At 38.8% G+C, this 72089-nt stretch overlaps 3 protein-coding genes across 3 annotated transcripts; 2 read left to right on the top strand and 1 right to left on the bottom strand.

Moving 5' to 3' along the window:
- Positions 1–32811: 32811 nt before the first annotated feature.
- On the top strand, positions 32812–34102 carry LOC149166600 (respiratory burst oxidase homolog protein A-like). Its single transcript, XM_089431369.1, has 6 exons — positions 32812–32926; positions 33104–33263; positions 33350–33487; positions 33574–33702; positions 33802–33880; positions 33993–34102. The coding sequence occupies exons 2-6, from the start codon at positions 33240–33242 to the stop codon at positions 34100–34102; spliced, it is 480 nt and encodes a 159-aa protein (XP_089287495.1). The 5' UTR covers positions 32812–32926; positions 33104–33239.
- Positions 34103–40875: 6773 nt separating this feature from the next.
- On the bottom strand, positions 40876–42138 carry LOC149166599 (respiratory burst oxidase homolog protein C-like; the record flags this gene model as incomplete). The annotated part of the gene is made up of 6 exons (XM_089431368.1): positions 40876–40984; positions 41073–41176; positions 41276–41404; positions 41491–41628; positions 41715–41877; positions 41981–42138. Coding segments are annotated over 6 exons (801 nt in total), but the record flags the coding sequence as incomplete, so codon positions are not given.
- Positions 42139–43636: 1498 nt separating this feature from the next.
- LOC149166598 (pathogenesis-related thaumatin-like protein 3.5) lies at positions 43637–44951 on the top strand. The gene is made up of 2 exons (XM_089431367.1): positions 43637–43857; positions 43957–44951. The coding sequence occupies exons 1-2, from the start codon at positions 43809–43811 to the stop codon at positions 44652–44654; spliced, it is 747 nt and encodes a 248-aa protein (XP_089287493.1). The 5' UTR covers positions 43637–43808; the 3' UTR covers positions 44655–44951.
- The last annotated feature ends 27138 nt before the right edge of the window (positions 44952–72089 follow it).

Below are 72089 nucleotides of genomic sequence, written 5' to 3'. Positions count from 1 at the left end.
AAACAGGAATTAATGCAATTAATTTCTGATTATACTAAATTGTTTCAGGAGCCGCAAGGACTACCTCCAAAGAGGGAAATTCAACATGAAATCCACTTGTTGCATGACGCCCCTCTATCAAATATCGGCATGTACAGGATGTTGGCAGTTGAAATGGAGGAGATAAAGTGGCAAGTGCAGGAATTGCTGGACCAAGGCGTAATCAGGCCAAGCTCCTCTCCATGCGGTTTGCCAATTGTTCTAGTGCCCAAGAAGGACGGCAGCTGGAGGATGTGCGTGGACTACCGCGCGCTCATCAAAATATCAGTAAAAAATCGATATCCCCTCCCACGCATAGATGATTGGATCAATTAAAAAATGTTGTATATTTCACAAAGTTGCATTTGCGCAGTGGCTATCACTAGGTCTGAATCGCAGAGCAGGATGTGTGGAAAACCGCTTTCAAAACCAAGCAAAGGTTATTCGAATGGATGGTAATGCCATTCGGGCATTGCAACGCTCCAGCCACCTTTATGCGGGTTATGAATATATATTTTAGCCCTTCATTTATGAGTTTGTTCTTGTATATTTAGATGATATACTAGTTTTTAGCAAGAATTGGTTTGAACATGTGAGTCATGTAAAGAAAGTGCTTGATGTGCTGAAAAAGGAAAAACTCTTTGTAAAATTGTCAAAGTGTGAGTTCGGGAAAACCTCTTTGGGTTACCTAGGTCATATTGTTGGTCATGGTCAGTTAAAAATTGATCTCGCTAAAGTCGAAGCAATTGTAAATTGGCCTAAGCCTACTAGTGTAATTGAGGTCCGTAGCTTTCTAGGTGCAGTCCAGTATTGGAGGAGATTTATTGCTAATTTCTCTGTTATTGCAGCACCTTTTCACACATTGACAAGTGTGAAACAGGTCTTCCAATGGGGAGGAAGACAACAGAAGTCCTTCGAAACATTGAAGGAAAAAATTAGCACCGCACCAGTCTTAGCCTTACCCAATCTCCAACAGCCATTTGAGATCGAAACCGATGCCAGCGGTTATGCCATGGGAGTTGTACTGATGCAGCAAAAGAAGCCAATTTGTTACCATTCTGAGAAGTTTTCTCAAGCTGTGATAAACTATCCCACCTATGACAAGGAGCTTTATGCCTTGGTGCAGAGTGTGAAAAAATGGAAACACTACCTAATGGGCAAGGAGACCATCATCCATACAGATCATTAGCCTTTACAGTACCTTCAGTCACAAACCAAGTTGCAGCAAACTCGTCATTTCAAGTGGATGGGCTTTCTTCAACAGTTTCATCTGGTAATAAAGTATAAGAAGGGCACTAGCAATAAAGTGGCCGATATGCTATCTCGCCCTCCTATTTCTGCTTTGGTTATTTTTCATAATGCTTCGTTGTATTTTGAACATTACGCTGAAAAATGTGCTAACGATGATGACTTTAAGGAGGTTTATGCAAAACTAACCCATGGTTCACAGGTGGACAACTATCACTTGTAGGGGAAATTGTTGTATCACCTTGGTAAATTGTGTAATCCCATAGGAGAAAGAGTGCATGTAATTCAAGAGGCCCACACCTCTCTTGTGTCTAGACACATTGGTGTCGAAAAGACTTTATGTCATGTACAAAGATTTTGTTTTTGGCCTCATATGAAAACATTGTGACTCGCTATGTAAAGGGTTGTGTGATGTGTTTTGTTTCAAAGCCCTCTAATAGAAAACTTGGGCTCTACACACCACTCCCTATTTCGAGTCGTCCATGGGAAAGTGTGTCAATGGACTTTATAGGAGGTTTACCTTTGTCTAGGAAGGGTCACGACTATTTGTATGTCGTCATTGACCGTTTTAGAAAAATGTGTATTCTTATGCCTTGTAAAAAGCAGATTATTGCAAAGCAGACTACTTCTCTTTTCTTTCAGTATGTTTGGGTCCACTTTGGATTACCCACATCAATTGTGTCGGATCAAGACTCTCGCTTCCTTGGGGAGTTTTGGACTAGCTTGTGGAGGATGATGGACACCAAACTGAAAAGAAGCACGGCATTTCACCCACAGAACGACGGGCAGACAGAGGTTGTTAACCGTACCGTGGTACACCTATTACAAGGATATTGTGGGAAACATCCCAAGTTGTGGGATGAACATCTCCCTATATACACATTCCTACAACCGAGTAGTACATTCATCGACGCAGCATTCACCATTCGAGACATGCATTAGTTACCTGCCAAAATACCCTTTTGATATGGTCTTTGGAAGGGAGGATGGCTCTAGTGGACATAATGATAAGGACAAAGCTCAGCAGTTCATTCAGCGAATCCAATTGATTCACCAAGTAGTGCAAGAGCAGTTGGAAAAAATTCAAGCCCGTTATAAGGCTCAACATGATAAACACGGGGTCAACCATCAATTCCAAGTGGGCGACAAGGTGTGGTTCCACATCAGCGAAGATAGGATGAAGGGAGAAGGAAAGAAGTTATGACCAATCTGGTGTGGACCATTCACCATATTGGAGAAGATTGGGAACAATGCCTTTCGTCTTGACTTGCCGGTATATATGCAGATGTACTCAGCAGTGAATGTGGAGAACCTGAAGTTGTATGAACCACCTTTGATCATGGACACTGATGAGGTGGGCACAGTTCCTACCATAGATGATTTTGCACCAGAATATCTCGATGAGTTTCCCAAAGACATCATCCTTGGCAGAAGAACCAGGACTTCACGGCGAAGAGATATAGAGTACCTTCAAGTTGGATTCAAAGGAATGCATCCCAGCAAGGCCAGATGGCTAGAGAAAGAGAAAGTGAGGGAACAATTCCCTCGCTTGCCAATTGACTAATGAAAATCTTTTGGCAGTACAAAAGCTCCTCAATGGGGAGGATTGGTCCAGGTGGATCTTCAGATACAATGGCATGGAAAATCTCAGAAATCCAAGTGGGCATAATGAAGTCAACCTAGGACCAGAGCAGAGATCTCATCTTCCTGATTCCAACAACACAAACGGTACTTCAATCTGAGTCCATATGATGAGGTTATCGCTCGAAGAAGGATGCTTTAGTCCTTAAGAAAATGAGGAATTTCCTTTGAAAGGAGTCTTAAGCCTTTAAGGCCAAATCGCAATCGGAGGTTGCATATGGGCGGATTTAAGCTTTGGGCCATGGAACCCCCGATCACCGATCTCCGATCAGATCGGATAGGTGAATCGGAGGCAATTGCAATTGGAGGAATTACATGTATATCGGGGAGTGGGCAATGCGATCGGCGATTAACCGAATCGGCGGAACCCTTATCGGTCACCCGGGGAGACATATGTGGGGGATGCCAACGCGATTGGCCGACGCTGATATCAGTGATTTTTCATTCCCAATAACCAGGACAGAGATACCCCAATATGCCGATTTACGACCCCAACGCTGACCTGATAGGGAAAATAAGCCCGATTTAATGATTTTGAGGTCCCGGTTTATGGTTTTTGGGCGGATTTCTTAGTGTTTTCAGGATTTTGAAGCCTTATCAATGCAATGATAAAAGGGCCATTTTGAGATGCGGTTTCACCCGCCGATCCTTCCACTCTACCGACCTCTCTTATTAACCAGACAGCCCTAATTTGAATGGGATTCTGTCCAAAGAACCCATTATAAAACACAGTTGATGGAAAGAGCATGAGAGAGGGCAATTTTGGTGGCAGCACGCTGTTTCGCAGGAGGCCGAGAGCACATGTTGGTCTGTTTTGGACATTTTACATACTCTAGCCCTTTTCTTTGTTGCGGGACGCTTTGGTGTTGCTTACCTCTCCATCATCATGCATTCATTTCATAGCCATCTTGCAGATTGGAGGTATAAGCCTCTTCATGGACAGTTTGATGAATGTAATTCGTTTCTTTCATGCCATTTAATAAGAAAGGCCTCCCCATTGTTGAGTTGGTCCTGGAGACGTAGTCCGAATTGGACGAACTCCATTATCAAGCCTTGGTGTCCTCTTTTTTGCCTTTTATGTGTTTACTTCTTCTTTACTTATGTGCACATTTACGTGTTAAGCTGCAATTTTATAATGCAATTCTTTTCTATACATCTATAAGCGAAAACATCTTGGATCAAGAGGAGACGCTATGGTCAGATTAGTTACCCGACTAGTCACCAACACAGGGGGTACTAGCGCATGATGTTCTTATAGAGTTGTGACAGGATATGGGCATGGAGTAGGTCATAGGCAGAGCTATCTGGTTGTCGCAATGAGGATGATAGACTTGGAAAAAGGATTTTGTCAGGATGGTATTGTCAAGGGTGACAACCTTTTTAGAGTGGGGGAGGATGTCAGGGACTCGAGTTGGCAACAAGGCTAAGAACCCATGACCGCCCATGGACACTTAGAGAGGAAAAAGATCGACTTGGAGTGCGACAAGTGCACCTACATGGAGGAGAGGCACCCAAGTCGACACAGTGGACAACACAAGCGATTTTGTGAGGCATGTGCCAAGAGTGCGCCTGCATGAAGGCAGGGCGTCTGGTGTCAAGGCCTCGAGTTGGCACTATGGCCAATGGGCATCCAGGACCACCCGCGGACACTTAGAGACGAAAATATTATTTGCAATGCAACTTGTGCCCAAGTGCGACAGGCTCACCTACACAGAGGGGAGGCAGTCATGTCGACATAGTGGGTGGCACGAGCGAGTTGGTGAGGCACATTCTAAGAGTGCGCCTGCATAAAGGAGGGGCATCAGGCATCACATCGGGTATAGTATAGTAGAGGGCGACTTGGTCGAGAGCACTCGTTATAGCGGAGAGCATGTGGGGAATGTGCAAGGCATAGCGGCCTATGCCCACAGGCGCGCCCTCCACAGGGTGCTCGGGCGATGCGACGACTTAGCGACTAAGGCACGTGATGGGCAGAGGTAGAGAGAGAGAGGCAGGGGGTAGTGACAGGACATGGCGTACAGTTCAAGCGACCAACAGCGAATGGATAGCGTAAATGTGAAGGAAAGGGAAGTGCCTAGGCAGGGGCGCCCACCTGCCCATTGGTAGGTTGGCCCAAGGGTTTGCCCGCCCATGGAGCGACGCCCACCTATCCTATGGTAGGTCAGCCAAGGGCATTCAGCGAACATGATGAGTTGGCTCAAGGGTTTGAAGGGACGTCAATCCACTTTAATAATTCGGCTAAGGAGCGTATAATTATAAGGAAAGGAGTTTGACCAAGGACATCAGGGAAAGTTGAACAAGAGTAGAAGACATCGCAAAGGCAGCACTTGGGTAGGTATGCGATATCGCAGGAAGCTGAAATTCCCACAAGGCATAAAGGGACGTAGTAGTAGAGCGATGAGCAGAGTGAGGCTCGCCCAACGAGCTTGCGCAACCAGTCTGAATGAAGTCTTTGTTATGGGAAGGAATTTTTTGGTTTCTTGGGTAGGTCTCACTATGTGGCCAAGGTTTCACGATTCAGGCAGAAGTGTGGGCAAGACAACACGACTCAGGTCGAACGTGCAGGGCAAGATGCGTGACTTGGGCAGAATTGGGTGGTCGAGTTGTTGGTGCAACAAGGCAACTGCCATTCCTTGTAACTTGTAAAATGTACTTGTATTATATTTGTTGAAGTATTGTAACAGTTGATGTGAACTTGTTTTGGGGAGCTTCCCCCGCCCATCGTAAATTTTTGTTATGTACGATATTGCATTGTTCTACATTTGTATTGTTGTTTGGTCATCACACAATGTTATCACACATTTATATAAGTGTTGAATGATAAAAGAAGTCATTGAATTTCCGTTGCACATTGAAAAATTGAAGAAAGAACACTTGAACATAAAATTGACTAACTGTTGGAATAGGTGTAGTCCGGGTAAGATAAATTCTAAAAGTGAAATTGCATCAGTGTCGCACAACACCCATGGTGGACAAAGTCACCACAACATGGGGTCATGACACTGGGCGTCGTGTCGAGGAGAGTATAGCAAAGGGCTTTGTAGAGAAGAGCACCCGTCATAGCGGAGAGCGCGTGGGAATGTGTAAGGCATAGCATCTTGTTCCCACAAGCGCACCTGCACCATAGGGCATCCAAGTGATGCAATGATGTAGTGGCTAAGGTACATGTTAGGCAGAGGCAGAGTGAGCGGGGTGCGGAATAGTGATGAGGCATAACGTGAGATTCAAGTGAGCAACCAGCACAGAGATAGTGTGAAAATTAAGGCAAGGGAAGTGCCCAGGTAGAGGCGTGCCCACCTACCCATTGGTAGGTCAACCCAGAGGCTCGCCCACCTACCCAGTGGCAGTTCATCTAGGGGTGTTCGGAAAACATGTTGGGTTGGATCAAGAACATGAAGGGGCGTCGGTCCACTTTAATATTTCAACGAGAAGGCATATAAATACAAGTATGGAGTTTGACCAAAGGCAAGGAAGGAAAGTCAACCAAGAAGATCACAGAGGCAGAATTCGCATTTGGATGAAGTCTGCGATATTGAAAGAAAACTGGAATTCGCAAAGTGACGGACAAAGTGAGGTTCACCCAACGAGCCTGCATGACCAAACTAAGTTAGTATTTGTTCTGGGCAAGAATTTATGGGTTTCTTGAATAGATCACACTGTATGGGCAGAAATTTCACGTTCCAGGCAGAATGTGTAGGCAGGTTGCACGACTTAGGAAGAACGTGCAGGGTGAGCTGCATGACTTGGGCAGCAGTTGGGTGGACAAGTTGCTGGTCTAACTAGGCAACTTCCACAACATTCCTATGTTATATTTGTTGTTGTAATATATCTGCAGAGTTAATAAAATATTCGGGCGAACTTATTTTCGGGGAGTTTCCCCCTCCCATTATGACCTTGTGTTAATTGTGATATCGTACTTTTGTATTGTTGTTTGGTTATTGCATATTTCCATAGTAGAATTATATAAGTGTTGATTGCTAAAAGAAGTAATTGAATTTCCATTTCATATTGAATAATTGAAGAAGGAACACTTGAATAGAAAATTGACTAAGTGTTGGAAGTAGGTGTAGTTCAGGTAAGAGTAATTTTAAAAGTGAAATTGTGTCGGTGCCGCACAGCGCTCATAGTGGACAAAATTGCCACGACGTGGGGCTGTGACACTCTTGATCCTTTGCATTAACAATATTTTATAAGTAGCGACTTGATCCTTACACAATGGAAACGCATTTCTCAAAAGAGTCCTTACACTACATTAACAAATTTATTTTGATCAACATGCTTAAAGAATTAAGTTTTTTTTAATAAAAAAATAAATTAATTATATGTTTTTACACCTTCAACATTATAAATATTAATTAAAAAAAACTTACTTTTTTCCAATTTTATTAAATTTAGTAAATCAAAGAAATAAACCCCACTTATCCATCCAAAAAATATATATTCATTTTTCACTGCAAATACATTTTATTTTTTAGAATTGAAATAAATAAAATGATAAAATAAAAAATAAAAAAAACTTGATAAACCTTTAGGGTTAGCTCAATTGGTAGAGACCATCTTGCTAAAGTACCTTTACTATTGTGAGGACACGGGTTCAATTATATTGCATGGTTGATGTTGATCTGAGTACAAATATTCAGTAGACCTTGGTACAAATATTCCATGGACATAGTTGTCACTAACCAACCATATTAAAAAAAAAAACAAACAAACAAACAAAAAAACAAAACAAGAAACTTGATACAGGAGAATAATATTCTCAAATATCCTCATTCTTATTTTATGTTGTTATCCAAGTACAATATTGCATCACAATTCCAACTTTGGATAAATTATCCACTTCTATGTTTCTCTCCCTATACATATGATGACTTGAAAAACACTCTCAAACATTAGCACCTTTCTCAGTAATCCCGACTCTATTTCTGATTCAACCTGTCAGTTGTTAGAAATTATCATGAGATGCAATGTTCAGGAAGATATTGAACTAGAAACAAAAATAGAAAACATTCCTGAAATTGTACCTCATAATAGTGTTCATGTAGAAATTGAACCAAGGAAAACATTGAATATTAATCATGGCCTTTCATACTCCCAATCCGAACAGCTGTTAAAAGTCCTTCAGGAGCATAAAGAAGATTTTTCTTGGGAGTATACCGATATGAAATGCATCCCTGCTAATTTATGTACTCATCATATATACATTAAAGAGGAATGTCAACCTATTAGGCAGCCACAAAGAAGAATGAATCATGCCTTAAAAAACATTGTCAAAGATGAATTGCAGAAGCTATTAGATGTGGGTTTTATTTATCTGATATCGAACAGTCAATGGGTTTCCCTGTTGGTCATTATTCCTAAGAAGAATGGCAAGTGGTGAATCTGTGTTGATTATAGGGAACTAAAAAAAGCAACTCAGAAATACCATTTTCCCTTACCCTTTATTGACCAAGTCCTTGATACATTAGCCAAGAAGGAGTTTTTCTCCTTTCTGGATGGATTTAGCGGATATAATCAGATACAAATAGCTCCTGAGGATCAGGACAAAACTACCTTCACATGCCCTTGGGGAACCTTTGCCTACCGATTCCTTCCATTTGGCCTTTGTAACGCACCTGCTACCTTTCAAAGGGAAATATTAGGAATTTTCTCTAATCTAGTTAATGATAGTGTTGAGATTTACATGGATGACTTTACCCCATATGGGGATTCCTTTATAGAAGCTTTGAAAAACTTAGAGAAAGTACTTGAAAGATGCAAGCAAACACATGTTTCTCTGAGAACAATCAAATGTCATATGATGATGAAAGAAGGGATAGTGTTGGGATACTTTCTTTCAACGGCAAGAATTTGGGTTGGTCCTGCAAAGGTAGAGGTAATCTTAAAATTTCTTACGCCTAAGACACCAACACAGGTATGCAAATTTATTAGTTATGCTGGCTATTATAGGCGTTTCATAGAAAAAATTCTAAAATAACATTCCCACATTTTCAATTGTTACCTAGAGATGCAGAATTTGTGTCGACAAATGAATGTGAAGCAACTTTTGTAGAATTCAAAGAACTAGTTTGCAAGGCTTTGATATTACGCGGTCCTAACTGGAAACTCCCGTTTCACATCTCTATTAATGTTTCTCAAACAGTATTAGGGGCAGTTTTGGGGCAACTGGAGGACAAGAAGTTGTATGCAATTTACTATGTCAGCAAGAATTTTACCCTTGCTGAATCAAATTATATGGTAACTGAAAAAGAATTCTTGGTTGTCATTTATGTTGTTAATAAATTTCGGCATTATCTCACAGGGTATCCTACTTTCGTGCACATTGATCATAGAGCTATCAGGTATCTTATGAACAAACCAATAATCCTTGGTCACATTACATGATGGTTACTATTAATTCAAGAGTTTGATATTACCAATGTAGACAAACCAGGGAAGGATAACGTAGTCATGGATTTCCTGTCTAGGATGGATACTAGTGATGAAGGTACACCTATAGAGGATAGTTTTCTATATGAACATATTTTTGCAATTTCTACTCACACTCTGTGGTATGTAGATATTGCTAACTTTCTTACTACAGGAAAGGTGCCTCAACACTTGCCTTACAGAGAACAACGAAGGATTATCCATCACAGTGCTCGTTATTCATGGATAGAGGGATATCTCTTTTACACAGGATCTGATCAGCAAATCTAGTGATGCATAAGTGGAGATGACATCTATGATGTCCTGAAAGCTGCTCATGATGGCCCCTGTGGGGGACATTTTGCAGATAAGCGAACATGTCATAAGGTGTTACAAATGGGATACTATTGGCCTTCTATTTTTCGTGATGCAAGGAAATATGTTAGAGGGTGCAATAGTTGCCAGCGAATGGGTCAGCCTGGTTGGGTAGTTGAAATGTAGTTACAAACCCAACTAGCTCTTAAGCCCTTTGAAAAATGGGTTATCGACTTTGTTGGGTCATTTAATCCGCCTTCACAGTAGAAAGTTCACATTCTGGTTTTCACAGATTACGTAACAAAGTGGGTAGAGGCAAAGGTTATTGTGAAAGCAACGGAATGGATTGTCTTGGACTTTTTATTTGAAGAAATTCTTGCATGGTATGGAGCTCCTAGAGAGATAGTTTCAAATGGAGGGGCACAATTTACATCACATCTGATAGCAGGACTCATGAAGAAATATGGAATCAAGCATAGGGTAACATCTCCATATCACCCTCAGGTGAATGGTCAAGTCGAAAGCACAAACAAGGTACTAGAGAATATTCTTACAAAGACTATAGTGAACCATCACTAGAATTGGGCTGAAAAACTTCCTGAGGCACTGTGGGTGTATAGAACAACATGGTGGAACACAACAGGGTTTTCACCATATGAGCTTGTCTATGGGAAATCCCCTTTGTTTCCAGTGGAATTCGAAATTAAGACGCTCAGGACAGCCCTTGAAGTAGGTTTAGATATTTCAGAAGCCCAGAAACACTGACTGGAACAGTTGAATGAGTTGGATGAAATTTGTTTGGTAGTTATCCAGAATATTGCTTTAATCCAACAGCAACGAACTAAATGGCATGATAAATTCATTAAGAAAAATGTGTTTCAAAGAGAGGATTAGGCATTACTCTATGATTCTCGGTTCAAGGAATTTAAGGGAAATCTTTTCTCCAAGTGGAGGGGACCATATGAAGCTGACACAGTGTTCGATAATGGGACTGTTAGACTTATCACAATTGATGAGGCACATACTCCTTTGATCGTGAATGGGCATCGCCTCAGATTATATCATTGTCTAGCTTCAAGAGACTCCTTTATTAAATATCTCTCTAATAACTTTAGTTTTGAAGTTGTTAGTGCAGGGAATTCCTCCTCTGGACCCCTGATTTAAAAATAAATAAATAATAAATAATAATAATATATATATGTGTGTGTGTGTGTGTGTAAAATATAATGAAATATTGTTACTACTCTATCAATCTTTTTCTTACAGGTACCTCACTCACATTGTTGCTCGTTCGATGTTGTTACTCTAATCGTGGTGATTGACTAAGTACTTCACTAGTGTTGTTACTCCTCCGATGTTGTTACTCCATCGCGATTTCGTCTAAGTATTATGGTGTTGTTACTCCATCACGATTTCGTCTAAGTATTATGGTGTTGTTACTCCTCCTGTGTTGTTACTCTGCCAATGTTGCTACTCCATCACGATTTCGTCCAAGTATTCCGGTGTTATTACTCCTCCAGTGTTGTTACTCTACCAGTGTTGTTACTCCATCATGATTTCATCTAAGTATTCTGGTGTTGTTACTCCTCCGGCGTCGTTACTCCTCTAGTGTTGTTACTCTGTCACAATTTTGACTAAGTTTTCAAGCGATGCTCTTACTCCTCAGGTGCTATTAATCCCCCGATGTTGTGACTCCCCCGTTGTTGTTACTCTGTCAAGGTAAGTTGCCAAGTACGTCCCCGGTTGACTTTGTGGATTTAGTTAATAATTCATGTGACATGACTCGATATGACCGCGGAAATTCATCCCTTAGTTGGGGGGAGGTACTATAATAAATGAAAAGATGCTATAATAATGACTTATTATTATTTTTATTAAACCTTGTGCTAAGTGCATTCACTCCACAATTTTCCACCATACTTCGCATGATACCCATATGCATTGGGACTTGAAGTTAGTATTATTGTACTAATGAATGTTCCTTTCCAATGCTGCAAAGTAATTACCATTATTACCGTCCATTATCATCCATTATCCACCATGATTTTTCCATATTTCATTGTTATCCTTCTGGTTTTCACTCTCATTGCACCCCATCGCTATCACAACTCTCACTGCAAATCTACCTGTCGGCACTCCTCGACAATCTGTTGTTACTCTGAAGTGTTGTTACAGAGCCATTGCAGAATGGGTGGACAGGTTGTGAGACATGAACCAGAGAGAGTACAGAGCAGGTTCGACACAATGCAGATGTTTGGCAAGTCTTCTTGGATGCAGGGTGGCATGTGTATTTTGAGAGGCTACAAGGATTTGATGAAGCCATCACAGTGGAATTTGCATTAAACTTGGAAGGAAATCATTCTAGAGTCCGTGGGCTGGATATTTCTGTCACGGAGGAAGCTATTTCAATTTCCAGTGGATTACAACAAGGAGGTCAGAAATGGTTCTCTCGGAAGTCTCCTCTGCTGGATTTTTCAGAATTGTTTTTGCAGGCTGGGGAGACAGTGGTCCAGAAAGGAAGAGGGTATGATCGTAAATCTCTTCCATATCCATGGGGTGAGGTGGTGTATTTTGTTATGAGGTATGTTACCTACAAAGGTCGTTTCTCTACATTGTTTAAGTATCATTTCAAACTCCTTGCATGCCTTCAGTTTTGGCATGCACAGGTTCATTCTTTAGACATGCCATACTTCCTATGGAGAAACCTCCACTTAATGGTGCAATATGCCCGACGGTCTCGACAACCATTAGCGGTTCTCACAAATCATGCGTTGGTTAGATTATTGGTGGTGCATGCTCTGTCTTGAACCTTTGTGGCTTGGACACAATTCACCGAGTTGGCGAGGAAGAACTTGCAGGTATGCTACCTGTAGGGGAAGAGGAAGAAGATGTAGCAGTAGAAGAAGAGGCCACAGACGATGTTTTTCCAGCATCGCCTATTGTCCCAACAGAGATAGATGCAATGGAAATATAAGAGATTGTAGTCGGTGCTACTCCACAAGAACCAGCGTCAACTGCCAATCTAGGAGGAGAATCACCACCCTTGGATGCAGTTACAGGTGGTGCTAACACACAAGAACTAGCATCACCTGTGCAAACAATTGAAGAAATTTTGGTTGAGAATGTAGGTGGTGTTATTACACAAGAACCAGCACCACATGTCCAAACAATTGAAGAACTCTTGGTTGAGAATGTAGGTGGTGTTGTTACACAAGAACCAGCACCACCTATCCAAGCAATTGAAGAACTTCGAATTCGAAATGTAGGTGGTGCTGACACACAAGGACCAGCACCACCTGTTCAAACAGTTGAAGAACCAGTGATTAAAAATGTAGGTGGTATTGTCACACAAGAACCAACACCACCTATTCAAATGAATGTGGAATGTTTGGGGGAAATAGGGGTCGCAGTCAACACTACTCCACAAGAGATAGTGTTGGTCATTGGGCAGATGCACAACCTTGAAGAAGCACAGGCAGGAAGAGAAAAGGGGAGCATAGAACAGCCAGTGGAAATAGAAGAATAGGAAGGAGGGTCTGCATCAGCAATCATTGAGAGAACAAAAATTGATGAAATTATTACTCGTTCTCCTTTTCTTGCATATTTTCCAAGAGGGGAAAGGAAAACCCGTTCCTCTAGATGCATGGAGAAAGAAGAAGCTTCTCCCCTAATCCTAAAATTTGTTGGGAAAGCTAAGGGCACCATTATCGACACATTTATTCAAAAACCAATGTTGATTGGTGAAATAATTGAGAAAATTGAAGGGTTGGAGGTTGGCACTGTCACACAAGAACCAGTGTCGACCGAAGGACAAAATGAAGAAGTTATGGTCAGTATTACTTCTACAGAAATTATTCCTAAGTAGATGGGAGAGGATGTCGCTGATCAGACTAACCCGCAAGGGTTAGATACTGTTCCTGAGTAGATGGAGGAAGATGTTTTTTATCATACTAACCCACAAGGGTTAGAAACTACTCCTAAGCAAATGGAGGAGAATGTTGCAGATAAGACTAGCCCTCAAGGGTTAAAAACTATTCCTGAGCATATGGGAGAGGACACAATGATCAGACTAACCTGTAAGGGTTAGAAACCATTCCCCAGCAAATGGAAGAGGATGTTGCTGACAAAACTAACTCGCAAGGGCTAGGAGTTATTCCTATAAAGATGGAAGAGGATGGCTGGGCAGTAGAGAAACTACAAGAGGAGGGTGTTAAAGACACTACCCCATAAGACCCTGTAGTGAATCCAGAAGCACAGAGGGAAGATGTACAAGTCTTGAGAACTGAAGAGGGAGATGGCGGGATTGTTCCCCTATTCGAGGAACAAATGAAAGAAATCAGAGTAAAATAAGAATCGGTTGACAATTTTGTCAACGTCAACCCACCAGGCCCTGGACCAGTTGTGAGGCCTGTGGAAGAAGTAGTTGTGAAACAAGAGTTTATTGAGCAATGTGCGAGAAGGAGACCCCCTCTTAAGGAAAGATATCAAGCACAATTCAGAGAGAATATGCAATTGAAAATGGAAATCATGAAATTGAGAAAACAATTGCAGTGCTTACGAAGAAAAGTGAGAAAGCACAAGAAAAACGTTGTGAAGCCCTAGCCTGAAACTATTTCAGTGGCAACACAGACTGAGGACAGGCCAACAACTTCAGCAGATACATAGACAGAGTCATTTTTTCATACGATCAAGGTGCGAGAGTTTTTCATGGCTGCGAAAAATCAGAAGTGGCAAGATACAACAGCTCGCTTTCAACGAAGGATCATTCCTTTAGAAGCACACCAGGAAGGAATAAGGAAAACTCGTGAGAAAGCTACGAAAACAGCCTTCGAAAACATAGAAACAGATAGAAAAGGAAAAGTGAAAGCAGGAGAAACAACAGAAGTGAATTGAGGGACTGGAAGAATAGGTGAAGCTATTAAAGGCCGATAAGGAAGAGATGTTTACCTTGGAACGGCAGGAAATGGCTTGTCGCCCCCTGCTCATAGCTATGCCTTGTTCCTCCATGAACAATATCTATTCCTTTGTTTAGAAAGTGTCTTCCAGGAGTTCAGTCATGATATGGAAGATTCAATGCAGTTTCTGCGCATCATGAGATGCCACAATATTTTGGATCAACATTTGATGTGTGAGTTGTACATGCATGACTACTTCTTGGGAAATGATCAATCATTTAACCTAGTGCCATATGTAGGAGACATTCAACTGAGAGACTTTACCTCCTACACAGTCAACCAGTTTAAATGTAAAAAGGATTTTCAAATGTTTAAAGAAAATCAGTAAAATAAGCCACTTGTCATCCAGATGGAGAATTGTCAGTCTGTGAATGTTTACAACAGACACGAAACCCTCTTGGGGATCGAGGGATAACATATGTTGGCAACTCAGCAATGGTGCATTGATATATGCACAAAACATATCTCCACTTCTTTTTTAAAGGATTTTTCGGCTGAAATCACATCATAATTCATTTGTCGACACGTTTCGAACCAACCAGTGTGGTTCATCGTCAGGACAAGTTGAAGAACCAGATCATGGCTGCAGTATAAATAGAGAGAGCAGGTTATCTAGCAACTATATTTTACCAGGAACGTCTATATTTGACCTGGTCAAATATAGCCGCTAGATAACCTGCTCTCTCTATTTATACTGCAGCCATGATCTAGTTCTTCAACTTGTCCTGACAATGAACCACACTGGTTGGTTCGAAACGCGTCGACAAATGAACTATGATGTGATTTCCGCAAAAAACTCCTCTCAAAAATATTGATATGGATCACAGAAGCCTAAATTCAACAATACCTTCACTTTTCAGGAGGAGGCCCGAGACAGCTTCCAGACACGGTGGATGCTCTCATCATCAGCTGTCAGGATACGTGAGCCTTTTGGGGCCCCCAATTTTGCTCGGGCTCTAAACAAGGTACCCCGGTATATTGCGTGCATGCAGCTTCGTGGGGTTCGATGGATGGGTTTGAGGTTTTAATTTCCCATCATCTAGTTGCCAAATAATCATTACACTCTAGCTTATGAGGTAAGCGAGGATTGGTGGAAAGAAGTCATCCAAACAGATGGGTATAAGCCTCCAAGAACAAAGATGTCTGCAAAATACAATCTTGCATAGCTTCACGCTGATCATCACAGCTCTAACCTAGACTTGCGTAGGCGACAAACTGCATGAGGACATGTAGTAAGGCTAGTTGGGGGGAGATGTTGGTGGCTAGATTTTCATACTTTTACTCACCCTTTTACCCTGTTCTTTTTATCCATTTCACGCCAATAGTGGTTAATAGATATCTTAAAATGCACAGGTATACCTCTCGTCATGTCTTTATGGATTATTGGTCAATGAAGCATAGTCGTAGGGGATTATTACCTAAGTGGCTTGCTAATTCAGTTATTTCTACAGATTTAAAGGGAGAATGACCAGGACTATGATTCATTGAATGATGCTATCAACGTTGGTAGCACTACCCTTGAATACTGGCTGCAACGGTGAATTAATATTTCAATTGACACACTGTTATCTTTTAACATTATGTTCCATTCTGAAAACCACCATGTAATTAGGGGCAGACAGTGTCGTAATTCTAGGAGTTGTATTATTGACAAATTGTATAAAGAATAGTTGCAGACGGTGAAAGCTATCGTTGTTAAGAGTCGTCAAGATTACAGGAGAAATAGTCTTTGAGTCTGTAACAGCATGCTTGTAATATTTATTTTATTAATGACAAGTTGATCTTCTAAGAATATCGTGATTCATTGATATTCTGAGCATATCGTGATTCGTTGATCTCGCCACAACCCTGATCAAGGAGTTGGGCCCACTCTCCTGACCAAGTGTCACTATATTAGATGTGTGTTAGGTTTATTTCCGTAATATTATTCTTGTTGTGAACGTTTATCAGCATGTTGATGTGAGTCCTTATTGTTGTTACTTTTATTGTTGTAATAGTTATTACTTGTTGTTACTCTTATTTGTTGTTACAATATTTCTATTTGTTACACATTGATGAATTTATAGTTAATGTTCAATGTTGGGTAGGGAAAATGTGTCCTGCACATATGGTGCATGATAGCCTTGAAACAATTGGTAGAACCCTGGGTTGACAATTAAATGTGGATTGGGTGAATTGCATGATTCATACTCGGACACTAGCAAAACCTTTATCGGAAACTAGAGTAAGAAGGTGTCATTGTCTTTGTAGAAATTCTGATTGTAGATTAACCTGATTATGTAATATAACTAAAGAAAAATACTTAATCTACTTCTACAATCAAACTTGCGGACGCTGAATCAATTTGAGCAAGATCAAGTAGAACACATATAACAGAGAAGAAGAATCAATACACATGAAACACAGAAGAATACTCTGGGGAAAGCCTCTGCTAAAAACCCTGCTATCTGTATTATCATACAAGTGGAAATATCTCAGGATTACACACAGCTTTAGCTCTCACAGCTATCTAGATCTCAGTACAATCCCTCACACTTCTCATAGACAGAATAGACTGCTCATATTCCTTCTCCTCTGCCCTCCAAACCTCCTATTTCCTTGTGTTGTTTTTCATAGGTGTTCTAGCTGTAACCTTGTGTGACACTAATCTCACACACTGCTCCAACACACTGTAAAACTGCGGAAATCTCAAGGAATGAATTCCTTCTGCATGCAAGAGATTTTCTTATAGGAAAATTCTTGCAACTGATAGTACACTGTCCCTGTCTTTAATCTCAACTAGGTCTTTGCCTGAACTAACATGCATGAGTTATTTATGAGAGAATATTCAGTTATTTGGAGTACACTAGTTTCATGCATCCATGCATTAACTGACTGAACTCACAATTAGTTCCTCAAACTGTTTGGAACTAATTTAACTAGAAATAACTCAGTTAACTGAGCTAACTAATTACAACTTAAATATAACTCATCGTTATCTCCTTAATTAAGGGATAACTTCCTTAATTTAAGGGATAACTATTGCATGACTTCACAAAGACTTCTAGCTTGAATTTCTCCAACTGATTAACTCAAGATGAATTAATTAATTATTTTTCAAGCAGCTGGTGAGACTAAATTTCAATTTTAATTCAAGGACAAATTAAAATTGGAATATTCTTGTTGCCACATTTCAACACTCCCTTTCAATAAGAAAGGGATTATCTGCCACCCCGATCCTGTCTCCATGGAACTCGAATTTACACTTTGACAATGCCTTAATCAAAATGTCTGCATCTTGCTCCTCGATCGAAATATACTGCAACAACATGATCCTCCTTGCCACACAGTCCCTGAGATGAATATACCGAATGTCGATGTGCTTGGACCTGTCATGAAAAACTGGATTCTTAGAGAGTTTGATACAACTCTGGTTATCACAATAAATCACAGTTGGATCCATCCTCTGATCAAACAAACCAACTAGAATTTTTTGCATCCAAATGGCCTCACATGTTGCCTAACTTGCAGCCATGTATTCAGCCTCTGCTGAGTTGAGTGCAACCGACCTCTGTTTCCTGCTGTACCAAGAAACTGCAGCTGACCCAAGGTTGAAAATTCCTCCTGATGTGCTCTTCCGATCTGATGGACTCCCTGCCCAATCTGCATCTGTGAAGCCCTGTAGCTTCACTCCCTCTGTCCGTCTGTACCATAATCCATACTAAGATGTGCCTCTGAGGTATCTCAAAACATGCTTAGCTGCCTTCCAAAACATCTTGGTAGGCTGAACCATAGCTTGACTCAGTTGGTTCACCGCATAGCACAAATCTGGTTGTGTGTTCACTAAATACATCAGTGAACCCACAAGCTGTCGATACACAGTAGCCTCTACTACTTCTCCTGAAGTAGCATCCTCCTTCCTCCAGTTACCTACTAGAGGAGTCTGCATGGGCTTGCACTTCTCCATGTGGAATCTCTTGAGTATCTCATTGGCATACTTGCCCTAAGACACAAATAACTCCCCATCCTTCTGCCACACTTCCATGCCAAGGAAGTAGTGCATGAGACCCATGTCTTTCATCTCGAATTCTCTTGCAAGGTCCTCCTTGCAATACATGATCAACTGATCATCACCTGTCAATATGAGATCATCAACATAAAGAACAATGATCAACTGCTTACATTTGACCATGACGTCGGACAGGTTCAGATCCGCTTCACTCTTTGTGAAGCCCAACCTGGTGAAGTAGTTGTCGATCCTGGTGTACCAAGCACGAGGTGCTTGCTTCAGCCCGTACAAAGCTCTCTTGAGTCGGCACACATGCGACTCATGATCGAAGGTCTCAAAACCTTCTGGTTTCTCTATGTACACCTCTTCCTCAATCTTTCCATTGAGGAAATCAGTCTTCACATCCATCTAATGGATCTTCCAACCCATCTATGCTGATAGTGCCAACATCGATCTGATAGATGAGTACCTTGCTACAGGAGAAAAACTCTCATCATAGTCGATCCCCTCGACCTGTTAGAAACCATGGGCAACAAATCTTGTCTTATGTTTCTCCACACTACCATCAGCAGCTTGCTTTACCTTGTAAAGCCAATGGGAACTCACAACTGACTTGTTCTCTGGTCTTCGAACCACATCCCAAACATTGTTCCAAACTATGGAGTCATACTCCTCCACCATAGCATTAACCCAAATCGGTTGTTGCATTGCTTCCTCAAAGGAAGATGGCTCGGTCTCAACACATTCCCCAAAAAGGGCCATGTATCCAGTGTATCTCTCAGGTGACCTCCTATGTCTGCACTGAGAAGATGGTTCTCCCACATTCTCTCTCGCATCTGACAACAATTTGTTAACTTCTCTTGTGCGCTTCTGTCCCTCTCTGAAAGACTCTGCTTGAGTGGATGTCTCCACTCCTGGAACCTCTGCATGCAGCTACTCCACATCAGTCTGTGGCTCCTCCCCCTTAGGAACCAACAGTTCCTCCACAGCCTGTAGTTGGAGCTCCCTCTCAAGGGAAACTCACATGACCTTCTACTCATCAAACTTGAGATCTCTGCGAACCACTATCCTCTGACTGGTAGGAAATTACACCCGATAGTTGTGGGGTGTATCAGTGTACCCCACAAGTATCCCAAACTCAGCTGTCGGCTTAAGCTTTTTCTGGGCATACTTGGTCACATGGCAATATACCGATGAGCCAAAGATCCTGAAGTGACCCACATCTGGTCTCTTCTCGGAGAAATCTTCCTCTGATGTCTTCATCCCAAGTATTCAATGTGGGCTTTCTGCAAATAGACCACTATGTTGCATGCCTCAGCCCACAAATGAAGTGGTAGGCCTTGGTCATGCAGCATTGCCCGAGCTGCCCCCATAATCGTTCTGTTCTTCCTCTCGGCCACCCCATTCTGTTGTGGGTTATGAGGTGTTGTCAACTCCCGTTTAATTCCTTTCACTGCACAAAAGTCCTTAAACTCTTGAGAGACATACTCTCCACCATTGTCACTTCTCAAGGCTTTGATCTTCTTCCCTGACTCTTTCTCAACCAAAGCTTTGAACTCACAAAACTTTGAGAAGGTTTGGTCCTTCTTCTGCATGAAATAAATCCAGCATTTACGAGAAAAATCATCAATGAAAATCACATAATACCTTTGCTTCGTGGTGGATGCTGTCGAGAATGGTCCACACAAATCAGTATGAACTCGCTCTAAGATTGCTTCTGCTTGACTGTCTCAATCATGAAAGGAATAATTGGCGTACTTTCCCAATATACAACCTTTGAATGTGTCCACTTGCTCAATTTTACCTTTGGGAAGTCCAATAGAGATCTGTTGCATTATCTTCAAGGCCCCATGATGCAAGTGGCCCAACCACCTATGCCATAACTCGCCAATGTCTTGCCTTTGCACCAATTCTGCTTTCGAACTCAATGTAGCACAGTCATCTACCTCTAGTTTATAGAGATTCTTCACTCAAATCCCAATCCTCCTGGTCTGACCCGTGGCTATGTGTCTCAAGAACGCCTTTCCTTTACTGAAGACAACATCGTAGCCTTTGTCCTCCAACATCACGACCGATACCAAGTTCTTCTTCAGCCCAGGCACATACTTTACATTAGTCAAGGTGAGAGGAGCTCCATGCTCCCTCTAAAAAGCAACTGTGCCTTCTCCTGAAACACAGTACTTTCCATCATCACCCATCTCTATGCGCATCTTGAGGTCTTTCTCCTCCAAGGTACTGAATAAACTTTTATCGATGATCATGTGGAATGAGGCTCCACCGTCAAGATACCAAACACAACCTACCATCGATGAAACCATGCATGTGATGAGGGTAAAATCCAATTCGAACTGAGAGGCTAATGCCTCACCTTCTGATCCTTTCGAGAATCCCTTCTTGGATTTCTTCAATGGGAAATTAGTTGCATAATGGCCCACCTCATGACAATTAAAGCATCTCACTTTAGATTTGTCAATCTTCTTCCCTCCATGAGAAGAATTTGATTTGGAATGGGAAGCCTTCCCTTTCCCTTTCCTTGCCTTACTTGCTAAGGCCAAATTTTCTTCATCATCATGCTTAGATGAAGAACCATCTCTTGTGCTCCTCCTGATCTCCTCTTGCATCAGATCCGACCACAGTCATTCCCAATCTGGCAGTTTCTCTCTTCCATTCACAGAGTCCTGGTAGCTATTCCAGCTCTTTGGAAGACCGAGGAGAGAAAGGCTCACCATATCATCATCGGATGTCGTTATTCCCACACTACTAAGCTCATCTCTGTAGGTGGTGAGTTTGTTCAGATATGTAGAAATAAAATCGCCCTTCTCCATCTTGATTTTCTGAAGCTTATCCTTGAGCGCCAATTTCCTCTAGTCGCTACTGTTTTGATATAGGTCCTTCAATGTCTTCCATATTGAAAACGGAGTCTCCTTCCCATGGAGACTCGAGACAATATGACCTCGAACTCCCTCAAGAAGAATCCTTCTCGCCTTCGCCACACACTTCTTCCATTCAACCAATTCTTGTGCATTAGTTGTAGCTGGCTTGGGGATTTCTTGATCAATGAAATCCTTCAAACCATTGTCCATGCGATCCTTCCATGCTATGTAATTCGACCTGTCATCCAGAGCATACTCGAGTCTCAAGCCATTGAACGCCATTGGTGAACTTTGAGGTGTGATAAGAATTTGATTTTGCACTTGCAACCAAGAACTTCAACCTTCGAATTTCCCTTCTCAGTATATCGTTCACAGCTTTGATCACCTTTGCTCCGATTCCATGTAGAAATTCTGACTGTATATTAACCTGATTTGCAATATAACTAAAGCAAAATACTTAATCTACTTCTACAATCAAACTTGCGGAAGCTGAATCAATTTGAGCAAGATCAAGTAGAACACATATAACAGAGAAGAAGAATCAATACACATGAAACACAGAAGAATACTCTGGGGAAAGCCTCAGCTAAAAACCTTTATCTGTATTATCATACAAGTGGAAATATATCAGGATTACACACATCTTTAGCTCTCACAGCTATCCAACTCTCAGTACAATCCTTCACACTGCTCATAGACAGAATAGACTACTCATATGCCTTCTCCTCTGCCCTCCAAGCCTCCTATTTCCTTGCACTGTTTTCCCTGGGTGTTCCAGCTGTAACCTTGTGTGACACTGATCTCACACACTGCTCCAACACACTGTAAAACTACGCAAATCTCAAGGAATGAATTCCTTCTGCATGCAAGAGATTTTCTTATAGGAAAATTCTTGCAACTGATAGTACATTGTCCCTGTCTTTAATCTCAACTGGGTCTTTGTCTGAACTGACATGCATGAGTTATTTATGAGAGAATATTCAGTTATCTAAAGTACACTAGTTTCATGCATGGATGCATTAACTAATTGAACTCACAATTAGTTCCTCAAACTATTTGGAACTAATTTAACTGGACATAACTCAGTTAACTGAGCTAACTAATTACAACTCAAATACAACTCATCCTTATCTCCTTAATTAAGGGATAAATTCCTTAATTTAAGGGATAACTGTTGCATGACTTCACAAAGACTTCTAGATTGAATTTCTCCAACTAATTAACTCAAGATGAATTAATTAATTATTTTTCAAGCAGCTGGTGAGACTAAATTCGAATTTTAATTCAAGGACAAATTAAAATTGGAATATTCTTGTTGCCACATTTCAACAATCTTTTCTCTATTTTATTAAATTATATGAATTTATTAAGTATAAAGGTTAGATTTAATGGTGAAAAATGAGGAGCTTCTTTAGTATTGGACAAGGTTAAATTATTGTGAAGGTTGTTTATTCTAAAAGGTATGAGATGCCTTAAGATAATGATTGAATGTGTGGTTACATCCAAAGAAATTATATTAATGGTCTTGTGACCCATACACACATAAGTGGATCAAAGTCCATCATCATGTCCTTTTAAAACATCAAGGGTTCATATCTCGGGTGGTAGGGTGGATGATTTGTTCTCCCCCACTCAAATTCAATTCCCACAAATTATATGTTGGCTTATTGTGATAAAGCTAGAATGGTAGATACCCCCTGTGAGTGGAATCCCCTTGTAGGTGTGTTTATAGATGTCTTAACTCTTGCTAAGTCATAAGTTCCCCACTACATGTTGACTTATGAACTATTGGCACCAGTCTAAGAGTTATAGTTACAACTAGTTGGCTTTGAACCTAAATTTAGCTCAAATAACCTTAGCATGTTACCAGTTCCTTATATTCTATTCCTTCAATGTACCTTTGCACCTTTAGGGGAAATTTCTAGTTTGTACCATAGTATTTCATTATGTAGTGTGTTGTACAAGAAACATTGTCTCCATGTGTTTGCACCTAGTGCATTTCATGTGTCAAAGTCAAACATTATAAAAACTTAAATTCTATTGGAGTATTTGGTTGGCATGAAATTTTATTAGTTTTACAAATAGGTTTATTTCAATTTTTTACATATATATTTACATATTTATGCCCTATGAATATAATGCATTATTTAGAAATGGAAAAAAGTGTGAAGGTATATTTTATCACTTCTTTCGATTGTGTTGACATGGAACTCAATACTTTGGTTGATAACTTATCAAAAAATGTACTCTAAAGTTTAGGACTTCAGGCTAGATTATTCTACTTGAGTTTAGAAATGGTTTTCTTGTCAACATTATTTCTAAGTCAACATATGTTTCTTGGATTAGTTTATATGTATTATATGTAATATGCAGAGGCATCTCCTATACACCCCCCAAGCACACGTCATCAAAGTGTGGGGGTATCTTCTATACATGGTTGGGATTGTGATAGATCACATAGCCCACCTAGAGTGTATGTTCCATTCATAAATCCTACCTCCGAATCTAATCAAAGTGTCAGAGGAATTGATTCTATCTATCTTGATGATCATGCTGCCGATAGTGGACCTTCTTCACCTGTTTTGGGTACACCTCCTTCATTTTTAAATCCTCTTTAAACTTTGTGTATTTGTGTCTTAAAATTGTTTTTAATTTTTAAATTGTATTCAACTGATGTGTTTGAATTTAATGTATATGTTATTATTCTTCGAGTTTGTTAAATATATATGTTAAATTATATTTATGATTTGTAGACCCTCAATAGGGTGAAGCTGAGGATCATAGTGCAGATTCAATCCCTCTGTGGGACAATGCTACAATTAGTATCACTTTGGAGGATGTTACAGCCCAGAATAAGTGGATCACACGAGATTTGTGTAACATCCCTGCCAATTCACCTATTAGCCATAGTTTGTCTTTAATGATGGAAAGCATCAATAGATTGATCAAGACATACCAGAGGTCAGGCCCACAAAGCCACCTCCTACATTCGATACAAAGGATTAGGATGCATGAGGTTAGAGGCCCCCATACTTGGGAGGTGGTGAAAGAGGCCACCAAGAACATTGATGTTCGGGGGGAGCTGTTTTACATCCCTTCGAATCGCCCTATAATTCCCTACTTGATCCTATTATGCTAATTTTGATTAGTGTTCAATTAACCTAAAAATATTGACTTATAATTATTAAGTAATATTGGTATATACCTATACTTGTGAATTTGTAATTTTATTTTACTGATATAATTTTTTTTATTTGTTATTCTTTAATTATTAATCAATTCCCAAGGTTTTCCAAGTTTCCTTCTCCAACTTATTTCTGAATTAAATATTAATATTTCAATCCCCGGTGTTTTCCAAGTTGTCTTCTCCAATTTATTTTTGGATAAGATATGGGAAGGAAAGTCAAGGACATTAAATTAAAAGGATGGGGGTATTCATGGCATTAACGGTAGGTGATTGAGGTGGATGAGAGGGAGATCCTTATTCTTTATTTTTGGCATTGGAGGGTTTTATTTTGGGAGGAGGAATATGGAGAAGGAGAGGGGAGAGAAGGGAGAGAAAAGTGAGAGAATTGCATCTATTGGAGAGTATTGGTTCTAACTTGGACACACTACAGCTGGTTGGACTTGGGCTCGAAGGGATAGGGAACCTATGGAGGTTCCATGGGCTAGGAAATCATTCCTAGTTGGTTGGGAGGTAAATTGAATTGGGTAGCCCAGCAGGAGCATCCCAAAAGAGTCAGGAGCATCTCAACAGAGTCATCAGACCAGGTATTCTTCAGTCATTTATTTTATTTATGTAAATTATTACAAGTTTTACATGTTGTAGATAAATTTTTACAAGTTATACATGTTGAAGATTAAATTAATTTATGTCCATGCTTATGATGTTTTATAAACCTTAAATTTCCTTTTTATGAAATTTTGTGAAATTTATTTGAATGTGTAGTAGTAGTTAGAGGACCTATGGTTGGGTCCTCACATATGATATAAGAGCCTAGATTCAAAATCTAGACCTTAAACCCCATGTACAAGCACCACTCATAAAAAAAATACCCCGCATAAAAAAATTAAAAAATAATAAATAAATGAATAATAATAATAAAAGCAGGCGTCAAAATTATTGACATGAATTTTGACATATACATGGAACAAGTATGGTATAACCCTCACATATACATGGAACAAGTATGGTATAACCCTCACCATGATAGCCTTGACCATGATTCCCATTACTATTATGTCTTTCGCCCTTATTGTATGCTCCACCATAAGAATTGCTAGAGAAAATGTTATATAACCTTGGCCATGATTTTGAATGCCTTTGTATGTTCCACCATAAGAATTGCAAGCACAGGCTATATAACCCTGACCTTAAATCTGATTTCCATTGTATACTCCACTATTATAATTTTGACAACTATCAGAAGGATACCTATGTTGATATCCTTGATTATGAGCTCTACCATGTTGATATATTTGATTATCAAGTCTACTAGAATATGAACTATGACTATAAGGCTTCTTGGTCTCATAATGAGAATGCATTTCAAGTATACCATCCCCAATATGAGCTTCATGTTGCACACCAAGCATAACCTCATGTTTGTAAACTATTTGCACTCCAAGTGTAACCTTCTTTAATTGCAGACTGTTTGCAATAAGAAGATGAGCAGATTTTCCTAGATGGGAAGTTGAGACAAGTCCAACAGAAAATTATGTAAAAGTAATTCGTTGTGCAAATCAGTTCAAGACAAGTCTTTCCTTATGTGCACAGTTTATCAGTTTTTATAAAGTTATTGTGCAGTTGAGATAAACATAAATCTTTGATGGGTGAAAGCTATATGTTATGACATAGGGGAAAATCTATAGTTTTTTATTAAAATTTGTGTTGTTCAAGATTTTGACAAAAAATAAATTGCTTAGTCATAAGACTCTTGAGTATTAAAGAAAAAAAATGCAATCAGAGACTCTCTAGTATTAAATAAGTAGGGTTTAAGTGCAAGTCTTGGATGATTTTAGGAAAAGAGTAGTTGTTCGGGCAGAGTATTGCTTGTGAATACACTAGGGACTAGTGGTTTTCTTTTTAAGGACCACTCATTGCAAACTGGACTCTTGTGGTCACTGAGGAATTCAAACCAATTGCAATACTAGGAGTTTAAGAAACTACTTTGAAAGGAAACAAATTTCTCTCCAGTTGCCAAAATCTAAGGATACAAAGTGTCAGAGTTCATAATTTAGAACTATGATTGAAATTTTTACAATTTGGGTGGGTCGATTTAGAATTGACAATGCTCCCCATGAACTAATCTTAGATCATGGTAAAAATTTGTTGATACCTAAACTTTATGCCAATTTCTTCTCAATTTGTGACCAACAAGAAAATTTATCTACTAAAAATTAGCTTACTTGATTCTATATCCATTAAACTGAAAGAGTTTTAGGAGTTATTTTGCAGAAATATAGTTAGAATGGCTTTTGGTGATCCAATTTAAATAAACTTAGTTCTACGCCCACATGGGACTACAAGAAGCTTTATAAAATTCAGCATTTGAAAAGCTAACATAGTGGAAACTTCTCAGTTGAAGCACTTTGCAAGATTTCCTTCTGAAAGAGATTAACAATAACTCCACAGTTACAAACCTAAATTTATGTTGATTTTGTCATTATTTTTTATACCCGACAGTTCGACTCATTCAAATAGAAAATTTTAACTAAAAGATAGACCTTGACAGATACTGAAAAAAAGAGGCTCCGAACATTTTAGCACATTTCTATGTTATGGAAAATTCCAATAAATTTATTTGAATAAGAGTCTTGTACAAAAACCCGACAGTTAGAGCAAATGTAGCATGAGAATATTGACCAACACATAAAAACGTACTAAATTTAAGGAATTGGAAAAGCATCTGTGGATTCTTAATTTCATTACTTAAAAATCCAAGAACATTATTGGATCTTCGTCCTTACAAATAAACCTAAATATACCAACAAACAGAACCTAAGGATTATCGCAGTGTACATCAAGATCACAACGAGTTCAAGAAATATTTCTATGAACGTGCTAAACAGATTGCCTTTCCCTAAAGCTTTCTTTCAGCGGATAATCCCCATATACTAAACACATAAATGCCCATGCACTAACATATGAACCTAATATTATCAAATTAGTCTTAATTGGAGAAACTAAAGTTGTTACTGCAACTTAACCAACTTGGTTAAATGCAATGAAAACATTGATAGGATCTTGAACCCTAGCTAGCTCAAATATACATAAAACAAAGGATTTTTCTTATAAAAACCAACAAATTTTCCCCCAAAAAAGGATCAAAAATATCTAGGCTCAAATCCAGGTAAATTCAACAACGACGTTCTAAAATTATTTCAATTCGAGTTGCAAGTCTGATTCTTGCCTGAAATCAAAACCTGAACTGAAAGATCAAAATCCTTAGTGGAGTCAAGGGACGCAAAGATCTGTGTTTCCAAAATGCAAAACCACATCATCAACGCCATGCCTTTTCCAGCGAGCTTCTCATCCTCCAAAAAGGGTGTGCAACACATGCAATTGACAAAAGGAATAAAGAACAAGGGAGCCTAAAAAGAAAGCTCTGGAACATGACCCACCATTATCCCTGCCTGCATGGCTTGATAAATCTCTCGTTCAAACCAACGGCTCTGACATACAATAAAATGCGACTAAATTTGGCGAACTTCGATAAGATCATAACTAACTTTATTGACAACAGATGTCAAAATAAGGGCAAAAGGTAGACGAATCTAATTAGGATGATATTCACAATGAAATTCCTATCAACGTAAATATATGTTAATTCAACCATTTGGGTTCCTCGTCGTGAGGTTCAACCCCAGCCCCAAATTTAGAATCATGTATATCAAACTCAACTCTGTGTAGGAGGCATATTCTACATAGTATCTTGGCTCATACAGGCATAGCACCAGCCATCTTAAGAATATTAAAACCCCAACCACAATCAACTGACCAAGAATCATCGAACACAAGTATTTTATCATGCGCTTGCAAGGAGTGTGTTTTTTCAATAATATTGTCTACAATATATCTATATTGATTTTGGGGGCACCACTGAATTATGGTGATTGAAATATAATTATTTGTTTATAAAATCAGAAACGGAGAAGACTACGCAACATACTCAGACAAACTAAGATGATAGTGCTACAATGAATGTTGAGCGATTTTCCATGAGATATTTGTTCAACATTTATTGCTCAAACTATAATCTGGAAGGGAAATGGAATGAAATGGTGAATAGGGATGAAGAATGAAATGAAGGGAAGGAGGAATAAAAGGATGTGTGTATTTGATTTTCTAAATTGTTTATTAGATTTTCCAAGAGGATAAACACACATTATTAGGGTTTGAGATAAATCTCAATCATCCATTTCCAATATAGGGAGGTCTGTTGGCCAAAAATCAAATCACTCAATTTTAATATTTACTAGCATAGATCCATTTTAAATATGGATCTAACATGAGCCAAGAGGGATCCAATTTCTTCACATGTAAAAAATTTTTATGAGTCAACATTATTTAAATGTTTTGTATAATTATTTAATTTTTTTTATTTTTGGATTTTTCATCATTTTTATTTTGGCCGACATGAACAAAATTTCAATTCAATTTTGATGATGGACAAACAATGTTATCATACTGAGTTGTAGAATGAGCCTCTCGTGTTGGAAACAGTGAGAGGGGTGGTGAATCAGTGTTTCTTATTAATTGTTCTTTTTATCACCAAAACATATATATGTATGGAACACAGAAATGGATAGTTGAAATAATTGCTTTTATTAACACAAACAGTGCAATGAAATAAATACAATATATAACTAGTTGTAATTAGTTGCCAAGCACCAACTTGGACTTTTGTGAGGCTCCAACCTCCAGAGCACCAACTCTGTTCTTCCAAGGCAATAGTTTTGCACTTAGGAGCACAAACTCCCAAATATTCCAATCCTTTCAATTCTGAGACTCCAACCCCGTGGGCTCCAACCCAAACCTGGTATAAACTGGTTTGCTGTAGTTCTCTGCTCCCAAACCTATTGAGCTTCCGCTTCACTCCTGTCCTCCTGCTTCTCCTATCTCTCCTGCCTCTGCTCCCTCTGCCTCCACTTCAGCTTCCTCTCACACTCATTATTCGCACACACACTTCCTTGTTTTTTCTGTTTTTGTATTCTTGATGCCTCTAACTATTCGTTTCCGCTTCCCACTGACTCTTCGGCTTCTTCCATGCTTGCTTCAGCTTCCTCTGCACTGGCTTGTCCTTTGGCTTCCCTCTTCTCCATTGATTTGGCTTTTCAGTTTCCTCTGCGCTGGCTTTCCATTCAGCTTCCTGGCTTTTCGGTCGCTGTGTGTTAAAATTGTAACAGAGCCCTGTTTTTTCAATGATAATAGGCATACATAGAGGCAGCATTGTTTAACAGACATGCCACGTCCCAATCGCAATCGCAATCGGCTTTAGTTCAGCCTCCAGAACTATCGGGAGCATTCCTTAATGTATTTTTTCCTCCAAACCCCGCGCACGGCAAATATTCAATTACACAGGAAATATGAGAAAAAATGCGACGGAAACTCTAAAGGGTGGACTTCAAATATATTTCACCCGCAACTATTCCTGTATCGGATCCGCTACATAAATCGCAATCGGCGATCAAGGCTTCCGGGGCTTTTCCTTTGTATTTCGGTCTTTACACCGAAACCCGCCAATACATTGAAAAACCTTTATGTGCGGAACTCAAGGTTTATACAGTCGGGTTTATAAAACCCATCGGGTCCGGTTGTGCAATCGCAATCGGCAAAGCGAGGCTTCCGGGGGTCCTTTATATATTGACCCCATGACATCGCCGATGGCCAACGGGCCGATCCTCCTGCGGATGCGATATAGCATTGAGTTGTGTTACAATCAGACCATCGGGTTCGTGACATACATCGCAGTCGTCGCTCGGAAGAGTGACAGCCCTTTGTGTATTATTGCGATGGGCGGATGCGATATAGCATTAAGCCATAGCACAATGTTGCAGCGGGTCCGCATGTATTGCAGTTGTATAATATACATATAGATATCGCAGTCGGGGGTTTGGGGTGATGGCACATAGCCGAACCGCCGATTATCACATCGTCGATACATATGTATATATGCGCCTATATACATAACCTTCTCCGCTCTGATAGTGTATTCGCCATATAACTAAGTCTTTCTGCCCCCGATAGTGTATTTGCCATATATGTAAGTCTTTCTGGCCTCAATAGTGTTGAACGCGCATATATATCTAGGTTTATGCCTCTGATAGTGTTAATGCATCCTTTGCTCCTTTGATATCTCCCGATAGTGTAATCTGTGGCATATATGGCTCTCAGTAGCTCATTTGCATACATATGACCCTTTTGTGGCATACATTTCTCTGATAGCTCCCGATAGCTCTGTTTGCTTCCTACATTGCTCCGATGGCTTTGTTTGCTTCCTCTAGCTCTGTTTGCTTCCTCCGATGGCTCTGTTTGCTTCCTCTGGCTCCTCGAATATTGCCATATTGACATCAATGACAATCTATGTCAACATCTCAGCTCAATTAAATAATATAAAAATGAATTAAAGAAAAATGATAGTTGAATTTTTAAATTTTGAAAAAAAAAAGTTATAAAACATTTTCAACATTATAAGAGTAAAATTATAGATTTGATTAAAGAGATAAGTGTATATTAAAGTTGAAGTTAATTAGATTTATCTTGATTGGTTGAGAGTTCTCTTATTGAAAATAAAAACATGATAGAAACTATTAACCAAGAAAAAGTTATTTTAAAACATACTCCAAACTTATTTAATCGTTAACTATATAAATTAAATATGTTGAAAAAAATCAAAATTTAATAAATTTATATATTTTAAATAATCTTTAAAAAAATATAAAAATAAATAAATAAAATATATAATTACATTTATATTGAAAAAAAAAAAAAAAACTTAAAAAACTTAACATTCATTAAAATAATGAAAATTAGCCTTCATTATAATAATAATTTAATTATTTCACCAGTTTTCAAATTATTTTATTTATTTAACCATTTTCAATATCAAATTGAACAATATAAATAAATAACCTCACTGTGCGTGATTAAGAAAACAAAGGATAAAACATGTAAACCCAACCGGGCCACTCTCATGAGAGTAGCCACCCCCACCCAACAACACATCGCCACATCCGCATCGATTACTAAAAATGTTTTCCTTCAAACTGAAATACAAACCTTCCGTCGCAGTTTCAAACACAGTCGCACTGCTTATTCCGAAAAATGTAGCATATCTCTTAGGAGTAGTCTACCTAGGCGGTAGAATGGCCCGTTTTCCGTCACTGGCCGGAAAATTGTCCGACTCCGACCACCGTCAAGTCCACTTGTCTGCACGTCAGCGCCCAAAATCTATCTGTCAATTTAATTGTTGAGGATACTCGGTGTCCTCAAGGGTTTTACAATGAAAATAATAGCAACCAGGAACCAGTGACGAGCTGCAGAGTTTAGGAATTGCATAGCGGAGGAATTGCAGAGCGGGAGGCGCCGAGTCCGGGAGGAAGGTGAGTGAGCAGCCCGCGCAAATCCTCATTTCGAATTTTCAATGGCAATAACTCTCCAGCTTGGACATGATCTGTCAGGGGATGTCAGGATTGCCAACCCGATCGGATCTTCTGTCAGGAATGTCAAGATTGCCAGGGGAGGGTGGCAGAGAAGGAGGATGGCAGAGCTAGGGGAGGGTGGCGGAGGGCGGAGGGATTTCCGGTGGCCGGAGCCAGACGATTTTCCGGTCCGTAACGGAAAACGGAAAATGGACCATTCTACAGCCTAGGTAGACTACTCCTATTTTAATTAGTAATTATAATTATTGATTTTATAGGAGTAGTCTACCTAGGCGGTAGAATGGCCCGTTTTCCGTCACCGGCCGGAAAATCGTCCGGCTCCGGCCACCGGCAATCCCTCCGCCACCTTCCCCTAGCTCCGCCACCCTCCTTCTCCGCCACCCTCCCCTGGCAATCCTGACATTCCTGACAGAAGATCCGATCGGGGTTGGCAATCCTGACATCCCCCGACAGATCGGGTCCAAGCTGGAGAGTTATTGCCATTAGAAATTCGAAATGAGGAATTTTGCGGGCTGCTCACTCACCTTCCTCCTCGACTCGGCGCTTCCCACTCTGTAATTCCTCCGCTATGCAATTCCTAAACTCTACAGCTCGCCAAACTCTGCAGCTCGTCACTGGTTGCTGGTTGCTGTTATTTTCATTGTAAAACCCTTGAGGACACCGAGTATCCTCGACAATTAAATTGACAGATAGATTTTGGGCGCTGACGTGCAGACAAGTGGACTTGACGTTGGAACAATCGCCATGGTTTACATGACAATAAACCCCCTGTTTTGAAGAGCCCGCGTTTTGTTGCTGTTATTTTCATTGTACAGGTATGTGAGCCTCCAATGGGTGGGAAAAGTGGCCTGTTGAGAGCAGATTATATGCAAGGAAAAACCAACCCAAGGCAAATGGATCATCAAACATTATCTATTTTTGTCCAGCAATATGTCAAATAGACATTCAACCTGGTTTTCATAGCTGAACAAATATCATTGCTTATGTAATAGATTTCCGAGGTTGCTAATCGATGGGCCTTATGGAGCACCAGCACAAGACTACAAAAAGTATGATGTCTTGCTTCTTGTTGGTCTAGGAATCGGAGCCACTCCATTTATCAGCATTCTCAAAGACATTGTCAACCATATGAAAGTATCTGAGGAAGAAGGCGTAAGTTTCTTTAAAAGTTTTCATTTTCGTTTTGATCCCCGAGCTTAAATCTTTGATTTTCTCCTCTAAATGGTTAGCATTTGCAGAGCATTGCAAATGTAGGGAAGCGTGAGAAAAAACCTTTCAATACAGTTCGTGCATTTTTCTACTGGGTTACTAAAGAGGAAGGATCATTTGATTGGTTCAAGGGAGTCATGAATGAAGTGGCAGAAATTGATCAAAAGGTACACACCTTCAAGTCTTTACTTCTGTTATACACGCCCTTGCGATTCAATGATGTTGATTGAAGCAAGGAATGAATCACTGTCAGGGCATAATTGAGTTGCACAACTATTGCACAAGTGTTTATGAAGAGGGTGATGCTCGATCAGCATTGATCGCTATGTTGCAGGCACTAAATCATGCCAAACATGGTGTAGATATTGTATCGGGCACCAGGGTAAGTCAATCACATTACAACATTCAAGATTTACATGTTCATGTGAATGAAGAATTTTTGTCAATGCTTATGGGAATTTGATTCAATTAATCTACACAGCTTTGCACACACTTTGCCAAGCCTAATTGGAGAAACGTCTTCAAGAGTATTGCTCTCCAGCACAAAGACTCCAGAGTGGGTATGATTTTCTCCAACCTAACCTTGTGTCAATGATCTGATGGCTGTTCTGTGACAGATTGTCAACTAATCCTTTGAAACCTCACTTCTTTCTCTACTTGATCTGCACTCAGAGGTTTTCTACTGTGGTCCTGCTGCTCTTATTGACGATTTGAGGCAGCTTTCATTGGATTTCACACGCAAAACTTCTACCAGATTTGACTTTCACAAGGAAAACTTCTGATGCCCAAGCGGTTCAATTGTTTGTGTTATATTAACTTATTTGTGCATTCATGTTATTAACACCCCAAGAGGCAGGGAATCGAAGAGTCTATCCCTTACTTGCCCAGAAGTTATAGCCATTGTCTGAAGAGAAAAAATGGGTCTCTTTTGACAGTTGTTTTCTTTGTATATTAGAACACGAATTTCAGAGCCATACAACAAAGAACATAGAGGATGAATCAATTTTTTCTTCCTTCATCTGCAATCAAATATCTTTTGATTGATGTTCAGAGTATTCCTTGATTTGCGATTAAACTATGGTACATCTAAATTTTTGCAGATTGGATTCAAATCCTTTTACTGACCTCTCTTGTTGTTTCTCAGAACTTTCCAAACTCTTGAGATGCTTTTGTACTTTGTGTTGTGATCGTTATTTTTGTGATGCCTTCTTAATTGCAAGTTTATTGGGATTTTGTTTCATGTTAATAGAGTATGACTTTCTCCAATGTATGTAGCCTCTCTTTTCCATTCTCCAGTGAAGATTAGCACACTTCATTATCCAATTGGGATTACTGAACTCTGGTATTTAGTTGCTTATGTAGTAATATGACCCCATTAATATGTGTCCACAGCTTGTTTGAGATCAGAGAAAACTTTGAATATCATCTTACTTTCAATCTTAGTAGGTAATTCTCTGTTTATGTACTGTGATAATTAATCAACTTTATGTCACTACATACATGTGCATTGTGGAAAAGATTGTAATTTTCTTATTAAAGGACTTGACATACTAATGAAGGCATTATAAACCATAAGCTGCATTGTAAGCCATAAGCTGCATAGTTCTTGTAACTTCCAAGAGTTCTTATTATAGAACAATTTGGAAGTTACATGAGTTTCATATGTAATGTCTGTTGTAACTTTTATCTGAGTATTGTTTGTTTCTAAGAGTTTCAGAAGACTGCACCAATCATATTTGATTATTGATTTTCAAGTTCTAAGAAGACCTTTCTTTTCGAAGTAGTAAATTTTGGACATTACAGACATTTGATGATCCATTAAACCTAATTCTAATTTATACACGATAAAACAAATCTATAATTGACTTCTGCAGATAAAGCTCAACCTTAGATCTCTATCGAGTCATCACATTAAAGAAAGAATTCAAAATTGCAGATTGTTAAATTTTTATGAATCACTTTGCTTAAGTTTCAAATGGTGGAACAGTCCAAGATTGGATTAAATCCCAATACCTAATATACTTCAAAGACAGTAAAATTGCTAATAGCTTAACATTGATTTCATGCTCACAAATTTGTGCCGAACCATATATTATAAATTTATGATCCAATAGGGATTGTCGAATAATGTTGCAATGTTGTTGAGGCCTATAGAAGTCAACTACAACTCAAAGGTCACAATGGTAAGTTATATTGCAATTTCACTAAATATTTTGGAGTTTGAGCAAATCTAATCTTGGATGAGTTTAGAGGTTAAGTACATGACAATTGAATTGAATTTGAATTCTTGATGAGGATAAATTTGACAAATTTTATTGAAACTATGAGTATTCATGGTTGGTTGTTGCTTCACATGGTATGGCTCTCAAGCCAATTGAATTCTTGATGAGGAGAAATTTGACAAATTTCATTGAAACTATGAGCATTCACAGTTGGTTGTTGCTTCACATGGTATGGCTCTCAACCCAATATAAGGAGTCACTTGTATAATTAAATAGTAGGTTGTTTAGCAGTAGAAATCAAAATATATGTACAAATCATTGAACCATATTATTTTTAGAAAAATTGTTGATAATGGGTATAAACTCTAACTAGTAAGGACACTATCTCTTCCAATTTTGTTGAATTTCAGTTAGAAACAATAATAGATATTTGCTTTCTATAGAAGCAATTGACGCTTAGTTTGGAGCTTCCCATAAAAACATTAGGTTCACAAGTGAAACATATACTTTAAAGTTGTAGGTTTGAAAGTCTTCTCCTCTAATACTCATTTGCTATGAACCAAATTATCAAAAATAACGTAATGAACATTAACTATTTTGGAGTTTGAGCAAACTCCAAATCTAAACCTATACATAACAATTGAATTGTTGAAAAGAAGTTTGACAAAATTCGACAAAATTAGTTGAACTATGAGCATGCATGGTTGGTTGTTACTTCACATGATATGGCTCTCAAGCCGATAGAAGGATTCACTTGTATAAGTAAATAGTAAGTCACCTTAGCACCAAGCACTAATAATCAAAAGATATGTACAAATCATTGCACCATGCTATTTTTAACAAGTTTTTGAATTGAATATAACCCCAACTTGTAAGCTTGAATTGAATATAACCCCAACTTGTAAGCAAATTAGCTTTTCTAATTTTGTTGAAATTTTAGTTTAGAAACAATAACAAATCTTTGCTTTTCAGAGAAGCAAGTGACACTTAGTTTGGAGCTTCTCATAAAAACATATAACTTCATGAGTGAAACATATATTTTGAAGTTGTAGGTTTGAGGATTCTCTCTTGTAATACTCATTGTTATGAATGGAATTTACCAAAAATAACATAATAAACGTTAATTATGCTAAAAGATGAGGCACATGGCTCTCATGATATCAATAATGATAAGTTAGAAAATGACTCATAAAGTTATTAGGAGAATAACTCCTCATAACCATAAAGATAACAACATCAAATGATCATATGCCAGTGTGTATATAAATGATTATACTAATCTCTTATATACACTAACTCTCACTAATTACTCATGTGAGCCTAGTGTCATGACCATTAGAGTTTGACTAGATTAGTTTAGATAGCTTTCTCACAACATCAAGGCATGTACAACTTAAGCAAAGAAGTCATCAAAAAAAGCAATTTCAATGTTTTCTTACAGTAGTAATGGAGAAGTCTAAATGAGCACATAGTTAGACAAATATATATGTTCTTGTTTGGTAGAGGGTGCATGCATGCCTTCAATTAATTTTAGTTTATGACAAGTTAAGATTCAATGGTACCAATTTAAATGGAGTTAGTATATTTTGATAGTGTTTCTTTTGTTAGTCTTTAGTTTAGGTTTTAGTTTAGTTCCCTTGTAGTATGCATGCATATCTAAATTTAGACATAGTGCATGAGAGAGAGGAGTTTTCTAGATTTAGTTAGGGTGTTTCCTAAAGAATGATAACACATGCTTACATTTTGTCAATCTTCTCTAGATAGGCACTCAATAATAATAGAAAGTTTCTTATGCATGTTATGCTACTCAAATTTACAGATAGGGTTTTCTATCCTACCTAAGCACAATTTGGAGATGGAATGAATTAATTGTACCCTACTCTTAGTCTATGAAAGAGTTAGAGGATCTTCCATTAAGCTTGTTGGTGACCTTATGTGTTTTTTTTTTTCCAGTATAAAAAACAACATCTTTCATTAATAATGTGAAAGAGGTTACATTAGCTATAGTTTGTGTGCTAACATTGCACCAATAATTAAGAACAAAAACCAGCGGGAGCAGAGGCTGCAAAAAGACAAAAATCAAGACTGGATCCTCCCATAAAGAGGAAAGAAAAGAGAACAAAATGTCGTGATCATGTGCAAAAAATCAAACAAGCGATAACAAATAAGTGCCCTGCCACAAGAACAGAGTACACAGTGAAGACACCAATGATGTTAGAACATAAGGGTCCAATAGAGAAGAACCAAAAGGAAGAAAAATAAACAGAGCCCCCGCTAGAACAAAAATGCCCCTGAGGTGATGATTGAACCATTGACCAGGTAGCCAAAACAAATCTTCCCAGGCAGAATAAATGCACCACACTTAGAGAGTTGGTAAGTCAATGCATTCTTCTCCCTAAAGATGTGGCAGAAATAAATGGAGCTGAAGTAAGCCTTCAAAGATGAAATTTGCTCCAACCAGCGGATTAAGGAAGGCACAGTAAGAGAGTGATGGCCCATGGCCCAATCAATCACTGTCTTCGAATCTCCGACAATAAGGATCTCATCAACAACTAGCCAAGATGCACAATGCATAACACCCCATAAAGCCAAAATCTTTGCTCTCATATTGGTGCCATAACCACCAGAGCAATAGAAATGGAAAGCATGGGAAGAGTTGAGAATGATATTGGAACCACACCCACACACACCACTTGCAGAGGCACTATCAAAAAATCCAATGGGATATGTGTCAAGGTGCTTAATAATTTATGATTTAAGTTATAAGATTATAATTTATTATTTTCTAGACTTAATAAAATAGTGACACATATTTGAGAGTTTTATTTTCCATGTATTTTATGGTAGTGTTTCAACTCACATCTATTTGTAGATTAGTGTATTTGAAGGATGTTTTTTGATAGGGTTTTCGTATTAAAGTTACTCAAGGTTAGTTTTTCTTTGAGTGCATAATTGGAATACCATGGTTTGAGTAATTTTAGTATGACATCTAAACACATTTATTGAAAATTTCTAGGATTCAATGTATGGGTATGCCTGCAATCTACAAGAGGGAGGAGTTAGAGGCTTTTAGGAGTGGAATTCCATAGTTTTAGTGAAAAATCATATCCATGCTTGATAAGCGTTGAAGAATGAGATGCCTAAGATCTTCCAATAATTGGAAGGTTGTGTGAGATCTCAATTGTTGATTTGTTTATGTGTTTTTGAAGAGTTGTGGTCATGACCAATTATAGTCTCTTAAGTTGTCATTTTTTGGAGGGTGCTTCCATTTGTCTTTCATGGAAGTGCATGTTACAGAGTGATGAATCTCTTGGAAGAGATTAAGTTGTAGTACCTTGTGGAAAAGGATGTGGTTCTTCCCCTAGATCCCTATTAGGATTTTACCGAGCACATTGGGAAATTGGTCAAAGCAAAGGAAATCATTCTAGATTCGATGAAGGATGATCTAACTACTCATATCATAAAGAGGAAGATGACAAAGGATATGTATAATGCCATGCTCTCCTTGTACCAAAGTAAGAACATGTCCAAGATAATGTTGTTGAAGAAAAAACTAACTAGTAGCAACATGAGAAACATTGATAAAATAACTAGGAATATCACAAAGTTGAGATATCATCTTGTAACAATTGGTGGCAAGATGGTAGAAAATGAGTTAATTTAGATTTGTTTGAATGGAGTTGGTCCATCTTGGCATGCTTTTTACAATGTCTATGTGCTTATGAGAATATACCTTCATTTGAATGTCCATGTGATGCCTTTGTCAAGGAGGAGATGAGATTGAAGATAGGTTTAGGAAACTATGAGGATGTACTAGACCTATCCATCATTGAGAAGGTGAGGAAGGAGGGAAATAAAGCAAGATTTGGGAAGGGTTAGAGGAAAATGTAATATTTAGGGTATTCTAACTAGAAGAAGGATTTGAGTCATATCAATTGCTTCAAGAGCAACAAACATGACCACTTTTCTTGTTAGTGTCCTAAGAAGAAGAAGTGGAAGAGTAAGAAACAACATCACTAGATATTGTCTGTAGGAAGTGCAAAAGTTTCAGGTGTGGATGTGTTCAACGCCAGGCTTGACATTACCTTTGCTAGGATGTCATGCCTTTCCATTGACATATTTTTAAGTGTTGGGTGGTATATAGATGGTGAATCCTTTTGATATATGATGTAAAATATATTGGCCTTATGTAATTTAGAGGAACAAGGAAATATAGGTGGATTTTGGTGATGCTGACAAGTGTTCAGTGAATGGGTTGGGATCTATCTCATTCCACATGCTAGCAAGAGAAATTTAATGGATCATCAAATGTCTGTAATGTCCAAAATTTACTACTTCGAAAAGAAAGGTCTTCTTAGAACTTGAAAATCAATAATCAAATATGATTGGTGTAGTCTTCTGAAACTCTTAGAAACAAACAATACTCAGATAAAAGTTACAATAGACATTACATATGAAACTCATGTAACTTCCAAATTGTTCTATAATAAGAACTCTTGGAAGTTACAAGAACTATGAAGCTTATGGCTTACAATGCAGCTTATGGTTTATAATGCCTTCATTAGTATGTCAAGTCCTTTAATAAGAAAATTACAATCTTTTCCACAATGCACATGTATGTAGTGACATAAAGTTGATTAATTATCACAGTACATAAACAGAGAATTACCTACTAAGATTGAAAGTAAGATGATATTCAAAGTTTTCTCTGATCTCAAACAAGTTGTGGACACATAGTAACGGGGTCATATTACTACATAAGCAACTAAGTACCAGAGTTCAGTAATCCCAACTGGATAATGAAGTGTGCTAATCTTCACTAGAGAATGGAAAAGAGAGGCTACATACATTGGAGAAAGTCATACTCTATTAACATGAAACAAAATCCTAATAAACTTGTAATTAAGAAGGCATCACAAAAATAACGATCACAACACGAAGTACAAAAGGATCTCAAGAGTTTGGAAAGTTCTGAGAAACAACAAGAGAGGTCAGTAAAAGGATTTGAATCCAATCTACAAAAATTTAGATGTACCATAGTTTAAACGCAAATCAAGGAATACTCTGAACATCAATCAAAAGATATTTTGTTGCAGATGAAGGAAGAAAAAATTGATTCATCCTCTATGTTCTTTGTTGTATGGCTCTAAAATTCATGTTCTAATATACAAAGAAAACAACTGTCAAAAGAGACCCATTTTTTCTCTTCAAACAGTGGCTATAACTTCTGGGCAAGTAAGGGATAGACTCTTCGATTCCCTGCCTCTTGGGGTGTTAATAACATGAATGCACAAATAAGTTAATAACACACAAACAATTGAACCGCTTGGGCATCAGAATTTTTCCTTGTGAAAGTCAAATCTGGTGGAATTTTTGTGTGTGAAATCCAATGAAAGCTGCCTCAAATCGTCAATAAGAGCAGCAGGACCATAGTAGAAAACCCTTGAGTGCAGATCAAGTAGAGAAAGAAGTGAGGCTTCAAAGGATTAGTTGACAATCTGTCACAGAACAGCCATCAGATCATTGACACAAGGTTAGGTTGGAGAAAATCATACCCACTCTGGAGTCTTTGTGCTTGAGAGCAATACTCTTGAAGACGTTTCTCCAATTAGGCTTGGCAAAGTGTGTGCAAAGCTGTGTAGATTAATTGAATCAAATTCCCATAAGCATTGACAGAAATTCTTCATTCACATGAACATGTAAATCTTGAATGTTGTAATGTGATTGACTTACCCTGGTGCCCGATACAATATCTACACCATGTTTGGCATGATTTAGTGGCTGCAACATAGCGATCAATGTTGATCGAGCATCACCCTCTTCATAAACACTTGTGCAATAGTTGTTCAACTCAATTATGCCCTGACAGTGATTCATTCCTTGCTTCAATCAACATCATTGAATCGCAAGGGCGTGTATAACAGAAGTAAAGACTTGAAGGTGTGTACCTTTTGATCAATTTCTGCCACTTTATTCATGACTCCCTTGAACCAATCAAATGATCCTTCCTCTTTAGTAACCCAGTAGAAAAATGCATGAACTGTATTGAAAGGTTTTTTCTCACGCTTCCCTACATTTGCAATGCTCTGCAAATGCTAACCATTTAGAGGAGAAAATCAAAGATTTAAGCTCGGGGATCAAAACGAAAATGAAAACTTTTAAAGAAACTTACGCCTTCTTCCTCAGATACTTTCATATGGTTGACAATGTCTTTGAGAATGCTGATAAATGGAGTGGCTTCGATTCCTAGACCAACAAGAAGCAAGACATCATACTTTTTGTAGTCTTGTGCTGGTGCTCCATAAGGCCCATCGATTAGCAACCTCGGAAATCTGTTACACAAGCAATGATATTTGTTCAGCTATGAAAACTAGGTTGAATGTCTATCTGACATATTGCTGGACAAAAATAGATAATGCTTGATGATCCATTTTCCTTGGGTTGGTTTTTCCTTGCATATAATCTGCTCTCAACAGGCCACTTTTCCCACCCATTGGAGGCTCACATACCTGTACAATGAAAATAACAGCAACAAAACGCGGGCTCTTCAAAACAGGGGGTTTATTGTCATGTAAACCATGGCGATTGTTCCAGCGTCAAGTCCACTTGTCTGCATGTCAGCGCCCAAAATCTATCTGTCAATTTAATTGTTGAGGATACTCGGTGTCCTCAAGGGTTTTACAATGAAAATAACAGCAACCAGCAACCAGTGACGAGCTGCAGAGTTTGGCGAGCTGCAGAGTTTAGGAATTGCATAGCGGAGGAATTGCAGAGCGGGAGGCGCCGAGTCGAGGAGGAAGGTGAGTGAGCAGCCCGCGCAATTCCTCATTTCGAATTTCCAATGGCAATAACTCTCCAGCTTGGACCCGATCTGTCAGGGGATGTCAGGATTGCCAACCCCGATCGGATCTTCTGTCAGGAATGTCAGGATTGCCAGGGGAGGGTAGTGGAGAAGGAGGGTGGCGGAACTAGGGGAAGGTGGCGGAGGGCGGAGGGATTGCCGGTGGCCGAAGCCGGATGATTTTCCGACCGGTGACGGAAACGGGCCATTCTACCGCCTAGATAGACTACTCCATTAAAATATCTTCACTATAAAATAAAATAAAATTAATAATTATAAATGAGATACAAAACTTATTAATGTGTCACTTCTACTAATGGTTCGTAATGTTGTATTTCTCCCTCCACCAAGGCCACTTAAGAAACATAAGTCTTATTCATTGCCAAGATCTTTTGAATCTTGATCACTAAATCAATCTTTTACAAATATTTCCCCATATTGGAAGACATCACTTTTAGGAATATTTCCCCATAGCAGAAAAATAGATAAGCAATCACTTGACTAAAAAGCATTGAAAAAGATTTTAATAACGTCTTACCCTTCTTATAATATCAATTATTAATAATTAAACCAGTTTAAATCTATCTTAACTCAATCTACCAAGCACTAAAAAAAATCAAATGTATTCAAATATATTTTAACTTTAAAAAACATTTACACCAAACAAATTTAATCCTCTAAATTCTTGATAAATCCTAAGCTAATAATTAAACAATACCCTACAAAACATTAAGTGAAATAAACCGTAATTTGAAAAGTTTGATAACTCTGATGAGTAGCTCTCAATTCTCCAAAGTTCCATAAGGTCAGGGACTCCGTGGTTTGAGCAGACTAGGCATGAGGCCTTTCGGGTGGGCCCGCCCAGGATCATTCCGAGGAAAAAAAATGTTGAGACGTTTGGTGTGTGTGGGGCCGGTACAAATTTAAGACCTTTAGGAAGTGGGGCATATTAATTTAAGACGTTAAGGGTGTGGGGCTGTACCAAACTACACAAATATTGCCTTCCAACTGTCAACAAGAACAGCAATGAAGGGGAACAACCAGAGTGCCGCGGCCTCATGTTGCGACAAATCCGACGAGAATAAAATTCAAAAAATAATGGGAACACGCTTCTCCTGCATTAAAATAAATGCTTGATTCCAACGAACACTGATGGAAAATGACCGTTATGTCTGCACTCTGTCAGCACGACCCCTTGTGTGCGAGTTACTGGAAAAAAAATAATAAATATTAAGTTGAAACTTCCCCTTCAGTGTGACAGTATTACTCTACTGCAATTCCTGCTGTCTTAATTCCCCATTCCTTCCTGCAAGCGCCACATTTCGACAGCGAAAGGCCGATCAAGCATATATATTCGCTGCGCCTTGGATTCGATCCTGCGACGATCTATTACAGGGAAGCTCGGCTCGGTTAGTTTCTGCTTACATGGCTTCGGAGCGCCTGATCGCAGCGCTGGCAATGGCGCTCTTACTCGGTGAGAACTCTGGGAAGAAAACCCTCTCGGAATATAACTCTGGCGAACGTCTGACTGATCGATTTGGAATGTTTGTTTGTTTGTTTTGTTTTGTTTCAGGGTGCGGTGGAGTTAGCGGAACAGTGTTCACATTGGTGAACCGGTGCTCGGAAATGATCTGGCCGGGCGTCCTGACGGGAAGTGGCGGGGCGTCCCTCGCTGGAGGTGGCTTCGCCCTCCCACCGGGCCAATCCACGCCGCTGGAGGCCCCCGCGGGCTGGTCTGGCCGCTTCTGGGGCCGCACGGACTGTGCCTTCAACGCGTCGGGCGCCGGCTCCTGCGCCACGGGCGACTGCGGGCGCGGCCTCATGTGCGATAACGCCGGCGGGGTACCGCCGGTATCCCTGGCAGAATTCACGATCGGTAACAACGGCAACAAGGATTTCTACGACGTTAGTCTCGTCGACGGCTACAACGTCCCATTGAGCATCAGCGCTGCGGGCGGCAACGGGGACTGCCGGACTGCCGGGTGCGTCGCAGATCTTCGGAGCAGCTGCCCGATCGCGCTCAGCATCGGGGGCAGCGACGGGAGGGTCATTGCCTGCAAGAGCGCCTGCAATGCCTTCGGAAGTCCAGACTATTGTTGCACTGGCTACCACAGCACCGCTCAGACGTGTCCTCCTACCGAATACTCTAAGGTTTTCAAGGCTGCCTGCCCTACGGCGTACAGCTACGCTTATGACGATGCCTCCAGCCTAATCACTTGCAGCCAGGCAGATTATACCATCACCTTCTGTCCATCAGCCGCAAGTAATTAGAGGGAAATTTTCTTCATTCATTCTGTAATGTTCTCTGATAATACCTGCATATATTGAAGCAATTTTTCCTAAATTTCGTTTTGGGTAAATCTACGGTCGCTGCATCTTCGAATGAAGAAACCCACTTCCGCATAAAGTGAGCGGAGGAACTATTTTTTTTCCTGAAAAGAGATAAACATTTACCGCTTGAATTTAAAATAAAATTGTAGAGTAGCTTTGTCTTTTGTAGTTGGAAGGGTATATGTATATGTAATTGTATGGTACAATTTACTTCATTTGAAGATCAATATTTTTGTACTTGCACTGTCGCACCATCTCTCCTGTACTTCGGAATCTCTACACTGAAAAAAAACAAAACTCGAGAATCTCTACACACTGAAAAAAACAAAACTCGAGACTAGACAGTGGATATGAATGGACAACAGTCTAATGAAAGCACCATTCCCATGTGTTTCAGTTTTTTTGGTTCTTTTTTAACTTCCTTCTTGACCGTTACAGATTTGTGTTAATTTTTAATGACAACTATGATGAGATGTAACGTTTGAATGGGAAGTATGATAATGTGGTTTTTTTAATTATTTTTTTAAGAATTAAGAAAGAATTAACTTGAAAAAAATAAGATACGATAAGATTATCAATATAAAAGGATTTTAAATGCAACATCATGTTATAATAAGACTTAAACCTCGGTGGGGACGGTTTTTTTTTTTAAGTTATTACTTTTCCACTATTCACGTTTGGAAAAACATTATTACTTTTCGTGCTGTTTAGGTGTGGAGATTTATTTTATTTTATTTTTAATTTTTCTGACATTATTACTTTTCGTGCTGTTTAGGTGTGGAGATTTATTTTATTTTATTTTTAATTTTTCTGGTTACCTGTGTAGAGTTTTTCAAAAAAAAATATTATTTTTTTATATTAAAATTTGTTAGGTTTTTTTTTTAAATTATTATTTTTTTGTGTTATTAAGAATTAAAGAAGAGTTAACATATATAAGATAATTAGTATAAAGACAATTTTAAATGGAGTATTATGTCACAATGATATTTCAACTTAGATATGGTCACACCACTTAGATTTCCATGGTGTGCGGCACTCCCGAGATTTCATATCAAGACACTCAACTACTTTTTCACGGACTATGATTCTTGCCTATGTGTTCTATAGCGAAATCACCATTAACTTTGTAGAATTAAGTTTTCAAATAACTTCCACGCAATAGTCAAAAACTTTGTCTTTCCAACACTTAGTCAATTCTTAAATTAACCTTTAATAATTCATTTACTTCTTTACAATGTATAATAAACAACAACAATAAACCAATATATAGGAATGAACATCAATAACACATTTCAACAAGTACCAACATGCATAGTACAACAATAGAAACTCTTCCCTTTGTATTAGCTTCAACTTCCAAATATAATGTACAACAATTTTACAAAGGATGGACCAGTCATGGCTTAACCAACATGCTACCCAAAATTCTTCCAATTTATAAGGTCATGGCCAGCCTTAAGGCTAGCACCTTGACCAACAAGACCAACAGAAACAAAACACAATCCTTACAATAGAACTTGGGTAGCCAAAGTTGTTTCCAACCAAAGACATCTGAAAACCAACAAACTCTTTGCGCCAAGAGGTGCATTCTTCAGCCAAGTATGACCCGATGTGTAAGTATGTTCATGCGCAAAATTAAATTTTAATTAATGTCAGCCTACATAAAAATAAAAATAAAAATAGAAATCTAAATAATGTTTATGTTCATCTCGAATAAATAATAATGATGAAAATAGAAAAAAATAATGTTAACCCGAAACAAAAATGAAAATAACCATATAGATAATAAATAAATAAATAAACTATAATACAATTATCTCATGTGTTTAGATAAAAAAAAATTACAATACAAGTATCTCATGCCTTTAATGGTTCTTTTATCATATACGTTAAATTTGAATGGATCATAAATTTACCTTCAATAAAATTGTTTACCACATTAAAATTCCAAATCAAGTAAAATTTTAAACATCTTTACTCTTTACTAAAGTCACTACTATTTCTTAAATCAAAGTAAAAAGGTTAATTCAAGACAGAATCAAAATCTTGGTGTGAAATCTTTTAACATTTCTTTTAATTAATTATTAGTAAAATGAATATTTAAAAGGAAAACCATATCCTGGATATATTAAAATCTATATACACATAAATATTTCCATGTCAAAATTGTAATATTAAAAAATATTCATTTGATATAGTTTTATTATAATTTTTTTTATTATGCCATGTAAAAAACATCATTAAATCTAATATTAATAAGGAAAGATTAACATTCATATTAATATTATTATTAAATCTAATATTAATATTAATATTATTCAACTTAATAGCTTTTAATTAATACAATATTAAATTTAATATAATATTATTTTTTATATTATAATGATATATATTAACTCTAGATATATATGGGAGGGAAGAACAAAGACATAGAGTGATAGAGGTGGAGAGATAGAGGAAGTGAGAGAAAGGAGGAGAGGGGGAGGGATAGTCAGATGGAGTTGTAAGGAGAGAAAAGGAGGGAAGAAGAAATACATAATGATAGAAAATTGGAGAGAGAGGGAGTGACAAGAAAGAGATGGAGAGAGAATGTTTATGGTTGGGGATGAGATAGAGAGACAAAGAAGGAGATATGGAGAGAAGGGGGGGCAGAGGAGAGAGGGAGGGAGGTAGTGACAGAGATGGAGGGAAAAAAGAGAGAGAGAGAGAGTTGAGGGGGAGAGATAGATGGAGGTGGGAGAGAAGGGGAGAGAGAGGAAGGAAGAGACTGAGGATGTGAGAGCGAGAAGGAGAGAGGAAGAGGGAGAGAGAGAGAGGAAGGTACGAAAGGAGGAGAGGGGGGGAGGATAGTCAGATGGAGTTGTAAGGAGAGAAAAGGAGGGAAGAAGAAATACACAATGATAGAAAAGTGGAGAGAGAGGGAGTGACAAGAAAGAGATGGAGAGAGAATGTTTATGGTTGGGGATGAGATAGAGAGACAAAGAAGGAGATATGGAGAGAAGGGGGGGCAGAGGAGAGAGGGAGGGAGGTAGTGACAGAGATGGAGGGAAAAGAGAGAGAGAGAGAGTTGAGGGGGAGAGATAGATGGAGGTGGGAGAGAAGGGGAGAGAGAGGAAGGAAGAGACTGAGGAAGTGAGAGCAAGAAGGAGAGAGGAAGGGGGAGAGAGAGAGAGGAAGGTACGAAAAAAGACATAGAGAGAAAGGGGGAGAAAGAGAGAGAGGAAGGTACGAAAAAAGACACAGAGAGAAAGGTGGAGAGAGTGAGAAGGAGTGATAAAATAGATGCAGAGAGAGGAGAGCATGAGGGAAGAGAGATAGAATGGGGGAGAGAGGAAGAGAATGGGGAAGAGAGAGAATGAGGGAGAGATAGATAGATATGGAGAAAGAGTGTGTATGTTTTGGTGGTGATATAGAAAGACAAAAGAGAGATAGAGGGAGATAGAGATATATATGGAAGGTGAAGAGAGGGAAGAAGAAAGAGATAGAGTGAGGGAAAGATAGATAAATATGGAGAGAGAGAGAGAGAGCATGTGTGTTTGGGGGGTGAGATAGAGAGACAAAGCAGAAGAGATGGAGGGAGATATAGATATAGATGGAAGGGGGAGAGGGAGGAATATTTATTGCACTAGATGCATTGATTTCAATGTAGATGGTGATTTCTAATCTTATTTGATTGATTGCAATGAAGGAGATAAACTAAATTAGAGGGGAGAGGAGGAATGAAGAGAGAGAGAGAAGGAGAGGACTGAGAGAGGGAGAGAAGGCTAAGAGAGGGAGAGGGAGACACAAAGATGGAGGAGGAGAGAGGAGGAGAGAGGGAGGGAGAAAATGACAAGGTTAGAGGGAAAAGAGGAGAGAGAGAGAGAGAGAGAGATGGGGGGGAGAAAGGGATAGAAAGGAAGGACGAGAGAGAGGAGGAGAGAAGGAGGGAGAGTGAGGAGGAGAGAGGGATGGACAAAGAGATGGAGTTAGAAAGGGAGAGAGGGAAGGAAGAAGAAAGACATAGAGAGAGAGAAGTGGAGAGAGAGGGAGTTCCAAGGGAGAGATGTAGAGAATATGCATACGTTTGGGGGTGAGATAGAGAGGCAAGGAAGGAGATATGGAGGGAGATATAGATATAGATGGAGGGGGGAGAGAGGGAGGGATATTTATTACACTAGATGCATTGATTTTAACACACTTGGTGATTTCTAATACTATTTGATTGCTTGCACTAGATGCACTGATTTCAATGTAGATGTTGATTTCTAATTATATTTGATTGTTTGCACTAGATGCATTGATTTCAGTGTAAATGTGATTTCTAATCCTATTTGATTGCTTGCACTAGATGCATTGATTTTAGTGTATATGTTTTCTAATTCTATTTGATTGCTTGCACTAGATGCATTGATTTCAATGTAGATGTTGATTTCTAATTATATTTGATTGCTTGCACTAGATGTATTGATTTCAGTGTAGATGTTGATTTTTTATTATATTTGATTGCTTGCACTAGATGCATTGATTTCCGTGTAGATGTTGATTTCTAATCCTATTTGATTGTTTGCATTAGATGCATTGATTTCAGTGTAGATGTTTTTTTTAATCATATTTGATTGCTTGCATTAGATGCATTGATTTCAGTGTAGATGTTGATTTCTGATTTGATGTAACTGGATGTATGATGGTACATTAATTTTAAAGTGATTGGATTAACAATGTGATTGATTTTAGTGTAAGTACAAAAAAATTATTGACAATGTGCATTGATTTTTGTGTTATAGTAATTCAACCTATTAATATTGGAGAGCAAGAGAGAAAAGGTAAGATGTTTACTACAATAGCTCGAGTTAAATATTTGAATGGTTTACGATTTCAACTGCACTTTTCATATAATCAATATGAAAATATGGCAAAACTAACAGGGGTGAAAATAAGAATAGTAGAAGAAAATAGTTGAGATTGATCACAATGAAGACTATTTGTAATTGACTACATTCTTATTATTCACATTTTTTTCCATTCAACACTATTACATTGTCACTTTGGTTTCAAAAAATTTATTTCATCATTTTTCATAATTAAAGTTATTAACAATATTTATCATCTCAACAAATTGAGGTAACTCAACAAATTTAAAATTAAAAATACTCTTCAAGATATATTTAGTAATACCTGGAGGGACACTATTAAGAATTTATTAGTTGTCAAAAATTGTGATGCCTAAAGTTAAATGAAATAGATGTGAAATATTAATCCTCCTATAAGCTATTGACAAGATTGTCTTCCTTCTTCATCACCAACTAATTACTAATGGACAATTACATACATATATAAAAATATAAGACAAACACTATAACATTCACAAACATTACCATCCAAATCCAACCTCATAAACACACAGACCACTCAAAGCATCCAAACACAGACTTACAAACCATTCAAGGCAAGCAACGTAGACTAAACTAAATAATAAAATTATATGGTAATGCCAGGAAAATAAAACATAATGTAAATTTCAAAGTTTGAAGTTTATCTCAAACATATACATAATAATGATAATCTAAAAATATGACATTGTTTCCCTCAGCTGGAACTAGCGTAGATCCATCTAACTTTATCTATCATGCACCGAGAGGGATCGAATTCCTCAAGGTGCAAACCTTTCCTCAAATTATACACTCCAAAAAGAAATTTTGCACCTCGAAAAATTTGATCCCTCTTGGCGCATGATAGATCCCGAGTTAGATGGATCTAGGCTGGTACTTTTCCTAGCTTGCGCTAGGGTGAGCTCACCTCAACGCCCCTTTGCCTTCGTTTTTTTGTCCTTTCTCAAGTTATCTACCTCAAACTCATGTGCACTTCAGACCTTCGGCTATCTCTATGTTTTTTTCTTGATGCCTTAGATTGTGTAGCCTCCTTTTTAATTATATGTTCCCTACCCAAACCTTGGTTTAGGTTGACTCGTTCTTCTCCATGCAAGCGCCCCTCTATTTGGATTCCTTAGCATGCGCCACACATGACGCTCAGCGTTGGACACCCAGTGCCCTGCCATCGTGTGGGTGCACCCATCCATGCTATTGTGCACCACATGTCTACTCGTAGCAATGTTGAATCGACCGCCTGCTCGTCATGCCTGCATGTTTATCCAACTTGCGCGGCGCGTCCAATGTTCAACCAACATAACCACTTGGAGTATTTTCCCACTAGCACTTTCCTATTAAGAATGTGTTGCATGGGGTTACAATCAGAAATAATGATAGTTTTGCGCAGTAGAATGTAGCGATGAAAACGTTAGACAACTTGTACAACTACCAATGCAGATTTATCTACATGTGAATATTTAAATTTGGAAATAGTGAGGTTCTTACCAATCTGGTAAATCATGTGTGAATCATGCTCTTGGACAAGTACCATGGAAATGGCACTGTCTGAAGTAGTTAGATATAAAAGTAGTCTCAATGATAATATGGGGGTTGTAACAATGATGTGTTATTCAACACATTTTTCAAAGCATCAAATGCTTTCTGAGCAGTACCATCCTAAATAAAGGGAATCCATTTCTTCAAAAGTCAAATAAAACCATTTGTAAGCTCAATGTAATTGTGAATGCAACGACGTAAAAAAATTTCCTTCCCTTGCAAACTTTGGAGTTGGCGTAAAGTGGATGGAGGAGGTAAATTTAGTATAGTCTCAACCTTCAAGATATCAACCTGGATCTCTTACTTGGATACAATGAAACCTAAGAGACATCTAGATTCCACGCAAAAAACTTATTTATATGGATTTATGCAAATATTGTAATATCAAAATTGAAGAAAAATGGCTTGTAAATGTCATGGATGATCTTGACATTGTATATAATGTGTAGGTAATTCATCAAGATAAGGTTATACAATATTCTTAATGTCATGAAATTCATAAGACATGGCTCATTGAAAAGTAGCGTATGCATTTTTTAGCCCAAAAAGAAGCTTACAATAGGCAAATTTTCCCCAAGGACAAATAAAAGCAGTTTTATGTTGATCTGATGGTAGTATATCAATTTAAGTATAACCAGAGAATCCATCCATGAAGGAGAAAATTTCACTACGAACATGGTCATTGACAATATAGTTTATAGAAGGAGTTGGATAATTATCTTTAGTACAAGACTTATTGATATCCTTGTAATCAATACAAACGCAGATTCTACTCAATTTGTGGTTGACTAGAACAATATTGGAAACCCAATCGGTCAAAGGGATAGGATAAATAAAACCTTATTTAAGAAGTTTTTCAACTTCGGCTTTAATAGCCATGAATTTTTGTGGATGAACTGCAGGAAGATTTTTCTAAACAGGCTTAGTGTCATGATATGTCTTAATTTTGTGAATGAAAATCTGTGGGTCAATACCAAGAATTTCTTCGTAAGATCTGTTAGCTCTGCTATACAACATTGATTCTCCAAGGCCGGAGGTGAACTTAATCCTTGGTCGTGCTAAAAGGAGGTCCATACTGATCATTCTCACCTTCTCCTTTACCTCTCTCACCCTCCCTTTATCTCCATTTCCCGTGCACCTTTGTTAAAAGCCATAAAAACTCCTTTTCTTAAATCCCGAGCGTTAGAAAACAAAACCCTCTAAAACTATGCCCGTCGGACTCCACGCCTCCATAAACCCACCACCATAACCTTAGCCATTGATCTCCGCCACCTCGATCCAACGGTCCCCCGTCACATCCGACGAAAAACCCGCGCAATAAAATTTCCACCGTCCGATCATCTCCGCCGCGATCGGATGACAGTCGCTCTTCCTCGCACCTTCGAACTGCTAGGACGATAACACGCGATGAAAAGTGGTTTTGTCCTTTCCCCGCCGCCACGCGTCACACTCTGAGTGGTATCACACGCCATTGTACGTTTACCGCCCAACCCCCAACGCCGGTGCGAGCAATACCACTTACCGCCCGTCCTCCGTCCCCGCCCGTTAACTCCCGCGCGTCTCCTCCGTCCGATAGCCGTTGGATCTGTCCACCCGAGATCCAACGGCCCATGCTCACTCCACTTCCATATCTCCTGATACCCTCAACCAAGTAATCCCCGCCGTCTATCCCCTTAATCCGACGACTAGTCTCGCTCCTCCATCCGACTATTCCACCCACTGTGCAGTCCACGTACCTTAACCATTCCATGCTCCCGAAAGGACGAAGGTGACCAGTCTTCAGTACTAGGAGCATTTCCTCCTCAACAACTGCATTTAATAGACTGTATGGCCAATAAGGAAAAGGACAGAGCACGAACAGATAAATGCATTTAACAGTTATGGGACTTCATCCCATACGATACTCCAGCCGCCTGAAAGGATAGCAGAGCACCCGAGGAGATCAAATTCACTCATAGAGACAAGTAAACGCACTCAGAAGCTCCATTAGGCAACTAAATGCGGTTGGTGGTCAGTTATGACCCCTACATACTTAGAATGGCCGAGTGCCTTTGTAATGAAACTCTATATATACCCAGAAACAAGATGTAATCAAGGTTGATGGTTGTTGTTTTGATGTAAGGTTCAACTTCTGGAGACTGTAACTATTTTGGCACTTGCAGTGTCTCGTCTTCATTTTCAGCTAATACAAGCTTCTTTTGTTGTTAATTGCTCACTTTTCATTCTCCTTCTGTTCTAAGTTGTGCCTGATATGCTGTATTTCTTATCTCTTGATATTTAGCATTAGAGGAGCTATCATCCTACCTCTGTGTTAAAGTCTTGTATGTATCAATGAATGAGTTATTCAGGTTCTTTTCACCTAATTCCAGAGAGCTCTCATCCTGTCTGTGTGTTGGGGAATTAGATTTACAGAATTCTTTACTGATTGCAGTCGGCCATCACATGGTCTTGTTCATCTGCTGGTGTGGTCAGTATTCTCCATATTCACCCAATCCTTAAATTGTGAGTAATTGGTGGCTAAAGCCTTGTAGTCTGGGGGTGTTCACGCATGTCTAGAGTTAAGCTAAGTAGAAGTGGTTATCTGGCTTGAACAAGCATCATTCCTTCCATTCATCCATCTGCAACAATAAGTTGAATTTATATGTTCCCGAGCATCTCCAAGCTACAACCTAGGAGAGTTTCTTGGGGTGATAACATTAATTGGCGCTACTGCCGGGGAAGGAGATTGAAGCCCAGCTTCCCTGGGAGAATGACACAGTTCCATGCTTTGATGATAGACAAAGTCTGGACAAATTTCAGGTTGTAATCATCTATCTGGCGACTCTACTGGAGAACCAACCTAGTGGCGACTCCACATTACAGTTCTGGCGCAGTTCGTGAGGCATACCCAGAGAAATCCTCAGAAATCACCAGTTGACCTAATGCCTGACCCTGGGAAGATTTCTAAGCAAAGGAAAACATCACAAAAAGGAGCATCAGGATCAGGTAAGCCTAAGAAATTTTATGTATCTCTGCAAGAGAAGATTATAGCTGAGAATATACGGTTTGAAGATATAGAGCCTAGCACTGTTAGTGAATAAATACCTTCAGAGATTCATAAAGCTCCTTGCTCAGTCAGTTCCCCTTTGGATCTCAGTCCAAAAAAATCCTCCCATACAGTCCATCATACTCCATTGTTTCTGACATCCATTTCACTACTCCCTACTATTCAAACTGCTAATATCCTTCCACCTATCCCAGTCATAATAGGCCAGCAAGCACCCACTAAGATGGAAAGAATCATAGCTGCTAGGTATGGACCCCTGGTCTTACATGTTCCTTTGAATGCCATGCCTGCAGGAGAATATCATAAATACATGCCTAAGTTCACTGGGACAGAGGGAGTAATTGTTGAAGAACACCTTGAGTCTTTTTATAGTTATGCTGATAACCTAGATATCAGTGAAGATGATGTGTGGATGAGAGTGTTTGTCCAGAGCCTTGATGGAGAGGCTAGAAAGTGGTTTAGAGAATTGCCCCCTAGGTCCATAGCAGACATTGAAGCATTGGATGATGCATTTTTGAAGCAATGGGGGGATAAGAAAGACTTGCTCTTCTACCATACAGAGTTTGGAAACCTAAAGAGGGAGAATGGAGAATCATTTTATGATTTTAATAAAAGATTCAATCGTATGTATAGTAAGATACCAGCTGAAGTAAAGCCTACCCCCACCTCTGCCAAACTCACCTATTCCAATGCTTTTGACTCTGACTTCTGCCTGCTTTTAAGAGAAAGAATATGTGCCACTCTAGCTGAAATGCAAGATGCAGCTCTAGAGGTGGAATCGAATATCATGGCTGCATAAAAGCTCAAAAGTCATGCTGATAGGAGGAGACAGAGAGGTGAGGCTTCTTCTTCCTTTGCTTCATCTTCAAAACCTAAACTAGACAAAATGACTAAAATGATAGAGTCATTGGTTGCTGAGATATCTAAGCTGAAGGTTGAGCGGAGCTCTGGAAAGACAAGGCTTCCAAACACATTTGCTCCAAGAAATCCAAATCCTTTCAGAAAAGCAAATGAAAAATTGCAAATCATTCAAAGGGGTAAAGAAGCAAATGAAGAACAAAGAGTTAAGGCTCCTTTCCAAAATGTAGTCATGGAAGAGGAACAGCTTGAAGAACAGGATGAAATTCATTGCATATAAGATAAAGGCAGTGCTACCTTTTTGACATTGGCTGCCTATGAAGAATCATTGCTGCAGGACCAAACCAGTCAAAAGTGGGACAGAGAGGCTGTTCTACAAATGGATGAGCACCAAAGGTATAATCTAAGGTCAAAAGCAAACAATGTCAAGGAGAATCCTGCCCAAAAAGCTGTTGTCCCAAGAAAGCAATAGAATATCAGGCAGAAAAGACCGACAATTGATCTTGTCATCCTCAAGGCACCAACTCAAGAGGTAAGAGGTCCTGACAAGTCCCCTTCCCCTTTCAGTTTTGAATCAGAAGTCCAGAAGTTAAAAATATATGTACCTCTAATAGAACTTGTAAAGAGTGAAGTTTTTAGAAAGTGTATCCTTGATGCTCTTGAGTTGAAAGCCTCACAAGCCTCCACTGACTACGTCAATTTGCAAGATGATAAGCCTGCAGTTGTGCTTAGCCCAATGATTGAACCTGCTGATAATAGCTCCCCATCATTCTATGTCTCCCTGACCATTCATGATAAAACCCTCCATAACTGCTTGCTAGACACAAGGGCCAGCCACAATTTGATGCCTAAAGCTATCATGGAAGAGTTAGGCCTTGATATCATTAGACCATATCATGACTTATTCTCATTTGATTCAAGAAAGGTAAAATGCCTAGGATTAATCAAAGACCTAGCCATTACCCTAACTCAGCTGCCCATGAAGAGCATGATGATGGACATTGTGGTAGCAGATGTCCCTCCCAAGTTTGGCATGCTGCTGTCTAGAGGTAGGATTAAGAGACTAGGTGGGACACTACAAAATGATTTATCTTATGCCACTATCCCAGTCTTTGGAGGGGAAAGCAGGAGATTGTACAAAGAAGCATAGTTGGCCTACATCATTAGTGATGAGAAGAATCCTTCCAATCATCCCATTTATGCTGTGGACACCGACTTTGGAGCATGTATCCTCCAAATTGAAGAATCTCATAAGGCCTCAATGCAAATCAAGAAACCAGTGAATCAAGCCAAGAGAGAGCAAGGAAGTCAGGTTTGGCAGATGTTCTTTGATGGAGCATGTTTGAGGGAGACTGCAGGAGCAGGGGTGGTGCTGATATCTCCAAAACAAGAAAGCACACATCTGTCTTTTAAGCTGGCTTTCCAAGTCACCAACAATATAGCAGAGTATGAAGCTCTAATTTTGGGTCTCAATGCAGCTAAGGAAAAAGGAGTTAGGAACATAAAGGTGTTCGAAGATGTTGATCTTATCATTCAGCAAGTAAACAAAACATTTCAAGCAAAGCACCCAAGGCTGAAAGCATATAGAGATGAGGTATGGAGACTCAAAGATTCTTTTGATAGTTTTTATATCTCATATATCCCTAGAGTCAAAAATCAGCTTGCCGTGTCTGCTAGCATGTTTATTCCTCCCATGCCTCCCAGACTAGTTTATGAAGTTCAGATGAAATATAGACCATCCTTGCCTGATAATGTCTAGCATTGGAAAGTTTTTGAAGATGATGACGAGGTAAATAGATTTCTTCAAGTCATTAATGAGTTCTTAGAAATGCAAATTGACCAAGAGAATGAAGCCTTGGAGGAAAGCCCCCAGTCCCAGCTTAGAAACAAAATTGGCAAAGATAGCATTGTCCAACTACCCATCAATCAGATACCTAAGGGTCTAGTTCCTTTAGAAAGGTTGTTTGACCAGAATGATGTGCCTTATAAGGTTGCCCAAAAAGAAGACCAAGCTGCAGTCCATAGGCATAATATAGGGAGTCCAGAACAACCAAGATATATAAATATGTCCACTCACCTATCTGTTGCCCAGAGTTCTGAGTACTGAAATTTAATGAAGCAATTTACTGATGTTTTTTCCTGGGAATATAGTGACCTGAAAACATATGACAAAAGGATCATCCAGCATAAAATTCCTTTAGAGAAAGACACCATTCCTTTCAAGCAGAAACTGAGACCCATAAATCCTTTGCTCCTCCCATTGATTGAAAAGGAAATCAAGAAGTTACTGGCTGCCAAAATCATAGTCCCTCTCAGATATTCAAAATGGGTAGCCAACTTAGTGGTAGTGAGGAAAAAGAGTGGAGAAATCAGGCTCTTCGTGATTTCAGTAACTTAAACAAATGCTCTAAGAAAGACAATTATCCCCTACCTAAGATGGAGCATTTGCTATAGAAAGTATCAAGAGCCAAAGTGATGTCTTTCCTGGATGGATTTTCAGGGTACAACCAGGTTGCTGTACATCCAGACGACCAAGAGAAGACTGCATTCACCACTCCTTGGGGCACTTTTATGTATTCCAAGATGCCTTTTGGGTTGATGAATGCTAGAGCCACCTTTCAGAGGGCTATGGATATAGCATTTGTGGGAGAGAAGGACAAATTTGTCCTTGTCTACCTTGATGATATAATAGTGTACTCCAGCAGCCATCATGATCATTTGTAGAATTTGAAGAAAGTGTTCCTGAAGTGCAGAAGGTTTAGGATTTCGTTCAATCCTAAAAAGTCATAGTTTGCCTTAGAAGAGGGAAAGTTGTTAGGACATGTTGTTTCTGCTGCAGGTGTCAAGATTGACCTAGAAAGAGTCAGAGCAATACAAGCCTTATCTATCCCAAGATCAAAGAAGGATATCCAATCCTTTCTAGGCAAAATAAATTTTGTGAGGAGGTTTATTCCTAATTTTGCAGAACTTGTGAAACACATCACCTCCATGTTAAAAAAGGGGTCAGAAGTCAGATGGACTGATGCGGCAAGAAAATATTTTGAATCCATCAAAAGGGCTATCATGGAAGCTCCTACTTTAATCAGCCCAGATTACAGCAAGGAGTTCCATATATTTTCATTTGCTTCTGATGACACCCTTGCAGCAGTTTTGATGCAAGCAGATGAGGAAGGCTCAGAGCATCCAGTGGCATTTTTCAGCAAAACCTTAAGGGATGTCGAGCTAAGGTATGATATCATTGAGAAACAAGCATATGCTCTTATAAAATCTTTGAAAGCCTTCAGAATTTACATTCTGCACTCCAAGGTAATTGCATATGTACCCTCTGCTTCAGTAAAGGATGTCTTAACACAGCCTGATGTTGATGGAAGAAGGGCTAAATGGATTGCAAAGCTTATTGAATTTAACATAGAACTGAAGCCCACCAAGCTTGTCAAAGGTCAGGGCCTTGCCAAATTGATGGCCGAAGAAAACTGTAGAATGTTGGACATAAATCTCACAAGCACGTTCTCAGAAGATGGACAGGCAGCAGAAGAAACAGCTGAACCAAGGAAAGATCAATCATTGGCAGAAAATATAGCTTCTTGTGAATGGTATTCTGCCATGGCTCAATTCTTGCTGAAGCTGGAAATTCCTCTGGGCCTTAGTTCAATCCAAGCCAGAATTATTAAGCTCAGGGCAGCTAAATATTGCATTCATAAAAATCCACTCTACTAGAGGGACCCCTCTAGAATTCTTTTGAGGTGTCTGGACAAAGAACAATCCATGGAAGGCATGCAGCAGTTCCATTCCAGCATATGTGGAGGACATCATTATTGGAATACTACAGCCCACAAAATCCTCAGAGCTGGGTACTATTGACCCACCTTATTTTCTGATGTCTTTTCATTTGTTAAATCTTGTGACAGGTGCCAAAGATTTGAAGGGAAGCAGCAATTGAAGTCCCTACCCCTAAAACCCATACATGCTAGTGGCCCTTTCCAGCAGTGGGGCATGGATTTCATTGGAGAAATCAATCCACATTCCAGTGGCCAGCACAGATGGATCTTAGTAGCCACTAATTACTTCACTAAGTGGATTGAAGCAATCCCTACCAGAAAGGTTGATCACCATGTGGTCATGAAGTTCTTGAATGAAAATATTTTCACTAGGTTTGGTTGTCCACATAAACTAGTTACAGATAATGCAGCAGCCTTCCAGGCAAAAGAATTGGTGGACATGTGTGACTCAATGGGCATTAAGCTAGTTCATTCCACCTCATACTACCCTCAAGGCAATGGTCTAGCAGAATCTTCCAACAAGAGCCTGATAAGGATAATTAAAAAGCTGTTGGAAGACAACAAAAAGAATTGGGATTCTAAGCTCAAGTATGCACTATGGGCTGACAGAGTAACCACCAAGAAATCCACAGGGAATTCTCCATTCAAGCTGGTATATGGCACTGAAGCTGTATTCCCAATTCAGTTAACCCTCCCTGTGGCAAATTTCTTGAAGGAAGAGCAAAATGAGGAAGAAGATATGGCAAAAAGGATCACTGATTTAGCAGAGATACATCAAATCAGAGAACAGCTGGTTGAAAAGTCTGCAGCACATCAAAAGAAGATCAAGGAAGCTTTTGACAGGAGGACAAAAATAGATAATTTTCAGGTTGGAGACTTGGTTCTTAAGTGGGATGCACTGAAAGAGAAGAGGGGCAACCACGGGAAGTTGGATGCTTTATGGACAGAGCCTTTTATTTTTTCTCAGGTCCAAGGGAACAATACTTTCATACTGAAAAGTATGGAAGGGGAGACAGTTTTTGATGGCCCAATTTTCTAAAAATTTGTGTTTTTAAGGTCTTTGGCCTTAAATTTGTAAATATGTTATTTTATCAGTTTTAGCATAAACTCAGTTAGACTCCATGCCTAATGGAACACTAGGGAATCTTGTCGATATGGTTTTTGTAGGAAAGATATTGGTCTGCAGTTCTTGAGACCTCACAAGGAGGATCTCATCCCCAAAAGGAGCCAGTGTTAGCTCTGCTATACAACATTGATTCTCCAAGGCCGGAGGTGAACTTAATCCTTGGTCGTGCTAAAAGGAGGTCCATACTGATCGTTCTCACCTTCTCCTTTACCTCTCTCACCCTCCCTTTATCTCCATTTCTCGTGCACCTTTATTAAAAGCCATAAAAACTCCTTTTCTTAAATCTCGGGTGTTAGAACATAAAACCCTCTAAAACTATGCCCGCCGGACTCTACACCTCCATAACCCACCACCGTAACCTTAGCCATTGATCTCTGCCACCCCGATCCAACGGTCCCCCATCACATCTGACGAAAAACCCATGCAATCAAATTTCCACCGTTCGATCATCTCCGCTGCAATCGGACGACAGTCACTCTTCCCCACACCTTCGAACCACTAGGATGATAACACGCGATGAAAAGTGGTTTCGTCCTATCCCAGCCACCACGCATCGCACTCCGAGTGGTATCGCACGCCATTGTACGTTACCGCCCAAACCCCAATGCCGGTGTGAGTAATACCACTTACCGCCCGTCCTCCGTCCCCGCCCGTTAACTCCCGCGCATCTCCTCCATCCTATAGCCGTTGGATTTTTCCGCCCGACATCCAATGGCCCACGCTCACTCCACTTCCATATCTCCGGATACCCTCAACCAAGTAATCCCCGTCGTCTATCCCCTTAATCCGACGGCTAGTCTCGCTCCTCCATCCGACTATTCCACCCACTGTGCAGTCCACGTACCTTAACCATTCCATGCTCCTGAAAGGACGAAGGTGACCAGTCTTCAGTACTAGGAGCATTTCCTCCTCAACAACCGCATTTAACAGACAGTATGGCCGAGAAGGAAAAGGACAGAGCATGAACAGATAAATGCATTTAACAGTTATGGGACTTCATCCCATACGATACTCCAGCCACCTGAGAGGACAGCAGAGCACCCGAGGAGATCAAATTCACTCACAGAGACAAGTAAACGCACTCAGAAGCTCCATCAGGCAACTAAATGTGGTTGGTGGTCAGTTATGACCCCTACATACTTAGAATGGCCGAGTGCCTTTGTAATGAAACTCTATATATACCCAGAAACAAGATGTAATCAGGGTTGATGGTTGTTGTTTTGATGTAAGGTTCAACTTCTAGAGACTATAAATATTTTGGCACTTGCAGTGTCTCGTCTTCATTTTCAGCTAATACAAGCTTCTTTTGTTGTTAATTGCTCACTTTTCGTTCTCCTTTTGTTCTAAGTTGTGCCTGATATGTTGTATTTCTGAGCTCTTGATATTTAGCATTAGAGGAGTTGTCATCCTACCTCTATGTTAAAGTATTGTATGTATCAGTGAATGAGTTATTCAGGTTTCTTTTCACCTAATGCCAGAGAGTTGTCATCCTCTCTGTGTGTTGGGGAATTATATTTACAGACTTCTTTACTGGTTGCAGTCGGCCATCACATGGTCTTGTGCATCTGCTGCTGTGGTCAATATTCTCCATATTCACCCAATCCTTAAATTGTGAGTAATTGGTGGTCTAAAGCCTTGTAGTCTGGGGGTGTTCATGCATGTCTAGAGTTAAGCTAAGTAGAAGTGGTTATCTGGCTTGAACAAGCATCATTCCTTCCATTCATCCATCTGCAACAATAAGTTGAATTTATAGGTTCCCGAGCATCTCCGAGCTACAACCTAGGAGAGTTTCTTGGGTTGATAACAAGATCAACCAAAAAATATCACAAAATTCATTAAATAGGGTCATATAGGTTTGAAATTCTTCAAGAGGACATGAGGCACCTATATGAACTTTTTCCAAAATCCCATATTTTATTGAGATATCAATTGTGATGATTGTGGATTTGTTCCTTAAATTCCCTTCAGATGAAACATCATGGATCAAAATAGGTGTTTGAGGGTTATCGATTATCTCAGGTAATATCTCATTTTCATTTTGATTCTCAACAATCTAAAGGGTATGGAGAAAATAAGAATGATGATGACTATCATCCCATCAAATTTTTCCTCAAGACATAATCTCCGTGATACTTTCATCAGTTGGAAAAATATCATCAAAAGGATCAGGAGATGTAATGGAAATAAGTGAAGAGGATTGAGAGTATTGATCTAAGACCAAGTTCATTCGGAGTTGGCATAAAAAGTTGTTGTGGAGGAAAATTGTATTGCTTCATAAGCTAATTCAATTGGACTAAGTGGCATTTGGTCGCTAAAATTTTCATATTTTGATGGACTAGGCACTACCCAAGGATCATATGATTCGAGGAGTACACTAGTGCTAGTTGAAATCATGTTGATTTGAGAAACAATAGGATTAGTGTTGAGTGGACGGTGTGGAAAAGTTCCCATTAATGATGTATCTCTCAAAATACCCACACCAACATCTTGAAAAGAAAACACGGCTTTACCTATGAAAGGTACATTACCAGTCATGCATGAACCAGAGGAAAAGTAAGCAAGTTGGTCTATCGTGACTATTTTCCCTTGATGGGGCAAGTGAAGTACACGAAAAAGAGTAGAAACTACAACAAAAATAACATAGGTCCAACTATGGCTAAGTAAAAGGTTATAATCAAGAGGTCCATCAATGACTTCTACTTCAACTGTGACAATTTTTCCTTCTAATTCAATGCGAAATGCATTTAGAATTTTGTAGGGTTTAAATACACTACTTTCAAAAAAATTTAAAGTTGTCAGTGATTGATTGATTGAGGGATAACTAATAGCTTTCCAAAATGTTAAGGACATCATGCAAGTTGAGGCTCCTTCGTCTATGACGATATGAAAAATAGCCTTTCAATGCACTACAACTTGAATTTGAAATGCAAGTTGGTGGGGAAGCCTAGGTACATGATTTTGCAAATCAAAAACTATAAAAATTGAATTAGATGGATCAATTCCACCAATAGCTGACAATAGAGATTTTTGTTGCCCAGTGTTGGAATTTTGTAGCTATGGTCAGTCTTCATAATTAATATTGTTTCCTTGAAATATATGTAATAATAAATCGAAGTCATGTTCTTCATGTTAGTTTCAATACATAAAATTTTGAATTTTGAATTTTTGGCTCCAAAATGATCAAGTCGGCCCCAATTGAAGTGGCACCCATTTTTCCATATAGAACACTGTATATCCTCCACTCATCCTTCTCCATAAGACACAATTTGGATCTCATGAGAAAATATATATTCTGCTCATATAAGCAAAAGAGACAAGAGGCAAAAAGCTTAGTTTCTGAAGTAGACGTCGGGACAAAAAGTTGAGTTTCTGAAGTAGATGCATAAAGTCAAGTTTTTGAAGCAAATGCAAAAATTTGAGTTTCTAAAGCAGACGTAGAAGGCAAAGAATATGGGAAAACCTTTCTAGGCAGATGAAATTTCTGGGCAGGCATTTTGACCAGGTTTGACCTGCGTTTTGCTATCAGTCAAGTTGACTTTATTTTGACTATAAGGATCAAATTGTATCTCTTCTTGAATTGAATAATTTCTTTAAGGAAAAAAAATTTGGGTTTTCCCCTGAGTGGGTTTTCCTAGGGTAAATCTTGTGTTATCTTTGTGCATAATTGTCTCATTGTGATCTCTACTATCCTACTACTTTTATGGTTGAATTTTTGAAGTATAATTGCTTAATGATTAACTAGAAGTGCTAAAATATAATATCTATGTCATTGGAAGTAAATATCAATTTTAGGAATTAGTGCTTGTAGTTATTGCATTGAAAAAATCAACATGGTATCATAGCTTTGGTGAATGGAAGAGGATAGTGAGATCACTTTTGAAATCGTCTACTTCTATAAATCTAATTATTGGACCAAATCCATAAACATGGGTTCCTATACTATGATAGAAAACAAGTTTGAAGGTGCCACAAATTTCAGGGCATGGAAAACAAGGATTGACCTTATTCTTGTAGAAAATGATGCTTTGGATCATGTAAGGGGCAAGGGTAGTGTACCACAAGATGCAACAAGAAATAAATCATAGCCATGAGGATTATTTAGAGATCATATAATTCCATATGTTTCAAGATTTGACTCTTCAAAGAATATCTATGATGCCTTAATTGGATTATACATCATAAATAACATTAGTCATTAAATGAGATTGAAGAATGAAGTTAGTGATGTTTAAATGACAATGGATGATACTATGGCTTCATATTTCATGAGGATATCTCAATTTAGGTATCAGAGTCAAGCTATAGAAGAAGTTATTCTCGATCAAAAACTTGTGACTACAACAATTAATGGTTTTCCTGACTCATGGGATTTGTTCACATCTAGTATTTGTGGTAGAAAGGAAATTCCAAGTTTTGAGGAATTATGGACTTCATGTACTCAAGAAGAATCTAGACTTGTCTCAAAGGGAAAGATTCTAAGACCTCAAGATGGTAACTCTCAAGCATTTACAAACCACTCTAAAAATATCAAAGGAAGGATAAATATTGGAAAGTTTCAAAGGAATGAAGGTAGAAGACCAACTCCTCAAGAAAAGAATACTATTCAATATTTTTGTTGCCACAAGTTTTGGCATTATAAAAATAAATGAACTAAAGGGAAGAACAATAAGAAGAGGAAGGGAAATGATGATGATGAGCATCCACATCAGAATAAATCCAAGAATGACACTACAAAATCATTAGCAACTGATGATAAGGACATTTTTTCCTAGGTTGATAAAATTGCAAATAGATTTTTGATTTCTACAAGTAAGCTAGGAGCAAGAGGGAGTTGAAAATTTTGCAAGTAGGCTAGGAGCAAGAGGGAGTTGAAAATTTTGTAGGCTAGGAGCAAGGGGGAGTTGATAATTCCCTATAATCCTCAAAAGATAAGTATTTTATATCTCTCTCTTCCTTAATTATTATTGATTTATTATTAGTTATCCTCTTTACTTTGTTTCTTTTGTTGAGACTTAATTGTTTCTTCCACGGCTTCCTAATGACGTTTGTAGATACATTGTGAAGGTAGCCATGACTCTGGCAGTAGGTGGAAGCATCAAGAAGAATGAAGCAAAGTATATGGCAAGAGGATTCTCTTAACAATAGTAATTTTTCATTCAAGAGGGAAAAATAGTACCATGTCAGATGACTAGAAGAGCTTCCAGTTTAAAGGGAGCAGAATGCCAGACCAACAAGTCTGGAAGAAAGATACATATGAAAATTATGTCGATATTTGAAGGGAAGTCATTGGTAGCATGTAGCAGATGGCATCATAAACTAAGACTCATGGCAAGATTCTCCTAGTAGGAGGGAGAAGACTATGCTCCAGTTGTTAGGTACACTTTTGTTAGAATTATTATCCTTATGGTCTTTGTTGAAGGTTACATCAGATGGATGTAAAAATTATTTTTCCTTGATGAATAAATTGAAGAAGAAGTGTACATAGAACCACCTCAAGGCGTTGAGGGACATAAAGGAGTATCTTAATTGTAAACAAAAGGAGGATTTATGGATCAAGGTTGATCTTATTATCATATGACTTGTTTATGATGAGAGTAGAAGGACTCATGTGTTAGGGGGAGCAACAGTGGTAGGAGGATTTGCTTCCATGATAGAATGAGCAGTCATTTAGAGAGAGTTGACCCCTAAGCTTGAAATGAAAGATCTTGGTTGGATACATTACTTCTTAGGACTAGAAGTGTGGCAGAAGTTGGATGATATATTCCTTATTATGATCCTTGAGAGATTTGGGATGATAGGCAACCAGTCCATTACCACTTCCATGGTTACCAATCTGAAGAAACTAAGTGGTAGAGGGAGCAACCAGGATTGCCACAACAGGATATGTTTCAGTGTCAGAGGAAGCACACAATGAAGGTGATTGAAAAGCATCCAAGGTGATCGATCTAGTGAAGGAAGTGGGCTAGTTTATGGTTAAGCCTAGGCATGGAGCACAACATGTGTTGAGGTAACAATATGGTACATGTATAAAATGATGAAGTACAACTACATGGATATACAAATTCAGATTGAGTAGAGAGTGTTAAAAATAGGAAGAGCATATCAGGATGATGATTCAATTTGGATTCTACTTGGGCAGTATGCAGACATTTGTCGCACTCGGGACTATAGAAACCAAGTATATTGCAGCTATTTTGGCGAGTTGTGAAGCAGTATGGCTTCGATAGCTACTTGTGATATTGTTTTTTCATGTGCAGGAGATGATCATGATGACAAGTTGAAGAACGTTGAGATCTAGTACCGATATATGGTACAGAAGGGAGAAATGAGGCTCTAATGCATTTCTACATATGAGCAGGATGCTGACATTCTCATAAAGCCTTTATCCCAGGGTGAAGTTTGTATACTTCGAGGACAAGATTAGATCAGTTGAGAATGCTTCCCTCAGTCAGAGGGAGTGTTGATGTTGTAGCATCAAAGAGAAAACATTCTCCCTAGGGTCAAGGGTATTTATTTGGTCACAGGTATTGACTAGGGGCCATGTAATGTGGCTAGGGAAGAATGGCCCAGAGAGCATCAAGGCCCTGAGTGCTCCCTAGTCAAGGGTTACCCGACCAAATTTCCAAGGGTTAATTGGCTAGTGGAGTGATTTTATTATAACATCAGGCAAGATATTTACCATTCAATCATCGGGTAGGAATGGTAATAGCCTAAGGTTTCACCATAGGTCACAGGTGTTGACTAAGTTTTGAGTGATGACTTGGATAATTGGTGAATTTATCCAAGTGACGACTTGTTGAGCATGATGTTGATGTAGGATGTTTTCCACAAGTAGTGGATAGATATATCAACATAGCTAGCTCAGTCAACCTTCCTAGAGAAAATTTTCAACAAGAGAACATTTGAAGAAGTCATTATGAATACCTCCCTAGCTAAGAGGGAGTGTTGGAATTTTGTAGCTATGGCTAATCTTCATTATTAATATTTTTTCCCATGAAATATATATAATAATAAATCTAGGACATGTTCTTCATGTTGGTTTCAAAAGAGAAAATTTTGAATTTTGAATTTTTGGCTCCAAAATAATCAAGTCAACCCTCCATCAAGTCAAGTCAACCCCAATTGAAGTGGCACCCATTCAACCATCCAAAACATTATATATTATCCACTTGTCCCCCTTAGACATAATTCGTATATCACAAGACAAAATATCTTCTACTCATATAAGTGAAGGAAACAAGACAGAAAGCCGAGTTTCTAAAGCAGACATATCTCCAGACAAAAAGTTGAGTTTCTAACGCAGACACCGAAAGCCAAGTTTCTGAAGCATACACAAAAAGTTGGGTTTCTGAAGTAGACGCAAAAAGCCAAGTTTTAGAAGCATATGAAAAAGGTCAAGTTTCTAGGTAGACCTTTCTGGGCAGGAAGTTTGACCAAGTTTGACCTAGGTTTTGCTATTGTTCAAGTTGACTTTATTTTGACTATAAGGATTAAATTGTATCACTTGTTGAAGTGAATAATTTCTTTAAGGAAAAGGTTGTTTGGTTTTTCCCCCAAGTGGGTTTTTTCCAAGGTAAATCTTGTGGTATATTTGTCAATCATTGTCTCATTGTGATCTCTATTGTCCTACTACTTTTATGGTTGAATTATTAAATTATGATTGCTTAATGATCAACTGGAAGTGCCAAAAGATAATGTATATATCATTTGAAGTAATTATCAGTTTCATAAACTAGTGCTTGTATCTATTGCACTTGAAAAATCAACACACGAGGCAACTTTGAAGGACTGTGAGGGTTGGCATCGTAGAGGGAGCTTGAGCTAAATCTTCCACAACAATGTAGTTTTGAGCAACTCAAGCATGTGGACTAAAGGAAGACCTTCGAATAAGACCCTTAGGAGGGGGTAAAATCATTGTGTTGAAACTTGGTCGCTCAATCTGTAAAAGACCAAAAGTAGGTGGAGTAGATGTGGAAGGTTGATCAAGAACACTTCCACTAGGAGGATAATAGTTTTTGGCTCATGTTTCCACAAAAACTATCTCTTGACACATGAGTACTTGATATTGTTGATCTTGTGTAACCATTTGAGTTTGTTGAGCAGGAAAAGGATCCATCAAAATATATGTTTCAGTTGAAGTACCTTTGACAAAATGATTAACATCAGCATGATGTAGACAATTCTTGGTATAATGGTCCTCATCACAAACGAGACAAGGATAACAATGTTTACACTTTTCCGCTTGCTCAACAAGTTGAGTAGGTTGAGTTTTGACTTTCTCCTATTGTGGGGAATTTTGTTTAGCTTTTCCTTTTCCCTTTTTCTTACTTCTAGGTTGTTGATATTTACTAGTCGATGTGGAGTATACTACATTCATCTCATAAGTTTGTATAGAAATAGTAGCAAGAGGGGCAGAGTTTTGAACTGCAACAATCGAAGTAGATTTGGAATTTGAAAGACCAAAGGTGTCACTCCCAGACTGTTGAGTAATAGAACCAAACACATCATTAGTAGCATAAGGTTATGTAGAAGGAAAAGTATTGGGATTATTTGATTTGTGAGGAGCATGAGGAATAAGATCATACAAATTTCTAGATTTCAAATATACTAGATCTAAATACTAAGAATGAGCTATAACTTACTCTTTGGTAACAACGCCACCCATGGTGGCATCGCAAGCTATAGGAGGAAGTGATGACTTGATAATCCTATATGCCAATAATTATTGGTCTAGGATAGCAACTTTAATCAATCGATGTCATCATCTACATTCATGGATATGATTTGAGATATGCATAGATATAGACTGTCATAATAAGGTTAAAAGCTCAATGCTAGTTTCATAAAAAAATGGCAGTTGGAAATGGGTCAAAAATGTCATAACCAATGTATTAAAATCACCAAAACATGATCGTGCTAACTCAATGTGCCACTTAGTTGCACTACCAGTAAGAGTTTGTCGGAAAAGACGTAAACGAATGGAATCATCATTTAGAGAGTTCGAAGAATACTATAAATGATAATTCATAGCATGCTTTAATGGGTCTTCGCCTGTTTTACCATCAAATTTTGGAATGTCACTTGGTAACTTAGAAGGAATTACTGACCATAATGGGTAACGAAGAATTGGATCATTAGTAAACTGTGATAAGTCTGGAAATTCTAAGGTTGCAAGGAATTATAACTACATATTAAAAGAAGGTTGTTGATAAGTGGGATATTGGTAACCATCCATGGGACCATATGGTCTAGCTACTGAAGGAGGATATCCTTGATAAGCTTATGTCATGAGCATTTGAATTCCACCAGCATAAGCTAGAGGAGTAAATCCTTGATAAGGTTGACCTATGGGAATTTGAGGTCCAGCAGCATAAGCTTAAGGAGGAGATCCTTGATAAGGTTGGCTTACAGGTATTTGAGCTCCTCCAACATAAGCTGGAGGAGGATATCCTTGGTAAGGTTGACCCACATGTATTTGGGTTCAACCAGCATAAGGAAAATTCCAAGGCTTACGTACCATTCTAGGAAATGGAGCACCACTAACAATTTAATTATTGGAAGATGCTTGAGTAAAACCTAACTGAAATTGTCCAATAGGAGAAGGTATGGATTTGATGGGAGGTTTTTGTCCAGTAGGAGGAAAATTTCTTGTGGAGCTTGTTATATAGTAGGAGGAAAGTTTCCTATGGGAGGTTATTGTCCAATAGCAGGAAAAGTTCATATGGGAGGTCATTATCTAGTAGGAGGAAAATATTCTACAGGAGGTTACCCCCTAGTAAGTAGAAGAGATCCTATAGAGGTTTCCCCCCAGTAAGTGGAAGAGATCCTACAAGAGGTTTCCCACCAATAAGCGGAAGAGATCCTATAAGAGTTGCCCCCCAGTAAATGGAAGAGATCCTACAAGAGGTTGTTGTGAAAAAAATTACCCCACTAGACACCAAATTGGGTTGTTGACTAGATGTTGGTTTCACACTAGACATAGAAGTTTGAGGAGAAACCTCAGCTTAAGGGGTTTGTATCATGCTTGGCCCTAAACAAACCAAATGGAATTCTAGTAGACCAAGGAGGATAGTGAAAAAATGGGGGAGTAGAAGCATCTAAAAAAGTTCCGATGAGTGATTGATACCTAGTAGGTATAGAAGGTCCACCATAAATATAATATTAACCAAATCCACTATGATCAAAAGAAATGCTAGGTAAAGAATACCTAGTAAACATGGAATATGCACTAGGTTCAGAAGATCCACTTACCATAGAAGGTAAATTTTACATTAAAGTATTTCCAAATGTAGATTTTGTGGCCATTGACTGAGAAATGGTTGGACTAGTAAGGAATGATAAAGGATTATGTTAAAGAGGATTTCTCCTAGATGTAGAGTGTGTGTTTCTAAGAGGGCTATCAAATAGATATTGATACCAAGGATTATCTTGCCATGGAGATGCAATGGTTAGTTCAACAAGAACACGAGATCTTATGTCAGTTATCAAAGGATTAAATGGAGAGTGATCTTCTTGAGAAACCTATTCTATATGTAGACCAGGTGCAAGGCAAATTACACCTTCATCTCTTGAAGAGAGATATTCTTGAGGACTAACCAATAAAGGAGTATACATTAAAGTTGTTGAAGGAGGAACGTCAATTTCAGGGGTTACTAGTTCAATAATTTCTAATTCTAAAGTTTCAAATGGGATAACCTCTGATTCCAAAGTTTTAGTTTCCACAATCTTTGGTTATGATATTTTGGTTTCAATAGTTTCAGGTATAGTGACTTCAAGTTGTGATGTCTCAATTTTTGTAACTTTGGGTTGTTCAACTTCAGGTTCTTTTGTAATTTTGGTTGTGTAACTTCAAGTAGTTCAAGGGGAAAACCATGCATCCTAGGTGATGGACGGTGTTGATATTCTGTCACGGTGAATTTATATAATTAATTAATTAAAATGCATGCCTATGGTCCACTATAAAAGAAAACAAACATAACATGCTAGTAAATCTAAAGTAGTAAGCATACAATCCGCAAAGGTCAGAGAGATGGTGGAACTAGTTATGTTGGCAGCCTGCTTAGCAGTCCAAGCCTAGTGCAAGCACTCTCACATATAGTGGATCACCCTCCTGGAAATCTTGAGTGAGTTTGACCTATGTCTATCCTGGGTACATCAAATAATTTCCCCTTCATTATCACCTTGTGTATGATCCCTATGATTATAGCCACTAAGATTACCACCTACAACATGTAGAAAATCCTATAGATTCACAATCTCATGCAATGTACTAAAGCAAAAGACAAGAATCTACTTATACTTTCAACCAGGGAAAACCAATAGATTGATGAAAACAATATGAAAAAGAATAAGACAAATCAATGGCACATAACACAAGATGTATCTGGGGAAAGTCACTGCTCAAAACTCTGCTATATGTATTGCATTTATCAGAAATATGAGTGAAGAGATAAATTTTGTTCTTAGTAGAACAATTCCGCACAAGTATGCTCAACTCCCTTAGCTTACAAGCTAGCTCTTGTGCAACACTTAGCCAATTCTACAACTCTCCAAGCCCCTAATCTCTTGCGTAATTCCTAGGATGAATAACTCGTATTTAAAGGGAAATCATGCTTCCAAAACTGCACAATCCAAACATAGGATCAATCTTTGATGCATGCATGATATTTACACTCCAGTAAATAATACCATTGATAGTACACTTTCCCTGCACTCTAGTCTCAACTAGGTATTTCTCTAAACTGGCATGGATGAGTTTCTCAAGAGGGAATCTTCAGTTAAATAGATTAGCACTAGTGGATGCATTAGTGCACCAACTGACATTAGTCCTCTATTAGTTCCAAAAACAATTTAGAACCAAGTTAACTGAACTTAACTCAGTAAACTGAGTAATCTAATTTCCAACTCAATTTAAACTCATACTGAACCCCTATAATTTAGGTAGAACATATACATGAATTCGGAAAGACTTCCAACTTTAAATTCCTACGCTAATTAAGTTAATTAAACTTAATTCACTATTTACAAGTTGTTATGAGAATAGAATTCAATTTTAATTCTCAGTTTAATTCAAGGACAAATTAAACTGGAATTTCTTGTTGCCATTTCTCAACACAACTTTTCATGGGGGAATAGTTGATAGTCAGATATACACACAAGGAA

The sequence above is a fragment of the Pinus tabuliformis genome, chromosome 5_1, assembly GCF_031772625.1.
Source record: "Pinus tabuliformis cultivar Carrire ecotype Pingquan chromosome 5_1, CPIR1, whole genome shotgun sequence".
NCBI classification, from domain to species: Eukaryota; Viridiplantae; Streptophyta; class Pinopsida; order Pinales; family Pinaceae; genus Pinus; species Pinus tabuliformis.
The sequence above is the reverse complement of the archived record's forward strand: the minus strand, read 5'-3'. Positions and strand labels throughout refer to the sequence as shown.

Bases quoted from the DNA above. Each gene is read 5' to 3' on its own strand.
- LOC149166600 (XM_089431369.1), top strand. From the start codon at position 33,240: ATGAAAGTATCTGAGGAAGAAGGC. The intron at 33,488-33,573 runs GTACACACCTTC...AATCACTGTCAG, and splicing joins TGGCAGAAATTGATCAAAAG to GGCATAATTGAGTTGCACAA. The intron at 33,881-33,992 runs GTATGATTTTCT...ATCTGCACTCAG, and splicing joins GCACAAAGACTCCAGAGTGG to AGGTTTTCTACTGTGGTCCT.
- LOC149166598 (XM_089431367.1), top strand. From the start codon at position 43,809: ATGGCTTCGGAGCGCCTGATCGCAGCGCTGGCAATGGCGCTCTTACTC. The intron at 43,858-43,956 runs GTGAGAACTCTG...GTTTTGTTTCAG, and splicing joins GGCAATGGCGCTCTTACTCG to GGTGCGGTGGAGTTAGCGGA.